Source organism: Numenius arquata, chromosome 14 (genome assembly GCF_964106895.1).
Source record: "Numenius arquata chromosome 14, bNumArq3.hap1.1, whole genome shotgun sequence".
In the NCBI taxonomy this organism is placed as follows: domain Eukaryota; kingdom Metazoa; phylum Chordata; class Aves; order Charadriiformes; family Scolopacidae; genus Numenius; species Numenius arquata.
This window is the reverse complement of record NC_133589.1, coordinates 18,476,171-18,547,245: the sequence shown is the minus strand read 5'-3', so window position 1 is coordinate 18,547,245 and position 71,075 is coordinate 18,476,171. Positions and strand designations below refer to the sequence as shown.

The window sequence follows — 71,075 nt, the reverse complement described above, 5'->3', positions numbered from 1 at the left end:
TTTGCTCTACTTGGGTCTAAATTAACTGATTTCCATTCTGAGCTGTTAACTCCTTCTTGTCTGGTCAGTTCTAGACTTCTTGATGAGGCAAATTAAGGGCCTCTAATATTCTATTCTATTCTATTCTATTCTATTCTATTCTATTCTATTCTAACCTAGTCCCATTCCCTTCTCACTCTTTGTCCATGACTTTCCTGCCCTATACAAAACTTCCGATCTCCCTCTTTTCTATGCTGTGCTCGTGGGGGAATGCAGCTGGGAAATCATCCTTGCTTCTACAGTTTCTTCAGCTCCTGGGGACAGTGCAGGGAAAAACTGTTTTTTCCACTGTCCTTTTCCTGACATGCCCCATCAGGAGGCAAGCAGGAGGAGCTCCAGGTCCTCTCCAGGACCACACACTGTGCATTGGCTGGCCTTCTCCATCCCTCCATCCGCAGGGCATCCATGCCTGGACCCCACCACTCAGCTGGCAGCTGGGATCAGCCAGGGCTTCCCACAAGGAGGTTCTGCCTGTGGTTTGAAAATAGCATTTATTTGCTCTGGGTTACCATAGTTACTTGTGGAAGTCACATAGTGCTGCTTCTGCTGCCTGGTTGGGTGATTCTCTCTGACGTGGCACGACCAGCTAATTTTACCATCAAACAGACCCATCAAAATGGCAGGAATTTCTTGGGTGTTGGGTGAGCTCCATGTGGGATGCCCGGGCTGCCCCTCTCACCTCTCAGCAACCCTCTTAAGGTTCTGGATGCCCCTGCAGTGCGCAGCAGATTTTGGGTCCTCAATCGCTGGCTTTGCATTGCTTGAAGGAGACGACATGGTTTTCCCAGTGCCGAGCCCGTACTTGTGCTGCATCTCGGAGCTCTTGAAGAGAGATACTGAGGGCCAGCATGGCAAACCCCCCGCTGCAACCCCATGCCTGGGTTTTGGGAAGCCGGTCTGCAAATGGGGCACTGGGGCAGTTGATGTGTCCTGGAGAGACACTTTTGGAGAGATGATGCTTGGTGAGATGGGGGTGCAGGCTGGAAGCTGGCGCTGACAGCTCTTACTCAGCGGTGACCGGCAGCTCAGTGTGTAAAGCACCACACGTGTTTATGGTACGTTGCACAAGTGATAGAGCTCGTCCTTGACGCTGGACCTGGCAGAAGGAGCTCCGGCAAAGCCAGTGGGAGGGATGCTTGGTGGCCGGAGCCGTGCGTGGGGCCGTGCTCCCATGTGGAGACACCCAGAGTGGCACAGGTTGGTCTGGCACTGGAGCCTCCAAACCATGGGATTTTCCTGCCAAACGCTGCCGGGAGCAGGTCTGTTATCCTCCCTGCAGCGATGACAGACACCACCCCGCATGGGAGAGACAGGAGCCAGCCCGGGAAGCAGCTGGGACTTGCCTGTCCATAGACATTTCCCTGCCAGCCCCAGGTGACCCAGGGGACAGCCAGTGCTGGGGTGAGGGGTGTGTTGGGGACAAGACATGGCAGGGCAAGGCAAAGCCCAGGATGCTGTGCTCTGGCTGCGCAGCCACCTCTTTTTGGGGATGGAGCTGCTGGCAGGTTCAGAGAATGAGCAGCCACAGGGCACTGAGGAAGAGCAGCCTGATTTTGGGTCATCGCTTGGTGCCACACAGTTCTGGGGAGAAAACATGGGTTGGTTTCTACCAGGAAAGCTGAGGGCAAAGGCTTTCTGCCGCCTCAACAGGAGCTGATGCAGAGCCGTGTGCCAGGCTCCCCCAGTCTGTCCTTTGTCACTGGGCTGGGACACAACCAGGGAGCTGCCCCCGCTTCACAAACCCACTCCTCCTCTGTGCTGCAGCTCTCCCTCAGCCTGCGGAGCTGGCAGGCGTAGAGGGAAATAAAGCCATGGCCGGCTGGCAGGACATGCTGCCTTTCTGCAGAGCTGCCATGCGGCAAGAAAATTGCCACCTTTCTACTCCAAGCTGTGCTAGGCCAGGAGCGTCCCCCCCTCTGCCTCCTGCCCTGGCTCAGCTCTCACCAGAGTATCCTGCTACCAACCAGCAAATTAAATTCAGTTTCTGGCACTTCCCGGGTATTCCTGCACAGCTCCTCCAGCCTCAGCTCCTGCACTCTGATGAAGCATCACCTCCTCTGCACGCTGCCTCCGGCCGTGCCGTACCATGCTGTGCCGTACCATGCTGTGCTGTGCTGTGCCACACCAGCCTCTCCTCCGGGTTTCTCATGCTGCAGACTCCTCAACAACCAGAGATGAGATTGCGCTGGTGTTGCTGGCGGGTGTTTGGGAGTGCCCAAAGCTCCTCTCCTCCAGGGCTCATGGGACAAGGCCAGCCCTGCCTCCCACCCTCCTCCCACACACATCTCTGCCGGGCTTGACTAATACACATAGAAAAGGGTATTTTTGACTGGGTGAAGACATTTGCCAAAAACAGGGTTAGACTTCCCCCCAGGTGCTCTGGGCATGATTTAGGGTGACCAGTTTTCCTGCAGAAGTGTTTCAGGGTGCGGGTCCTGGAAGCGCCCTGATCTCGCTCTGCCTCAGGGGTCCGAGGGCTCCATGCTCTGGCCCCCAGCAATCTCCGTGCTCTCACCATGGGGCACGGCATCTCTGGCATCCCCGTTGTGACACCTCCCTGCCCAGGCAGACAAAGGATGCGGTTGCCGACTCCGTGTTCCCAGCCGTGTCCTTGCTGCCCAGGAGCACCCAAACCAAAATGCTGCGGGGGAGCCAAGTTCAACAGCATCTGGTTATCGCTTTGTTTTAGCAAAGACAAACTGAAAGGGAGAAGGAATGTGTTTTCCCTTGCTTTTGTTATTTCCCTCTTGAGCTATTATTTCCTTGCTCGGTTCATTGGGGAATGGAAGCTGCTTGCAGAGCCGGGCTGGCTCTGGAGCTGCTGCCAGGCAAGGCACGAGGCCCTTTTATTTTAAGAGTCATTTTTCTGTTTCCTGGGTTTCATATCTCTCTTGCAGGCAGTTCCTCTCCTGCAACACCCAGTGCGAAACACCACACCGGCAGCGAGAGGACGGTTGGGTAATCATGGGGACCAAGCCCACATCTGCTTATCGGAGCTGCCCAGAGGCCCACGCTGGAGCGGCCGCCTCCAACCCGCCGGGCTCTGCCGGCAATGCTGGCCACCTGCGCGTTTCCCAAAAGCATGGGTGCCTCATTGGGAATGAGCATCCCATTGGGAATGAGAAAAACCACGACAATGCAGGAGAGGCCCCGTCAGTGTGAGGGAAGAGTTCCTGTTCCTCTTGGGCTGCGGGAAATGATCACAAAACCCCACTGTGAGAAATTCATGTCCCAAGACGGGGGGGGCTGGGCTTTCAGGGTGTCCCCTGTCCCTGGCTTCATGCCTTGCCTTCTCCTCTACACCTCGGGAGAGAAAGTGCTGGTGCTTGCAGCCAGGGCTGTACCCAGCCCTTGGAGACTCTATCGTAGAGCTGCCTTGCAGGAGACAGAAGGAAAAACCCAAGATTTCCCCATCAGCCGCAGCGCTGAGGCTGAGATTTGCCAGATAGGGCAGCTGGCCCAGCTCCGTGCCCTGAGAAGGGCAACCAGCAGCGACCACTGCTGGCTGCTGCAGCCAGGGAAAGTGGAGGCAGGTCCCAGGTGGGACCACGGGCTGCGGTGGCCTGGGACTGCTACAGCCTTTCCCAGGGTGCCGGAGCAGGGCTGGGGATGGCGCTGGGGTTTCCTCCGCCCATGCCCATCCTTCGCCATGCTGGGCATCGCGTCACACACCTCCTCTGGAGGAAGCGCCATCGTGTCTAGTCAAAGATAGTCTTAATCAGACTGCTTTGCCATCCTAGCTAAAAGACCACGAAGAAATCCAGAGACCTCCAACGGGTCCAGCGCAGGTTTTTTAGCAGAGCAGGGAGTGGGTTGGTTACCTGCGGGTTCCTACTGTCCTTTTATATTTGTATTACAGGAGCTCCCCAAGCCTCAGCCAAAGGCAGGGTCCAGCCGTGCCCACCACTGTTGGCAGGAGACCTGCTGCCCTCAAGGGCCAAATGCCCAAGAGAGATGATATTTGGTAGGAGAAATTGCTGTGTACCATGTACCCGCAGCAGAAACCTGCTCACCTCAATGGCACCGAAGCAGCAGATCCGGACCATGACCCCAGGGTTTCCAAACCCCAGTTCTCTGCTTTTTAGTGGGTTTTAGGCTGGCTACCCGCCACGGGCTCAGCAGGCATCGCTTACTGCAGGGAGACCTGGAGTTTGGGCTCTCTGCTGGGGGCAGAGGCATGACTATGTGGAACACTGGGTTTTGAAGAAGACACAGCCGAGGTAGCAAAGTACAGTGGATGAAGATGAAAAGGGCAAGAGCGTTTGTGGATGACAAAAGATCACACAGGGATACTGGCTCAGAAAAGGGGAAGAGGCAGAGGAGACTCAGTGGAAATATGTGGGGGACACATGAAAACAAACAGTTCCTCTTTCTACCGTATCCCATAAGTCCAGTGCAGAAATTAAAAGGCAGCATATGTGGATTAAAAGAAGCTGATTTCATGTATTTTATTTACTGCCAGGTTTTGAAATACACTGCCGTGGTTCAGAAAGCTGGAGGTAAGGACAGCTGCAGCACGAAGCCCAGATGACAACACAGGTAACGAAGCCTCATGCTTTCCAGCACTGCTTTGGGGGTTTATAAAACCAAGGGGGGTTTACAGTGGGAATAAATCCAGCTTTGTGACTCCTCTGTCTTTTGAGAGGGAAGGAAACACTGTCACCTTTAGTCCCTGATGGAAACCAGGGACAGCCAGGGAGGAGCGCAGGTGGGACTTTTTCCCAGAGGGGGAAAGTGGCCAGATACCCCCTGCCGTGTGCCAGGAAAAGGAGGACACTCCCTGCAACACAGGGATTCCAGCCTCTTAATTAAGGTCAGGGCGGCAAATCTCCATCGAGCCAAACATCTCGAGCCAAAGCTGAGTTTGGTCCCTCCTCCATCCCCTCTCCAGGAATCAACATCGCTCTGTCCTCACCCTGTCTCTTGCCTGCAGCTGGCTCTGAGCACAGAGAGCGGGGACGTGCATGGTCCTGGGCTCTACCAGGAACATGCCATTTCTTCCATAAAGAGATTTTTTTTCCCATCAGCTGCCACGGTCAGGAGCACACGGGTCAGCCTGAGCTCAGGAATAGCTCAGAATGCCTGTACAGCTACGTATGTATTAGTAATATTTGCTGATGCACAGGCGCCACGCTCCCCCACGTTCCCAGAAAAGCTGCCGTGAGCTGGAGCAGCCCTGGCAGAGCCTGCGGCACCCGGCTCCTCCCTGATGCTCTGGACCTCGCTGGGGAGCCCCCGGGGACCACAAAGTCACAGCACACCCCCCTGCAGGAAAGGCAGCAGGAAACACTGGTGACTGGGACAGAGAGATTTTTGGTCCCCAGAGGCTTTCAGGACAGATCCCCTCCACAGGTGTTTCAGCGACTGTGAGCGACCGGCAGCGGGGAAGATTAGTCCGAGACAAGGTCCTTCATAAAAGCACTGGGGGTCCCTCAAGGCCAGGGCAGAGCCATCGCTCAGAGGACACCAGCTGGCTCAGGGTTTCAAGTGGGACCTGCTGGACAAGCCCCAGTCACACGTGCCTGGGAGAAGGGAGACCCCGAGCCTGTGCCTGGGGACAGGAGGGACAGAGCTGGTCCCACGGCCCCGGCGTGACGCGGGGAAAGGCGTTGCTGTGGCAGTGCCTGGGCTGCACAGGGGGGGCTTGCTGTCCACCACGTCTGCTGCTGCGCTGCCGAGAGCGGTGTGTTTCTGCAAAAGCACCGTCCAGAAATTCAAATTGTTTTAACTCTCCCTCTTTCCTGTGCTCGCAGCACAACTCCTTCACCCCAGGGGTGGTTGTTCATCACGTGCCTTTCACCAGCCCCAGCAAGAGGCTGGATTTGACATCCCTGCACTTCTGAGAACCTCCCAGGCTGGAGCCACACTGACCCAGGGAAAGGAGAGGACCTTGTGCAGCCACCTCTCAGTCTCCTTTAACCTCTGCAAGTTCCTCTCGTTAGCAGGGTGCAGATTAAACATTAAGCCCTTAAAAATGTCTTGTGCCTCAAAAAGCCAGCGCAAAGGCAGGGCAGGAACTGGCTTGTATGGATGGTCATGAGCGTACCCTTGTCGTGTGTACAAGGAAACACAGATCCAGCCCCTGCAAGTAGGTTCTGGCTGTGCAAGAGAAGGATCACGACAGAGGTCATGAGACACAATTCAGGCCAAAGGCTTCTGCTTGGAGGTTGTTTATGCTGATTTACGGGCCAAGAGCCTGCCCTTCGGTTTTCTTTGGGGCAGCCTTGGACCCTCTTCTTTGCAAACTGACCTTCAGGGCAGCCCAGGATTCGGGGCAGGCACTAGCTGGAGGTCGCTCTGACCCAGGGAACGGGCTCGAGCCAACATCTGCTCCCACCAGCCAAAGGAGCGGCACATCTCCCCTCCCAACTACAGCCTAGAAATTCTCTCCGAGATGCCAGTCCAAGCTAGAGGCAGCTCCAAACCTGTCAGAGGGTTGAGCACAAGGCAGGCAACCATCCTGGAGGGAGAGAGGTGCTTTGACTCTTCCTTGGAAACCTCTCCACTTGCCCCTACTTCTACTCCCAAGGCTGTGTTGAACACGTTAATCAAATTTCCTCTGCTAGTCAGTTATTCCCCCTGTGGTTTCCACTTCTGCAATTTCAAAAATCTGTACATGATTATGTTATTGCTCATTAGGGAAGGAAGCTGTCCCAAGAAGACCCACACCCTCAGAAACACTGAGAATTGTGGCTGAGTAGAGCCCTGCAGACCTTGAAGCTAAACTGCTCCCTCCGGAGTCAACAGCTCATGAGCGGGGAACAAACCCCGTGTACAATACACGGCACAGCTGCCAGCGAAGCTGTGACCTTGAGAAATGCTTTGCCTTTATCTGCCCCAAAAGAGTGGAAGATCACACTGCTATGCAGGAGCTGCGGGAGATGTTCCTGTAGCGTAAGAGAGAGCATATTGAACTTATGCATATAGGGTACGATAATCAATAAAAATTAGGCAGCTCCCTAGAGGAAGAGAATATCAACAAATACTTCTGTGGAACTGCTGGAATCACTTTTCCTCTGACTGTCTGGTGGGTGGGTAAGTGGGGGGACTCTCTGTTACCCAACAACGGTGACACCCATGCTGCAGCCCTTCCCTCTGGGAAGCAGCATTAGAGGATCTCCTCCCGGTCTGTGAAACAGGCACCCAAACCTGGTGGAACTCAGTATCTCTGAGACTTTGCTGCCTCTTCCCCCCATTACATTTGCGTGAGTGTGGCCATGAGGAAGGTCCTGCAGTGCTTTAGCCATGGAGGCAGCGAGGAAGCCTGGAGTCCCCTGTTCCACCGTGGTTCTCTCTACGCACATACTGTTCTCTGAGGGGTAGCGGGTGGATGTTGCGCTGCATCCCTTGCAGAGACACATCTGGCACGTTGCAGAGCTGCTGCAGGTGCTGAGATGATAGAAAGTACTGATGCAGAGGTACTTGTTCTGCCAGCTCAACCAGCTGCTGGCTGCCACCACACTGGCTGCAGGGCACCGCAGCTCGGTGACACCCCAGTAGCCACTGGCCTTGTGCTGCTCCAGCAGGCAAAAGTTGCCCTCTTGCTGCTAAGGGCCATCTCCATTGAGCATAAACGATTCAGCGTGCAAGAGGTGGAAGGACAGAAGACCAGCCTGGATGTACACCTTGACCCACCCTGCAAACAGCGATAACTCTTGAAGTTTCGGTCCTAAACCTCCCTTGAACAAAACTGGACAAGTTGTTGCTCTGCAGATTTCACAGAGAGGAACCAACCCCATTCTAGTTGTGGTCTTTGGTGGGCTTGAATTCAGATTGTCAACAAGAGGAGTCTCCCAAAGCACAGCAGACTGCAGAAGGTAAGCGATGCAGAAGCTAGTGTGTAATGGTTCTTGAGAAGGATGGGCAATCCCTACAGTACAGCAGAGTTGCTCAGTGCGAGGGAACGAAAGTGAGTCTTCCCGTTAACGCAGGGGGCTTTAAGGAAGCAGGATTTCACCACACAAGGAGGAATATTTGAGGAAGAGAAACACACTGCACCCCAGCCGCCACCAGTGGGAGAGCGCTGGTTGCAGCCAGCTGGCCCTGCTGAGCTGGTGGAGCCAAGGCTGATGCTGCCCCGTCAGAAACGTGGACTCCCAGTGGTTTATGGCACGGAGGATCCAGCACAACGTGGGCTGGGAGGACGAGGCACCGATCACTGGCTTGCTGGACTTGTGCTCTTCCCTAGGGATTTCCAAAGCTGCCTCCTGCACCTTGTGGCTGCGAGAGATTGGGAGGAGAACAAGGGCGGTCAGAAATCCTGCCAGTCAATGGCAGATGGAAGGCACAGCCCTGAACTCTGGAGGACAGCTTAGCCACAAGGGAGGTGACTCACCAGTGAACTGAAGCCGTATCAGCAACAGGAAGGTGTGGATCCAGGTTCAGTGTAGACAGTCCTAGTGCCTTATCTACATTTGCATAAAACAAGCCAGCACCAGGTTTGCAAAACAGGAGCTGAATGTGCTCAGATACCGCCCAGCCGAAGTCTGGGTCCAGTTCCACTGAGCAGCTGGTTGTGTGATTTGAAAACAGAATGAGAAGCAGCCGAAGACACCACAGTACGGCCAAGGAGTCAAGCCACAACCTCCCAGATGCTCGTGCAGCAGAACGGTGCTTGGGAGAGTGACAGAAAGGCAGGGCTAGAAACACCCAACAGCAGGCTTTCAAAGCCAAAGCATTTAAATCCTAGAAAAGCCGTGAGCCTGCTGCCAGAAGCAGTCTTGTGCCATCAGCTGGCTACCAGACATCTCCCAAGGAAGCAGGTATCTGTGTCAAACTTACAGAAAAGGATGTGCACAGAAAACCCGGAGAAGGCGGCACCACTAGCAAGCATCACGCTCCTCTCACACCGCAGCGCTGTGGCAAGACAGAGGAGAGCCTTCTTTTTGCAGGAGCTCAGGTCCCCCCCAGCCTCATTAGGAACTACCAGCACCGTGAGACATCACCCATAACTTTCCCACCATCAAGCCCTCCATGCATGATAAAGAGCTCCCACTACCTGATGCAATCAAACACACCATTGTCCTTGGTCAGTTTTAAGTTTAAAGCAGCTGAAAGGTTCAAAACCAGCGACCAGCATCACTCTGCTCCTCAAGATCCCTCACTTAGGTTTTCCTGCTACTGAGCACCTTTGTTATTAAGTTTAAGGTCTTTAAAGGAGCTGTAAAATTGTAATTTATGGTATTTAATGCCAAGCTCATGTTTGGCAATCAAGAGGAGAAAGCCTATTCATACCCCTTTTCCCTACTCCCATCTCTTTTAAAAAGGAAGTACTCAGCCTGATAATGGTTACTGAATTCTGGGACTTCGGGCCCACAAGAATGGATTATTTGTAATGGAGACAGAAGCTGACGCCAGGCAAAGGGGAACATCTAGTGGCCACAGGCTCCCTTTGCAGCAAACCTTCCCCAGGGCAGGGAGCTGGCGTGAAAATAACCCAGGAATTGCTCCTGCAGGCTCAGCAACCCCCCTTCTCCCCACGGCATGGCCCCAGGCCACAGCTCTGCCCTCGGGAACACCCCTCTGCAGCAGCACAGCCGCTGCAGCACACCCCAGGGTGTGCAGGAGGTGTAGAATCTCAGGTTTTGCTCCCCCTGCCCTCCTCCTGCCCGCCAGGGAGTTTCACTCAAACCCCAAGAATTTAGTGGAATTTCACTGGAAACTCAAAACAGCTCTTTTAACTTCATGGGTCATTGCCTGGGGGGAATTTCCAAAGGCATCCTGTGCAGAGGATCCTGATATCCTCCAACTACATCAACAAGTTCCTGTAGTTCTCACAACTCTTACACTCAATGACAGAACGATTTGGGTCGGGAAGCACCTTTAAAGATCATCTAAGTCCAACCCCCTGCCATGAGCAGGGACATCTTCAACTAGACCAGGTTGCCTAAGGCTCCGTCCAACCTGGCCTTGAAAATATACAATGAGGGGGCATCCACAGCTTCTTGGTTAAGTTTCAGGCATTGGCAAAGATTAGGTTTAAGGAACAGGAATATTCGTTTACACCAGCGCTTCTGACCAGAATCAGTCCTTTCAACCGTGGCAGCAAGTGCCTGTGCTGTTATCAGGGACAAGGGCGGGATCAGACCCAGGTTAAAGCCAAGCCATCACGAGGAACAAAACTCCCAGTTTAAGAGAAGCAGTTCCTGATGGCGCTGTTGGTCCCCTCCGTGCTGGTGTGAGGACAGCGCAGCCCCGAGCGAGAGCACGGCTGCAGCTGAGCCGAGCACGCCGATTACACACTGGGGATACAAGGGCATCACTGGTCTGATCCGTAAGTGATGGTGGCCAGAAGACGCCTCTAAGCCCCATTTTAAACCCAGGCGGGGCTGGGGCAACATGCTCTCTGGCCCCACCAAAGGGAAGATGGCTCATTTCAGAATTTGCCAATCTAAGGTTTTTTAAACTCAGTTTGTCACCTGATCTCAGTGGAAGCCTTGTGAGATCTCCTGAAAGCGTCAGGGACTGTGTAACTGCTTCACTGGAGGGAAGGGTTGACGTGAGAGAACACACGCTCCACGGCTCATTTCTCAGTTCCAGCATGTCATCTGCTAGAAGAGTTACAGGAAGGAAAATAACTAGATGAAGGACAGAGTCAGTTGCCTCCACAGTCAAACACCTTTTAATACAACCCAAGATTCTGCACAGTGACAAAAATACCATCAATGTAGGGGAGCGATGCCAACAGTAGGGTGGGAAAACCAATTGAGCAGCACACCACCAGTCATCTGAAGACAAGCATCACCCCAAATAATACAAACGCTCATCTCAACTCTGAGTAGTCTGAAACGCAGGACAGACAGCTGACAGCAGGGTGTCACAGAGCTCACAGTCCGGTGCCCACGCTGCCCAGCCAGCCACCGGGCTGAGCTCCTCCAGTGCTACGGCTGCCGGAGAGCTCTGGGTCCCCACCGGCGGCCGCTCGGTGTCTCTGTGGGCAGAGATCGCTCCCCATTGAAACCAAGGAGGGATTTCCAAGGACAGAGCACACAATTTCAATGCACGCACACAAATAGCAGTTGGATCTGCAGGTGCCACCCCTCCATGGCTCCACACAGATCTCTATTGGCATAGTTTAACCCTTTACAGACCAGTACTGCCCACCCCTCCAATCTGTCTTCAGTTATCTCAGCACAGAGGAAATGGGAGTTTTTCCCTTTCCTTTGTTAATTGGTCTCTATGAATAAGAGGTCAATTAACGTGCTTCGTCAGAAAAGGGAGCACGTCAAAGTGCATGATCTGTAGAACGACAGCGTTTGGGTGCAGTGACAAAGTCTGTTCAGCCCGCCTGACAGCTGGGAACAGCTTAGATGTCATTTACAATAAATTCAAGTTTCTGATGTTCAGAGTTTCCAGTCTTTTCTGCCTTGAAGAGAATATCACAAAGCAAAAACGGCTTCTCAGGAAAGCAAATACGCTCTTGAAGAACCATGGTAGCTGATGCCCAGCCTTCAGCTCCCCAGCTCCAGGCCACAGCTGATCCAGTGACACTGGCACCCTCACTGTCACTGCTGCCAGTGGGACAGCAAACAAGGACCACAAACTACATCAACGGCTGTTACAACGTGACCAAAGCACTTCACAGCCGGGGCACTGTAGATGATTCAAACCTTCTGATAAGGCACCCATTGTAGTCACTGTCTCAAAACCCAGCCTGTGGTCTCCATCTCAAGCGTTTTACATGTAACAAACTGTTGGCTTAATTATCTGAACTTGAATATACACTTGGTCAGCAACAACCATTAACTACACAGACAAAAAAATTCCTCTTTACTACTGGAAAGAAATCCAAGACACAACGCTATTCTGACAAGGTGTCTCACAACCATAACGAGAACTACATGTGAGGATTTGCACATGGAAAGGAGCATTCATATTTACTGGGTTGTGTGAAGATGACACAGCACTGTACAATTCCTCCGCCTAGATTATTGCAGCCTCTTGCTTATTCAGGCTACTCAAATTTAACACACACAGACACCCCACCCCCCCCAGCCCGGCAGGATGTCCGCAGCGGGGTAGTGCTGTATCAGACTAAAACCATCACTGCAACGTGTGCCTCGAGAGGGATATGAACAGTCAGCAGGAGGATCACCTCTTAACCCTGTTGCCCCTGCTGTGATTTGCAAACTCATGCAGGACATGGCTCAAATTGCTCAAGAAAGCTACCAAAAAGGGGTTTTTTTTGTGGATCTTCACTGCTGGGGGGTCAGTTGTACTCACCAGACACAAGGGAAGCTGAGCTGAGGCCTGTGATTAACTTTTGAAAGACGCTAGAGACTCAGATACCTAAACCACACCGATGCTGCTCCTTGGAGTCTCACACTAATTTCCTATGAAGAATTTCTGAGCAACTAGGAGTTATTTCTGATTTTAAACACCCCAATCCCTGTGCGCTAAGAACAGGGCAGGGAAAGGAACAGTGTTTCTCAGATATGGCTTAAGACACAGTGTAGTACTCTGGTTTCACTGACATAGCTGCATCCGGCAGGGATGGGGAAAAAAATCACATCACCGCTGCCAGCTGCAGGAAAGATTTTCCAGATAAAACCTATTCATTTTGAGTGTAATACTAAAGTCCCACAAATCCTGCCCACACACAGCTTGAGGAAATTTCTGACAAGTTAACAAGCTGAAAATGAATGCTATTGTGTTTCGGTTTGCCTTTTTTTTTTTTCTCCTAAGGGCACCTCAAACAAGTTCAAGAGAAGAGACAGGGACAAAAATGAAATCCCACTTAACAGAACCTACTAAATGGGATACATTTTTTGAGTGATTTCTTTTGTGTGAGGAAGCTTGGGGGATACCAGCAAGTGCAAAGTGATAGAGCTAGCTTTGAAAAAATAGTAAAAGGCAGCACCAGCCCGTATTTGTAAAAAGCCGCTACAACTGTTCAAGTTCTTCCCCATCAAATTACATAAGTATAACTGAATTAAATCTGCCCTTCCAGTTCAATCGAGCTTACAGTAAATGCAGGAAAAGAAGCTGGACAGAACTCACTGGAGTGGGACGTGGGAGAGAAAGGCCCAGGGCTGACTCTCAAACAGGGTGAAATAATTGAACTGCAAAAATAAATGGTGCAAAAAACATCTTGAACTGTATATGCAGTCTAATGTTTCAAAGAGTTATTCTGATAAAAATGATAAATGGCACCTTAAGAAGAAAATCACATTTTTTCCAACTTTGTTTATGTATTCTGCAAGAGGCAACACTTTACCAAGACCCACAGTATTTTCACTGATGGCAAGCTAAACAAGCCAACATTGCCAACAAGACTGTGGCCTCTGAATCATTAACATGACCCTCTCCAGCCTAGCTGAGATTTTATCACTATGAATTTTCAATTTTTCCTTTTAATAAATTTCAAGTTTAAGTAATAGTAACACTTCCCCACTCGAAAGCATTTTTTTTAAGATTGCTGAAAAAACCAGCAATTCTTCTTTCCCCTCATTTTACTTGTTCTGGTAGATCTTCTTACTAGCAAATTATCCACTGAAGCTTTGAGAGCAGCCTGTCATATGCTCTGGACTATCCACTGATGTTTACATACTTGTGCTTCACATGGGAGAAGCTCTACAGCAGATATCACAGGTTTTAGATAAAGACACCGGGTAACTGTCTCCAGCCATCGCATGCCACAAGACACGCTTGTGTGTATTTCTCAGGAATGAGCAAAAGCCTCTTTGCATCAGCCAAACCCTACCAGAACACTGCTGGCAAAAAAGCGTTACCTTTTTCAGGATCTCATCACTGGGAAGACTCATGATATGGAGAAACAGCATCACCTAGAGCTCTCCTGGGAAACTCGTCCCCTCCCAGAATAATTACTACATAGCAGATTTCCCTCCCACTTCCCTTCATCTTCTTGTGGGGAAACCATTAATCTTCTGTATCACAATGACTAACTCCCCAAACATGTAGAAGTATCAGCACAGTTATTCTCAGATTTAAAGCTTCATTTCAGCTTCCCGGAAAGATGAAGGAAGGGAGGTTTCTGAGCACTGCATGTATGCTCTGGCTTTCAGCTGTCTGAAACACGAGTCAGTTTGAAGTCATTATACTGATATGGAATAGGAATGTAAACAAAATCAAGCCTTTGAGATCTCATTGTCCAGTCTGGATGCCTTTCTCAGAGGCAGACTCCTCAAACAGATGCGACTGGAATGTGCCAAGGGTTCAGGTACAAGGAGAAGGATAAGCAGCCATCACAGTTCTTGTGGAAATTGAGGGCTTTTATAACTTAAGAAACGGTACTGATTTGTCCGCACAATGTCTGCTTACAGTAGGGCAATGATTTTATGAACTACTCTTCTACGTCAGATCTGAGGTCATCAAAGTTCCCTGTGAGCTGACATTTGATATTTCTGGCTCAAGGCAGACCCTGGTGCCAGTGGCACAGAGCTCAGCTGAACGCCTCAGCCAGCTCTGCCTCCAAGGGACTGCAGAAAACTGCAAACCCGTCCTGCGATATGGACTTGTATCCGTTTAGGATGGTTTGAAATCATTGCATTTTCATTTTTATCTAATAACAGAACCAGAATCCAGATCTCTAAAGGTAAAGGGCTGAGTTAATCAGATACATTACTTCACCTTGATTTGTCTTAAATAAAATAACGGTAAACAATTAAGCCCTGCATTCAAGTGCATCACTTAGTAATGACTAAAAAACACTGAGCCCAGCAGAAATTATGTTCTGACTCAGCTCCTGCGTTAGAATTTGCCTTAGGAATTCTAGGACAACTGAAAAACTTCTCGATTAATGATAGTCACGTCAACCATTCATGGTGTCCCTGAAGCCCCACACCTCCAAGACAGAGATCTGGAAGCTTTCAGAGCACAAGGGCTGGTTATTGAAAGTATTGCAGTGGCTGGTTCTTCCATGGTTCAGGTCTGCATCGAGGTAGAGAGCTTGGCCATCACCCCCTCCTGTGAGGAGACAAAGACAAGTGTAAGGGTGCCTTTGCATTTCTCAACAGGGAAACTGCTGTACAACAAAACCAACCACCCAAAAAACCAAAAAAAGGACTTAGGTGCTTTTCTCATGGGAACAACTGGAGCTTTTCTCATGGGAACAACTGGAAGCCCCAAGTGATGTTTGCTTGCCATCTTCAGATGTAACAGTATGATCAAATGCATAGCTATCAGAACAGGATGATTATTTTTTTTTAATTTAAAAAGAAATAATGCAAGTCAGTAAGAACAAGAAGCCCAACTCAAATGCCTGCATTTAAGATTTGTTTTTCAGTGCTGGAGGCAACTGCATATTTTCTCTCCAGTAAAGAAAAACCAAAGAAATTTGTTAGCAAATCTGTTAATAGTCAAAAATCAAAGTTGGGAGAAGAACAAGTTCCTCTTCAAGAACTATTTCACACCATGAATTAGGTGGTAGAAAGGTATGGCTGTGCTTAAAGCTATGAACTACTATCTAACTCTAAAAATGCTTGACATGCAAGGTTTCCCATAGAAAACGTTTGTTGGGTAATAATATCAGGTTTTGTCCATTTTTATCTGAAAATACAGAAACAGTAACTATAGATGACCCTCTTGTCTAAGGTGGACAGGACAAGCTGGTAGGACATATGGATAGAGTGTTAAGAGATGTCCCTAAAGAATAGCCAAGAGGAAGCGGAAAGCTTATGTGCAGGAATTAGAGACCGAGGCAACAAGGGGAACCTTGTGGTTGGTGTCTGCTACAGGCCGCCTGACCGAGGGGAGCCTACTGATGAAGCCTTCTTACTCCAGCTACAGGAGGCATCACGCTCAAAGGCTCTCATCATGCTGGGGGATTTCAACTACCCTGACATCTGCTGGAAAAGCAACATAGCAAGCTGTAGACAATCCAGGAGGATCCTGGAGTGCCTCGATGATGACTTCCTAAGGCAGGAAATAGACGGCTCTACCTGAGGGGATGTGAAACTGGACCCGATAGTCACCAATGCAAGTGAGCTCATCAGGAGTGTCAAGAGTGGAGGCAGCCTGGGCTGCAGAGATCATGCCCTAGTGGAGTTCACAGTCCTAAGAGCTACGTGTCAGACAAGGAGCGTAGTCAGGATCCTGAATTTTAGGAAAGCAAACCTCCAGCTCTTCAAGGATTTAGTCTAAAGGACCCCGTGGGAAACAGCCCTCAGGGACAAGGGGGCAGGACAGAGCTGGCAGATCTTTAAGGATGCTTTCCACAGAGCACAAGAGCTCTCGATCTCCAGGTGTAAGAAATCAAGCAAGAAAGGGAAGAGACCAGTATGGATGAGTCAGGACCCGCTGGTCAAACTAAAAGGCAAGGAGGAACTGCAAGGGCAGTTCAGGCAGGATCAGGTATCCTGGGAAGAGTACAGGGATGCTGCCCAGTAGGGGTGAGGTCAGGAAGGCCAAGGCGCAGCTGGAGCTGAACCTGGCAAGGGATGCTAAGAACAAGAAGGGCTTCTACAGGTATCTCAGCCAGAAAAGGAAGATTAAAGAAAGCGTACCCCCCATGATGAGCAAGAATGGAAAACTGGTAACAGACAAGAAGGCTGAGGTTCTCAACTTTTTTGCCTCAGTCTTCACTGCCAATCCCCTCCTCACACCTCCTGAGTTGAAGAAGCAGGCAAAAATAGGGGCTATGAGAGTGAAGAACTACCCACTGTAGGAGAAGACCAGGTTCAAGAGCTTCTAAGGAACCTGAAGGTACAGAAGGCCACGGGACCGGAAGAAATGCATCCACAGGTCCTGAGGGAGCTGGTGGATGAAGTGTCAAGCCACTTTCCATTGTATTTGAGAAGTCATAGCAGTCTGGTGAAGTTCTTGCTGACTGCAAAAGGGGAAACTTAACCCGCATTTTCAAAAAGGGAAAAAAGGAAGACCCAGGAAACTACAGGCCAGTCAGTTTCACCTCTGTGCCCGGCAAGATCATGGAGCAGATCCTCCTGGAATCTCTGCTAAGGCACATGGAAAACAAGGAGGGGATTGGTGACAGCCAACATGGCTTCACCAAGGGCAAGTCATGCCTGACAAATTTGGTGGCCTTCTACAATGGCGCTACAGCATTAGTAGATAAGGGGAGAGAAACAGCAAGTTTGCTGATGACACCAAGCTCTGTGGCACAGTCGACACGGTGGAGGGAAGGGATGCCATCCAGAGGGACCTGGACAGGCTTGAGAGGTGGGCCTGTGTGAACCTCATGAAGTTCAACCAAGTCAAGTGCAAGGTCCTGTACCTGGGTCACAGCAATCCCAGGCACAAATACAGGTTGGATGGAGAATGGCTGGAGAGCAGCCCTGAGGAGAAGGACTTGGGGGTGCTGGTGGATGAGAAGCTCAACATTCACCAGCAACGTGTTCTGGCAGCCCAGAAAGCCAACTGCATTCTGGGCTGCATCAAAAGTGTGGCCAGCAGGGTGAGGGAGGGGGATTCTGCCCCTCTGCTCCGCTCTGGAGAGACCCCCTCCCTGGAACACTGCCTCCAGCTCTGGGATCCTCAGCACAGGAAGGACACGGACCTGTTGGAACAGCTCCAGTGGAGGGCCACAGAGATGCTGGGAGGGCTGGAGCACCTCTTCTATGAGGACAGGCTGAGAAAGTTGGGGTTGTTCAGCCTGGAGAAGAGAAGGCTCCGGGGAGACCTTATAGCAGCCTTCCAGTACCTAAAGGTGGCTACAAAGAGTTGAGGCAGAGAGGAACCGTAGAGCAAGTGTAGAGTGCTGCACCTGGGGAGGAACAACCCCATGCACCAGTACAGATTGGGGGTGACCTGCTGGAGAGCAGCTGTGAGGAAAAAGACCTGGGAGTCCTGGTGGACAACAGAATTACCACGAGCCAGCAACACGCCCTAGTGGCCAAGGCCAATGGCATCCTGGGGTGCATCAGGAAGAGTGTGATTAGCAGGTCGAGGGAGGTTATCCTGCCACTTTACTCTGCTCTGGTGAGGCCCCATCTGGAGTACTGTGTCCAGTTCTGGGCTCCCCAGTTCAAGAAGGACAGGGAACTGCTGGAGAGGGTACAGCAGAGGACTACAAAGACGATTAGGGGCTTGGAGCATCTCTCTTATGAGGAAAGGCTGAAGGACTTGGGTCTTTTTAGTTTGGAGAGAAGAAAGCTGAGGAGGGATCTGGTCAACGCTTATAAATACTTAAAGGGAGGGTGTCAAGAGGAAGGGGCCAGTCTTTTTTCAGTGGTGCCCAGTGACACAACAAGAGGAAATGGGCACAAACTTGAACACAAGAAGTTCCATCTCAACATGAGGAGGAACTTCTTTAATTTGAGAGTGGCAGAGCACTGGAAGAGGCTGCCCAAAGAAGTGGTGGAGTCTCCATCTCTGGAGACGTTCAAAACCCACCTGGACATGTTCCTGTGCAACCTGCTCTGGGTGGACCTGCTTTGGCAGGGGGGTTGGACTAGACGATCTCCAGAGGTCCCTTCTAACCCCATATCATCCTGTGACTCTGTGATACAGGAGAGATGGGGAGGGACTCTTTATCAGGGAGGGGAATGGTTTTACACTGGAAGAGGGGAGATTGAGATGACATGTGGGGAAGAAATTCTTTCCTGTGAGGGTGGTGAGACACTGGAACAGGTTGCCCAGAGAAGCTGTGGCTGCCCCATCCCTGGAGGGGTTCAAGGCCAGGTTGGAGGGGGCTTTGAGCAACCTGGTCTGGTGCGAGGTGTCCCTGCCCAGAGCAGGAACGTTGGAACTTGATGATCTTTAAGGTCCCTTCCAACCCAAACCATTCTATGATATGCTCAAATTCTCACCCTGACTTACCTATAATGATGCATTCGCTGCTGCCAGCCATGAACATGGAGGCTGTTTTGGAAGGCAAGTTAAAGTGCCGAGCCGATAAGAAGGGAGAGAGGCGATCTGAAGGGTCTGGTGGGACACTGCCAGAGGAGAGGGTGCTGGAAGCTGATGGGGCATGATTTTCTGGCTCTGAACCAGTTGTGGCCAGCTCTGGGTGTTTTATGATCACCCACTCGTAGCGTTCCACTTCCGGCTGCAACTGCAGAGAAGCAGAGAAGAGCAAAGCTGTAGTTAGTGCATGTGTACCACACAGAGAGCTCTGCGCAGCAAAGGACACTCAGGCCCCTCAGAGAACATTCACATGATCAGTGATGAAGATTGGATCAAACTATCTTTTACGCCAGATGTTATGTTCTTTCTTTATAACTTTGCTTTTTAGGTGATTGAAGAAATGATACAGCATTTTCTGAGTTACCTTACTACATATTTTAAGAAAACATTCTGGGCAAGGGGAGAAAGAGAGTTACCACAGAACTTAAAACTAGAATTTTCTCCTCCACAAGTTCAGTAGACTTTATAAACAAGGAAGGCATATAATTTAGCCTCGTCAAGTGAAAGGGAAGCAAGGGTTACTCACACCAGTACAGCAGTTCTGCCTTGCTATTGGGTACCGACAATAAAATTTTACTCACCCTAAATACAAAGCACTCCCCGGTTCCAAAGAAACTCAGCTTGTTCCCCCCTCGCCTGCGCTCGCTCCAGTCCGTTGACAGATAAGCGCCACAGACCTGGGACAGACAGCACGGTCAGGGGCTTCCCATTGAGGAAGGAAGTGCATTTCAGAGTCCAGAACTGAAGGTTTTATTTCAGTTTGATTTTCAAAATCTCTGTATCAGTGGATTAAGGCAGCACAAGTACTTATATCTAAAGATAGATTTAAACTGCTTTAATCCTTAACCCTTAAATCCTAAGAGTTTCATAAATTATTTCACATCTCTGCGGCCTTATGTTCCAACGTAACCTCAGGTACCAAAACACTAGTTACTCCAAACTTGTAAAGCCTGACTTCCGCTTCCTCATTTTGACATCCAAAGCAACGTTATTGTCAGAAGTTACAGTATGAGCAGCTCTGCCTGAACATTTTCTGGTCAAAACCAGTAGCCTCGGAGCCTTTCTCCATTTCAAACTGTAGGGTAAAATCAGTTCAGCTAAGGCAATGCTGAACTAGCTCAGATATTTAACACAGGCTACTCAAACAGCACAGGGCCCACTAGTTTCCAGTAAAGACAAACACGGCCTTAGAGGGCTGAGCTCTTCTGTGGAGTCTTCTGTTTACACTAGAAGAATTTCTCGCTACCAGCAATAAGCATCGCTGCCAAGTGGACACAGACCAAACAATGAAGCTCTAAGAATCTAAGAATGGGATAAAAGCAACTGCTTTTTTTTTTTTTTTTCCTCCAGAAACTATGGTTAAACAGAACTGTTCTAAGGTACATTTGCTGTTTAGCCTCCACCAGCATTACAAGCAGAGCTCCTAGGACAAAACTGCTGAGGAGTCGGCTTTCTATATAGATAAAACATAATTATATATAGATTTATATAAACAAAAAGATGGCCCAGAAGTCTGATTGATCTGCTATACCTGAAGTGCACGAGAGACAGAAAATCAGAAGGCAAATTTTCTTCTTTCAAAAATGTAACAATAGACATATGAATAAAGGGTGAACTTAATCCTTCGGAAAAAAACCACAAAGGGACCCCAAAACCACCAAACAAAAAACCCCCATACTTTTCTCCTACTTTTTTGTTTGTACTATTTTTTTTTTTTTTTGAGGGGTAGGCAATGAACCGTACTGTAAAAACCAGCATCACTTGCAAAGCTAGACTTTTGACATACTCCAGAACAAGAAGCAAAATAATAAATATTTTCCCTCTTCCCTTTAGATACCATGGGCATTCTATAAGGCAATGGCATGTCAATGCAGGCCTGGGGCGGTCAGAAACCACACACAGAACTATGAAACAGCCTGGGGCATTAGCATTAGGTAGATACAAATAAGAGTAGAAAAGGGCTTGTTTCGTGGACTTTCATCCGGCAGGAACATAAGCAGAAACATAAGCCCACAGGAAGCAATAAGAGCTTAACGCTATACACAGAACATTCAGGAGTCGTGCACAGTGGCACAGAGAACCAGCGCTCATTACAAGAACTACCTGTGTGCCCTCCTGTGGAGATTCTGGGAAGCTTTCTTGCTTTATGCATTATTTTTTTAAACAAGCATGAGATGAAGCTAATGTTTCTGTGTTCAGATTATGTTGTCCAATATTGTCATACACAGTAGAGCAGACGAATCAATACTCATTAGACAAGGCACCTGCGTGCACTCCTCAGGTTCTCAGAGCTTCCCCATTTTTTTTTTTTTTTTTTCAAACAAGAATGAGATGAACCCAAAGCTTTTCTTTCCATATTATACAGTCCAATATTATTCACACCATTTAAATTCTGCTATGTTCTCTCCTCATACCCCACGGAAAACGAAAGTATCTTCTATGAATCATGAGTTTCTTAACACAATTCCCCAGCCTCTCCCTCTGATTCTGCAATTAAGAGAGTCTGTCCAAGAGCTCAACGAGTTCCTCCAGTCCATCACCCCACATTACCTACAAGAGAAAGAATAGCTGAGCAAGACCTAGTTTACAAGATTTACCCAAGAACGCATAGTCCCATAATCGACAAATGGAATCATTTAAAGCATGCATTGTTAAAAAAACAAAAGCCCAAGCAATTTCAGGTCCCTCGTTCTTCATTTTATTATAAACAGTTGTGTGGTGCAATACAGCATTGCATAACTGTCTAAAACCTAACTTCATCAGTTGCTTTTCGCCTCACTCACCTCTTTTGCTGTGGTCTTGATGAGGAGAAGAGTTGGTTCGTGTCCCTCGCTGTGAGAAAAGAACCTGAAGTGCAGAGTACACAAAAATGAGGACCAACTGCAGGTCTTTTCCTTCTTAATGTCAGGCACTATCTCCTCCTCCAGCTGATGGCACGGCAAAAGAGACATCTGAAGACTAAGCATATTGCTGCAAACGCTTTTTACAGTCCCTTGTAAATAACAGAGTTGAGTGCAAACAAGTATTACCCAGCAGTTCTTCTCTACACAGCTCTGGGTACAGCTGCTTATGCCTATCACAACAGTGGCGTTGTAAGGCATTTTGAATTAAGGCAACCTAAAGCAGCAAGCTTTAGGAACTAAGGCAACCTGTGTCCTGAGGACTGATGGCTGTGTCTGAAGAGCTTTCCGTTTTCATAGAAAATAACTATGATGCACTCTCGGTGCTTGCTTTTGCTTTTCCTCATATGCCCATGAGGCTGGGACAGCAGACCCCTCCCCACCTCAGTCCCTCAACCGCAGATGTCAAAGCCAGTATTAGGAGCTACAGGACTGTAGTCTTCTGTGTCAAGTGCACGGAGAACTATCTAGTTTATCCCACTTTAAAAACAATAACAATCAGATTCATAGGTAGAAGAATCTCCAGTTTCCAGTTCCCTCATTATTTGGATTGTTTTGAACGCAGTTATCTATCTATAAGAGCCTGCAGAGCAGCCACTGAGTTAAACCATTCATACCCTGTGGGGAACGAACCAGTCTCAGACCAACATATTCTGTGAACTGGTGCAAGTTTGACTTCTCCAGTTGGTCTTGGACAGTTTAAAATGGCTTGCCATGTTCTGGCAGATGAAGCATCCTGGTCAAACACTGCAGTCAATAGGAATCTGTCACATTTACATCCCATCACTAATAATATTCTTCAGACCAAGTTCTGACTAGACATGTCCTTTCTGTCAATCCAGCCAACAGTTCACCAGTTGCTCTTTTTTGCCCCACAGCAGAGAAGAGGAGGGAAGGTTTTTCTTACCTGCTCAGACTACAGCCGTGTTCCAAGGTGGTGAAAAGCAAGAGGGGCTGGCAAAGTGCAAATCGCTCTGGGATCCATGACCAGATATCTCGCATCTCTTTCACACTGACAATTTCAGACTTGAAGTTCTCAGCATGAACTGCTAAGTGCACATTCTGCCTGAGAAATACAATACAAAACATTGATAAACGATAATTTAGAAACAAATTTCAGATTACTGGACAGAAACATGCAAAGACAGCTGAACAAAAAGGACCCCAGTAGATATGCTACTGTTCAAAGCTCCAGCCCATGGGATGAGAAGGCCATGACTTAGTGAAGGTAATAAACTACTACAGTTTAACATAACCCTCCAGAGGCCGTATCCGGCCTCACTGAAATACCTGGAGCAATTCCCCCGTGTGGCAGCTGTGGCCTGCACCTTTACAGAGGACATAACAGTGATGGCCATGACCTTAAATAGATCAAATTATATTTCTGTTTGAGACAGCCTCACTGGCACTTGTATGGAAGCACAGAGACCCACACACCTAAAGAAACAGTCAGGATCTGAAAGGAACAGGTAGCACTTTTTCCCCTGCTCTGAGGTCCTGTCTGTATAATGAAATTAGAGAATTCCTAAAACCCTCAGAAATCTCAGAGCAATCAGTATTACCAGGCTAAGCAATTTTAATCCAAGGCAAGTATTTGAAGCTTTTGGAAAGTTCCACCTCTTGGAAACATGTCATTACCAATGACTTCCACTTCATTAAGAACCAAAGAAGTTCCTAGGTTCACGGTTACAGACAGAGCCTGAAAACATGAAGGAATACTAGACAGAGTGGAGAGCAAACCCCCACACCTCCCCCAAGGGGTCTGATACCATTATAAGACCTGATTTATGGCTTTTAAACACTTATCACCATCATCTTAACCAGCCACCATTTCTCAAACTAAGTAAGCACACAACCTCAGAGCCTGGGGATTAAACAAGCGTTATTACATCCATGGCCAACATTAAAAGACTTAAAATGCAGGGGTGACAGCCAAGTACATGGGGGAAGTGACATACAAACTTACACAAGATACTAAATTACTGGGTAGCCATAAATTAATTGAAGCTTCAGGTGGTTTGCTCTGCACGCAGGGGTTAAGTTGCAAGTGTATGTTTTGTTTTTTTTTGACAAATACGTATTTCTTTCCTCTCAGTTTCATGGAACATAAAGAGGACTTCAATATTGCATATCTGCATGTATCTGAATAGCTTAGCTCACTGCCTAAAACACACAAACTACACATTTTTTATTATTTTTCTTGCTTCTAGTACCAAGAAATTAGCAGCGTTTGCACTGCGCTCCAGAGCGGTGCTTGCTTGGAGACATTGGGAAATGCTTCCTGAAATTTACTGTAGCTGCCTTAGTGTCAGCATTCCTAATGAAGCAACTCCTTAGGACACCTTAAAAAAAAAAAAAAAAGTAACTACTGCTTCCTCTAGCAAAATGAACCAAATCACTACATGCATTGCTCCCCTGCATTATTTAATTAGCAAGGAACTTATATAGGCACCTCTTTAAGCAAGCTGCAACTACTAATGGGTTTTAAAACTCACAGTGCCACTGACTAGGGCATTATTTGTGCCTTTAAGCACAGCAGGCTGACACACAGAGAACTCAACTGAAACCAAGGATGAGCCAAGACTTGAACCCACATCTCAGGAATCTTTAGGTCTCAGAACTCCCAGCCCTGTCTGGGCTGCAGCTAAAGGCTCCTGACGCTGCAGACCAGAGCCCAGGAACAAAGCCTTGGTTTCAGTTCATCAGAGATTAGATTGTTCTCACATTCAAGGAATTAAAAACAGTCAGGGCACTCAACTAGTCTATTACAGTGAACTCCTGGGGGAAAAGTAATGATGATAAATAAGCTAAGAGTTAGTAGCAAATACTGAAACAGTTTTAAACTTACCAAACCTCAAACAAGCAAGTCTCATAATTATTGGTATGCTTGGTTTGCTCATCTTTCACACTTACGTGATCTGTTTGGGCAACTAAACTTAAGTACTTCTTCCTAAAAGGCTCTTAACCTTCAGGTACCTTTTCTTTTGCCTCTGTTCCTTTTCCTAGCGATTATGCACTGCTGATTTAAGGACTTTCCTAACCAGACCCTGCCCGAAGCCTGTTTCCAGTAGAATTCACAGTAACACAGCACTTCCAGTACCCTGAGTCTCCCTATGACTTTTTCCACAGATAGAATATCACCTTTACAAACAGATCTTTCTGGTTTACTAGAAAGCATTTACCATTGTGTTGGCCATTTAAAACTATTCCAGGCCTGCCGCTCCTGCCCCTGGAATATTATGGTGAATCATTTTCTGTTTAATGTCTCCAGTTAGCAGACTGTAGCTAGACTGTAGCTTGACTGAAGGATCTGAAATAAAATGAGCTGCTATTTCCCGGTTTTAAATCACAGCTGCAGGTGCTTAAGAAGGAAACGTGATCTGTGTTGAAAGCAGCGGCGATACACAGCCTGCACCAACCTCAAACCAAGCTCTGTGCTGCCTGACTAAAATACAAGTTTTTTGGAGGGGTTTCAGAAAATTGCAACTAGAGTTACAAGTTACTAACCTGTATTCATCCTCTCATTTTTCACAGTATTTCTCTAATGATGCTGAAAATCACCTACTTCAGTTGGGTAGTTGCTTTTCAAAGCAGTAACTGAGTGAAAATGAAGAGCGCGCAAGTTGGCTAAGAAAAAAAATATGTTTCGGTCTATACTGGTTGATGAAAATTAAGTTTAAGCCTTTACCACACCAGAGGTCCTTCAGGGTTATCTGGTAAAAACCCAGCAGTTTGAGAGAACACTAAATTTGGACTGGCGCTGTGCTAAAGTACCACTAGAAGTAAACAAATTCATTAAGATTTTACCCTGTATTATTGTTTTCCTCAGTTCTTCATGTTGGCTCATTGGGATTGGCAGAACAACTTTCTATTGATTGCTGATGTCGGAAAGACAAGTTCAATTTTTATTATGCCAAAGGAAATTAGAATTAGGGAAGTAGCACAATTTAAATGTTTAATAAAGAAGCTTATTTGCTATTTTTGTAGGAATGTTGTTTTTACAGCTATATCATTAATACAATGTGCTCCAGAGACCTCAGAGTTCCTGAAGATAAAGCCAATGTTGACGACCTGCAGTAGAGCTGTCAGAGTGGATATGCCCTGTATGTATTCCAAGACAACAAATACCACACTTCAAATACCACCCACTCACTGAATTACATCTTCCTGCTCTATTTTGTTTTGAGTGAAGTCTTACAGGGTCTGCATTATCTTTAAAATCCATTATAATTTCAGTTAGGGCATAAACGTGTGGTAGAAGTGATATGTTGTTTCTCAGTCATAAATGGCAATGTAAGCTGAAAGTGGTCTATAAACCTGAAACCTAATCCGGTGTTGATATCTGTGTCAGCAGACACCCTGCATCTACCCAAGTCGTCCCAATACCAAATTCTGTGCTTCCCAGCAGAAACAAAGTCTTGCTTCTCCATTCAGAGCATTGTAACTACAGTAAAATAATATATGGACATTGAAGATTGCTTGGCCGGAATGAACAGCCTGCTGATCTATTGGAGGTAAAATCCTCAACACACAGGATATGACATGAAACATGCTTTGGTAAGTCTCTTAAGGTGTTCTTTTAGACATAAAAACATGAAGAAACTGATTCCAATTTTGATTTTATAAATTAGTACCAGTGTTAGTGTGCATCACTCACTGAAGTTAACTCAGGGCACCTGCAACAAGACCAGAAGATTCTCAAAAGGCATTAATTTAAACCCACACTCTTGTGGTACTTAACACTCACAGGGCAGTCTCTCTCCTTTCCAAGTTCTCTGCTTATCAGGTATCACAATCCACTGCGTTTTGTTCTTTAAGATTTGCTTTTCAGGCCAAGACTTGATGCATGACTTCATTAACCATTAATGCTACATGGCTGAGTAACTCTGACCTCCTTGACATAAGAAAACAGTCTGTCTTCTTGCCTCTAAAAAAACCCCTATCTGCTTAAAAATAAATATAATCTAGTATGAACAGAGACAAGTCACTTTTCAGAGTGTGCCAAGTGGGGTTCAGTCCAACATTTTTCCAATTAACTGTGGAAAGCTTGCAAAGAAGAAAAAAAGTTGAGTATGTCTCACACCTATTGCAACAGCATCCACCAGGTTAGGATGTAGGACGATACCTCAAAAAAATACCTTTCTTCCAATGCAGAAAGGACTTCTGTCCCACCATTAACACTATGCTTTTCCATTCTGGAAAGCACAGGCTTGTATGGCTGTATGGAAGTGCTACGTGGACGAGGTGGGCCCATGTCCCCTTGTCCTACAAGTTTGCAGGTGCTTTGAACTAACTTTGTGAGAGCGTATTCAGGAGATGTTACACAGCGTCAGGAGATGTTACACAGCGAGGGGATGCTCTAATCGCTGCCCTGCTTCTGCCCCAGCATTAGCAATAACAGCAGCCTCAGAAAAAATCACCAGCCAAAGACAGAAGAAACGAGCAAAGTACAAAGATTCAAGTGTTTTAACCTACCTTTTGGGAGATGCAACACTGCAAACAGGAGGGTGCAGTGGGTATGGAATTGACAGAAGGAGAACGTATAAGGAGAAAGACAAAAAAGATAGAAAAGATCAGTGATTTCCTACATCCATGACAAAGTGAATGAAAGGAGCCTGGAGAGAAACAAAGCAAGGTTTGATTCAAATCACCAAGCACGAGAAAAACAATCAAACACAGAGGTTAAAATATTTCCTATTTCCATTTTTTTTCCTTTTTTGCTACCTGCTTGTAGTTATCTGATTGGAAGGATGATTCATCATCTCCTTGCACAAGCCAAACAGATCTGGAGAAGGGAACTCGCTCACATCCTATCGAGCACTGGAGAAAAGCTCATTTCTCCAGCACCCACATCTGCCCACACCGGGATCCAAACGGAGCCCAGTTCACAGCAGCACCGGGCCAGGGTACACTGAGAAGATTCAGTGTGTTTACAGAAGCAGCTGAGAGAGGAGAGAAGTTGCCTGGTAAGGCAGTAACTACTGGCATTAACGGGGTACAAATTTACTGTATTTTGCTTTGAAGGCACCACTGCTGTTCGGAGCAATACTACCTCAACAGCATTTATCACAGCAGGAGCTTCTGGGGTTTTTATATTTTTTGTTTGTTTGGGTTTGGGTTTTTTTTAGATTATTTTTCATTTAAAGCACTCATTCTATTGCTGAAGAATATATTCAGAAAGGATATTAAAACTCTTCTGAACTCCAGTACAGGAAGAAAAGCGACACACCAGAAGAGTTAATACTTGTAGTTGTGAGTCCCAAACACAATGGCCTGAACTCTACCTGACGTGACATTCTGGTGGCTAAAGGCCTTGACGTGTTTGAGATTGACAAAGCGGTCTCTTCCAAGATATGAGCAAGATAAAGCACAAGCTCACTGGAAACCAAACTGTAAGTCTAAAAATAAACCACTGGAAAAGACTGGAGGGAACTTCATGTGTATTTGGGCATAGGAAAGAGGTTCAGCTAACATTTACATTATTTCATGGGCTGAAATCTAGTAAGTGTATATTTCAGTACTACAGAATATTTGTTTGCAACTGCTGTGACTAACTCAGCAACACAACTGGCTGCAAGATCCTAATACATCGGCGGCTGGTACCTTTTGATTTTTAAAGATTTAGAGAAAATGAGAGACTGTCTCTCTAGAACATCAATTTCTAGAAATCACACTTACTGACCCCTTCAGAGGTCACAACAGTCGATAGAACTGTTTAATGCTTAAACTTAGATTAGAAAAACAGTTGGGAGAAGTTTTCTGCAGTCATAAAGGCCTTAGGAGAAATAGAACATGTCTCCAACACCAGAATTTACCTACCCCTACATTTGCACTTAGCAGGATACTAATTTTGTTTAGATCTATTGCTGCCTTTTCTCCCTACATGGAGAGGTCTTTCAGTGTTTTATTATTGTGGCTTTTACTCCCACGTTGGAGCAGGATTTCATCTACTAGTTTTACAGTTGGCTTTTCCTCCCCTCATTTCTGAAAAGAAATTGTGGTTATGCCATCATGTTTTGGAGCAGCATCCACACTGTTCTCTTCCATGGTTCTTTCAAAATCATTATTTGTAATAGTAGATGGATCTGTCGCTAAATAGAATCACAGAATGAATCACAGAATGACAAAATGAAATGGGGTTGGAAGGGACCTCTGGAGATCGTCTAGTCCAACCCCCCTGCCAAAGCAGGTCCACCCAGAGCAGGTTGCACAGGAACGTGTCCAGGCGGGGTTTGAACATCTCCAGAGATGGAGACTCCACCACTTCTTTGGGCAGCCTCTTCCAGTGCTCTGCCACCCTCAAAGTGAAGAAGTTCCTCCTCATGTTGAGATGGAACTTCTTATGTTCAAGTTTGTGCCCATTTCCTCTTGTCCTGTCACTGGGCACCACTGAAAAAAGACTGACACCCACCCTTTAAGTATTTATAAGCGTTGATCAGATCCCCCCTCAGTCTGCTCTTCTCCAGATTAAACAGACCCAAGTCCCTCAGCCTCTCCTCATAAGAGAGATGCTCCAGGCCCCTCATCATCTTTGTAGCCCTAAATAGGCCAACTCCTACCTATGATTACTGTACTCTGACTTTTAGGAGGCTTGCAGTCACACTAATTTTAAAAGTAACCTTAAGTAAGACTTATTTCTTCCTTGTTCTGTTAAAATAACTCCCCAGTTAAGCAAAACATTCCCTGCTGGGACAGTGTTTGCCTACTTACACTAAAGAAACCCTGGTTTCTTTAGTGTAAGTAGCATGAAATCAAATTGATGTTTTATATGAATAATCTCACATTTAAGAACTAATTTTCACATTTGTTTAGGTACTTTTCCTTCCAAGTAATTTATCAGTGGTTTTTTTTTTTTTTGCTAAAACACCTTTTAATTCAGAAACAGCTTGTGAAAGACACTTTTGAGATACAGTACTTGCAATGAATATGTACCTGTAAAAAGTAATTATAAATTCATCACTGAGTAAGCCATGAGAAACTGCTTTGTTTCTCTTGCATCATAACATTTCAGTTACACTCCTCATTACAATCCCAGCAATGCTTAATTTTGGGGATGTTGCCTTTTTCTACAGAGGAAAAAAAAATAAATCAGCAGAGATACCAGCATGTACCAGTAGAGCTCTTCTCCTTCCCCGGAAGTCACCTGGACTGATTGACTGACCGCTCACCAGGAGATCCCTCAGGCTGCTGGGAGCCAGAGCCCTACCTTTTCTGTTTGACCGTGATGCCCTTCTGCTGCAAAGCCTTCTCGTTGGCCATCTGCAGGAGCTGGATCTCCTTCCGTGAGAAGAGGCGGATCGCAAAGGCTTTTTCCAAAAGCCTCTCTGGTGACACTGACTTGGCGATGTCTCTCACAAAAGCCCGGATGTCCTGCTGTATGCTCTCCGATTCCATGGGCTGCCCAGCTCGGACTTTGTGAAAAAACTTCAGAAGAGCCAGCGCAACGCGATAGAGAACTTTGTAGCCCTCCACCAGAAACACATCAAAGACCCGAGCGATGTACACCATCGGCAGCTCTCCGAAGAGCCAGCGCTGCCAGTCGGAGTACACCTCCAACACGTCCTCCGACACTGCCACCATCAGCTTATGTGCCGCCTGGCAGTACTTGTTCACCAGGTCGCCAAAGGTCATGCAGGAGGACTCAAAAGCTAAGAACGTCTGGTCAATGAGCCGCTTGGATGGGTCATTGCAAGCAAGGATGCGACAAACCTGCTCAAAGCACTCTGCCTCATCCTTGCTGTAGTGCAGGAGCAAAGCTATCACAGAAGGCAGTGCTGGGCAAAACGATATGTCTGGGAACTGGTTTGCAATGCACAGTATGATCTTCCTGACGGCCCCGATGCCTTCCGCGTTCAGGCAGTAGGTGGGGACCAGGCTGTTATCTACAAACTCTGGCAGGGGAAGGGAGCTACTGTTACGTTTTCCAACGATCTTCACAACGATGTCCCGGTACACGTTTGCATCGGGGGTCACTGTGCGGCAAGGGATATTGCTAATTAGTTTGTGGTACACTTTGGCTCTCAGAGCGTGGTTCTTGGCCCAGTAGCCCTGCCGAGCCAGCTGCTTGAGCTCCTGGAACTCTGTGCAGGTCAGCTCCTTCGCATCCTGGCTCTGGGCAGTAACATCCATTTTGTCCCAATCCACAAAGCAGTTGTATTCATCCATGGCTCCAGGAGAAGCATATCAGATAAATAACGAGAATGGAGACCTTATTTGGTCATTAAATGACTTGCAGCTTTTCCTGAAAAAGGAAAGTAAAATAATAGAGGTTTGAGTAACAGGTAATCTCCCATTTTCTTTAGGAACACATACATCCATTCAACCTGTTCCTGCAATGCCAAAACTGTTTTCTAAAGCAAGCAAAGTTAAAGATACATGCCTTTTAATTTTTAAGACAAACTTTACTTCCATTCTGTCAATAACTCATACTGAAGTAATTTATCAACAGCCAGCCAAGAGGCTGATTCTTAGTACATGTCCACAGGAAGTTAATGTCCCTAACTGAAGGACCAAGCTGAGGCACAGACCTTCACGTTAACCTCTCACTTCAAGAACAGAAACCTCCCACTTCAAAAATATCCACTGCAAAGTCTGTTCAATTTGTCATCTCTCTTCCAAATTCTCTGGGGAAACAGCTGTTATTTATACTACAAGGATGCAGTCTCACGAGCAGCTTACGCTATTCTAAGACTGTGTGGTCAGTGACAAAGGATGCTGACATCCTGCTAGCCACAGCCATACGTTCTTAGTCACTTCTTTGTGCTGGTGCTAGCACTTGTGTGGCCACACAGTCACTGAGATTAGTTTGTTAATCTGGTACCTTTTTTCTTTTCCACTGGACTAGCAGTCGTGCAGCTGTATGGTCAGAGCCAGACTAGTGCCAGAACAAAGGTGAGTGCAGGCAGAACTGCCCCTTCTGACTGCGGTACAGGCTCATGTCAGCTTCAAACAGCTTCATGGAACTGCTTCTTCATTCTCTGGAGCACTGCCCTGGACTCGTGGTCCTGACCTCGCACACACTTCTATGATCAAATCACCCTCTAGAGGGCCTGCTGTCACCAGCATTAGGAGATTTTAAAAACTCACACCACTGCAATAGCACCAGGAGCTGGAAGACCAGGTTCTGGCCTCTAGTTCCTCAAATCACATGTTTACATGATCTACCGGTTGATTCCAGCTTTAAAGTAGACCCGTGTCCCAGCAGACAGCGTGACTGCAACCACTAATGCCCATCCCTGAATCAGCTTTACTCACATCAGTGCAAAACTAGAAAGGGAGATACAATAAAATGCACTAATAAGAGCAGGCAACAGGTTTGCCCGGTGCTGGAACATCTCTGCAACCTGTGCTCAGTGCCAGAGTAAAGCTGGGAAGCACACGGCCGTTGGTGCTGCACGCTCTGCAAAGGCAGATAAACCCTATAAAACGCAACAGGCCTATAAAACTGTTTTGTACAATTAAGACATTATGTAGGAAGGTTAAATCAACAAAAACAGTTATTGAAATGCTTCCAAAGAGCCTTTAATCATTCCTGTGTCAACAGACTGGAGAACACATGGAACTTGACATTTATCAGCATAGTCTTTCATACAACAGGTGCATTAAAATGATGTGAAACTCCTAAAGTGAATACACCATCGAGACAGACACCTCATCCTCCCTATTCTACAGGAAAGTAAAACAGACATTTTGCCTTAAGTAGACAGAAGCTGGTAAACATACAATTAGCAGTAGCTTGGACAGCCATACATTTAATTCAGAGAGTTTTAGATTCTGAATAAATATTAATCTGGGTATTTTGGACTCACATGCTTAAACTCCAAAATTTAGCTCCTCTCTTAAGAGGTTGGCAGCAACGCACAGGAGCCTTTCAGAGAAGGCTTTTGGATGGCTTTTCTCTACCAAATAGTTACTTCAGGTTTTTGCTGTTGGTGGTTGTTTTTTTTCCTTTTTTAATAAAAAGAAGATTCTTTTTGAGTCATCTTTGTACAACATAAGAGCAATAGAGAAATGCTCACCACTTATTTTTGTTGTCTTCTTCCACATCTGAAATTGATTCTTAGACTGTAATTAAAAGTAGGCAACACAGTGTCCTGACTTCAGTTCTGAAAGCCGTGTATCTTACGATGTTCAGAAATGATGCCTCTCTGTGAGCTGAGAGCGTGTCTTCAGGATACACAGAGGCAGTAACGGTGGGACACCAATCCATCACAGAGTCAACGTCTGCTTGTGGAAGTCAGCATTATTCTGTCATGCTCCACCTGGGAATCACAGGAAAATTCATTATCTTTAATTCAAATCCTAGAATAAGATCCCTGGGGAGAGCAGAAATTGAATCTTATTTAGCCATGACCAAAGCACAGAGAAATGAACCATTCTGTTCATGGTGACTTCAATATAGAAACTATTACTATCCTGTGCTTGCTGGAGTCTCCACTATGCAACAGCTTCCCCCTTCTGCAATCATCCCTTATATTAGGGAGGTTTAAGTAAAATGTCTATCATACAACACAATTTCTAAGATACTCAGAGTTCCATCTCAGCTGTCCTTTTTCCTGTAAACTTTCTTCTCCCTCCTCCTTACTCTTTCCTGTCTTATTTTCTATCGTTTAGAGACATAAGCGCATTTAGAGGTTGCATCAGTCACCTTTCCCTCTGGAAGTTACTGCTTATTCCAGAAACCAACTAATTTGATGGGTATCTGCTCCTCAGCAGCACACTGAAGTCCGTGGCTGGAGGATGGAAATCAGACTGCCAGAACTTTTGATTTGATCTTACAGTCTTCTACATACTTTGGCTGGGATAAATCTGCTGGGTCTGCCAGTAGGTCTGGCTGCTTATCCCTTTCAAAGCTCTACATGCTCCAAGAAAAAATGACAGCAAAGCAAATGGGCATTGTCAAGGCTGCCAGAGCATGACCAGCTCTTAACTGTGCTTGCAAACCCAACAGAATTACCGTGCTTCAGTGTAATGGTGTGTATCTCCTGACACTGTGCCAACAGCTACTGTAAGCCAACAAGGCTCGAATGGGGAATACTTACTTGCCAAAGGAGAATAGCACAAGAAATCTCAGAAAATTCTAGCCAGCCTTCGTCTTCTCCTCCTACTCCTTCTGCAACTTCCTCCATCCCCCCAGACAAGTTCCCTCTCTCCTGGCTACCACACAAAGAGCAATGTTAAACTTTGAGCTGGTGGAAAGAGGAGCCAAGAGTTGTCTCCTGTTCAGTGGCAAAGGGCTAGTTGGGGCTGTCTCCTACCCACCTCTCCCACTGCAGGGGAGCAAGCAGGCAATGCAGACTGTCCTGTGTGGGGGGACTGAAGGCTGGGGTGACAGTTAAGGAGTAGTGTACGTCTGTGTCAAAGTCCTGTCTTCACCTAACTACCTGGCTTTCACATATAAAGAAGGGGTAAGACACAGGCAGAAGAGAAAAAACATTTCAGAATCTAACCTTTGTATGAAGATATGGCTAAAGGCAGGTGAAGAAACACACTTATACTACCTTATTGCAACAAACCTCTTTCCCTCTTGCTAAATTAACTTCAGAGAAGTTAGTGTCATGTTGTGGTAAGTGTCCCCTGACGGGCACGGGGACAACAGGATGGACCACCACCTGCACTGCACAGAACTGAAATGCTTTCAAGCACCTGTTAGAACCAAACTCTAAACAGGCTGTAAAAATTAGCAAGAAAATTACATTACTCATAACAACACAGCTTGAAAGTTGCGTATATCTTATTTAAGGGGAAGCAGCCGTTTGCTTTTTAATCAGATTGATTTTCACAAAACAACAGGAATTAACATAGAACAGAACCAGGAGAAAAAGCTTTTTTCCTAGTAACTGCCACACAATTTTGAGATTGTTAGATCTATTAGTCTATAATAGAGATCTTCAGTTAAGTGCAATATGAAAAAAAAACCAAACCACACAAGTGAAGAGAAGAACTAGAAAAATGCATATTGAAGGTATGCCAAAAATGCCTGCAGAACAGGCAAAAGATTTTTCATGGTTATGTTTAAACTATGAAGCAAGCAAATAATCATTACCATTCAAAACCAAGCAATGGCCATGGTAACTGGAACTGGCATGATTTCAAGTCAGCGACTAAAATTTAGGAAATACGTAGCTTGCCAGTCCAGCCACATTTCCCATCCCATTTCTTAGTTCTTCCCATTGTCACTGGGGCTATTCGCAGAAGACAGCTGAAAACTGCGGCAAATTTGTATAAACTATACAGCAGCGAAGCCAAGTGTGACTGTCAGAAGTCGGACACTGCCTGTGAAGAAAAATTCTATAGAAGTGCCTAAAAAATACATCATTAAGAAAAGATAAGATTTGAGTGAGGAGTTACCTTCATTAAGGGTAATACAGGGCCACAATTTTACTAAAGATAACACGGTTAGGGCCAGCTTTAATAATTTTTCTTCTTTCTAAAATGCAGGAATTAGCAAACTGAAATATCTGAAGTACAACTAATTTAGAGGACAATTATTTCTTTCAAATTCGGAACACACAAAGCACTCCACAGTAGTGAAATATTTACATTCTAAATTTTTTAAAAAATAAAATCCAACTTTGGTTAAAACCAAATTATGTAACTTGATATGGCTTTTAATAAACACAGGAAGGTTTCCTTAAAAAACCCAAACTATAATTAATCAGGAAACTTTGTCCCCTATTCTATTTAGGTATTCTTGCAACTTTGTTCTGAAAGTTTGAATAGAGATTAGTAGTTTATTAAGACACTACTCAAATCTAATGCAGCTGCTCTGTAGCAAGAAACTCAAACTTTGAAAATAACATTTTTCATATTAACCATGGATGGTTATACCACCTTTGGTTCTGCTATTTGCTGTGTACTGTACAGATACAGCTAGATACCGACAACCAAAATTTTGGCATGCATTTTTGTAATGTGCTAACAGAAAGTAAATATTCTCTTTTGCTGCTCTACAAATCAAGACTAACACTACCCTCCCAGACCTGCAGCACGTCGTTTGCTGTTTGTACTGCTGAGCAGTGATACAGCCAGGGAAAAGGCTCAAAGCCTACTCTCTTTCATAACCTCATTAAACTAATCCGTGCAGGAGGTACATGAACAGATAACGAGAACTGCTTCCTCAAGACTGCTAGCTGTTAGTCCTCAGCCTAGTAAGAGGAAATTAAACCCCAAACTCCGAGTAGATGATTTCCCATCCTTGAGGAACACTCAATCATGTCTGAGATGTTTGCTTCATACACCAAAGGATTTGATAGGACAAAGCAATGCAGCAAGACAGTAATAACTGCAGAACAGAAGACAACTAGCAGTAAGTTACTCTCTCCTCCCCCACCACTTCAGTGCATCCTGGTCTTCTCCAAGTCCAGACTTCCAGCAGCATACCCTGACATCTCTGCTCCATGGGTCTGGAAACAAGACCAGACACCACAGTGCCTGCCCCTTTGCCCCAAACGCCTCCTGATCAGAAACACATATCGTCACGTTTACAGCTTCAGTTACTCCCTCTGCCACACACCAGCGAGAGGATGTAGGCATCAGAGCCAAAATTAAGCACTCCATTTAGCAGTGGAACAAGCTGAACACAACCAGTTCATCTTGTGCAGAAGAGCAATTTGGATCACGCTGATGCATTCTGGAGCGATGATCCTTTCGGTAGAATACACAGAGTTCGATGGGTTGCTTTAACGAGGTTAAATGCAGTTCGATCTCTTTAGGACTTGCCCTGGGCACTGTGTACAGCACAAGCTGGGCTCCAGGAATACAATTCTGGATAATGTTCTAATACTTGTTTACCAATAACAATAGCGGATTAATTAGCTGCTCCCCACTGTTCTTTTTATATTCTTTTGGTACAAAGTCTAGAAACCTCTCACTTTCCTGAGTAACGGATAAAGACCTGACACAAGAGGACAATGCAGGGCAAATCATTTTAGGCATGTGGATGATTTCTCTGGGATGTCATTGTTGCATACGAAGCACAATCACAGGAAGTTTATCCTAGAATCACATGCTTTCATTCTTAGGAAAGTACTATTGCCTTCTTAAACACAGTCTTTAAATTATCTGCGATTAATCTATCGTGTACTTTACTACGGTCAGAAGTTCAGACACACAATGAGCTCTTCACTGCTGGCCAGATAAATGACAGTAGCTTATATTTAGGAGGATGCGTACGCCTCATATCTGCAAGCTTTTCAAACAGAAACAGCACCCCTTCCTTCCCATTCCCTGCCCTGGACAACACAAGCACTTCCAGCGTTCTACCACTGGTGATACTGTGAGCTGTACTGATCATTAATATACCACAGAGGAATAAAATAAACACACAAAAACCAAATGAGATAAAAGTCTGGAAAAAACCCCTGAACGCTCTTGTTGAAAAAAATGGAAAAGAAATGGCTAATGGTTCCACAAAGGGTGAAAAAGGCTAAAGAACAAAGCACTGTAAGAGGACACTGGATGGTAAATATTATCAAAGACATAAATCAGGAGCTTTCTGTCCTGCCTACGTCATAAAAAAAAAAAAAAAAAAAAGGAACAACTAGAAAAATTAAAGAGAGGAGAATTCCTATCCTTTTTTCCCACCTAAACCAAAAGAAAAATGCATTTAAGCAACAGAACTATTTTACATGATGTATTAAAAATGATCCATTAAAAAAAACCAAACTGTCAAAGTAGTGCAGAAAAATCAATACAATTTTCCTGCTATATTGACTGTGCCTTCCTTCTTGTTTCTTCCACGTTGTAAGAATGAAAAAATCCCTCACATTGTGCTAATTATTCTTCTTCGCTTTGTTTCAAAAACTGAAATAACTAGAAATAGGTCTCCCTTCAACAGCAAACTCTGGCTCTGATAAGAACTTTACACTGAACACGTAATCTTCAGCCATCTTTTTTTTTTTTCCCCCTAAACACCTCAAGTTTATACCTTTCTCCATTTGGAAGTACAGTCTACCATGTACAACTAAGGATGCAGTATAAGTGCCAGTGAAAAGTTCTGACACGGTAACAAATCCATACACAATAAACCAATCCATTTTCCTGCTCTTTTGCATTGAATGCTCTCTGCCACTTTGATGTCTATCACCTCTAGATCTCTTTCCACTACAAACGTTTACTGGCAGAAAAATATCTTTAAACATCTGTGCTTCTCCCTTTAGACACAATGTCTGCAATTGTTTATGTTGAACACAGATTTATTTCTTTTCCTCCTATCTAAACCTTCTCTACAGGAGTACACGTAACCATGTTCTTTTTCTTATGCGTTTAGAGTTTCTTTAGGCCCAGAACAGCAGCTGCCAGCATGAATGGAAACACACAGATTTTTACAAAGAGAAGACAATCTTAAGGTGTGACCTTTGCTGGTATCTAAGAGAGAAGTTTGCCAGGAAGCATTTCACAGACAATGGCAATGTTTATGGGTTTATTAGTATGAGAAAACCATTCAGAGGTTAAAGAGCACGTACCTCCTAGACCTGTTCCTCCCACTGTCTGACCAGTTCCAACACTATGGGATTACATGTTTCAACTGCTTTTGTGACCAAGTATCACGACAGCATGTCCTGGAGCTTTCTCTACAAAGCATTTGGTTTCTCCTCTGTCTTTACATGACAGTGCACCGGTGCAATCACTAAGCTGCTTGAACACTTCGCGTGCCAAACTGTGGTGGGTGCAGGTCCCACAACCAACGCAGCCCAACTACAACACAGCGAGCCCCCCAGCTCACAGGAGCCCCAGTGAGTTCTCAGGCTGCCACAGTACCGCCCTGAGAAAGAGAATGCAACACACCTTTTCCAAAGCCCCATACGCTTCCCTACAAAACACCCTCAGCACTGCCCGAGTCATCATCTATACCATACTGTAACTGGCTTTTTTTTTTCTTTTTATCCTTTTGTTCCATAAAATAGTAGCCTTTTCCCTGTAGAATTTAACAACATGTGTCCCGGTTTGAAGTAAAACCGAACCAATTTTCTGTTCTGTAACTTTACATCCTGGCTAGGCCTCCTCTAACTCTCTGAAATTAACGGCATATTGTGGAGAAAACTGCTCGTTCTCAGAATAAGCCCAATGTTTGTGCTCCGTGCCAAGGAATGGTGTGCAGGGAGGCCCTTGCTTATCCTTATTGCTGTAATAACCAAGGGCAGCCAATTTCCTTATTTGCCCCCTTAGAGGGTCGGAAACGGAAAAACGTAGAGGGGTCACATCGGTGGGGAGGAGGGGACAGGAGAGGTGACCCAAACCTGACCAACTGGGGTGTTCCATCCCATCTGCCCCACGCTCAGTATAAAAGCTGAGGGATCAAAGGGTCAGCCCCTTCCTGCGATGGCCGACGTCCAGAGAGGACTCTGTCTGTTCATCCGCCTTTGATCCCGATCCGTGTGTTCCTGACTCCAGAGCTGGAATCCAGTTCCCATCCGTCGCTGAGTCCAGTCTGGGACTTTCCCAGTGCCTGTCGGTGACGTGACTGTCATCCCGGGAGCTTGATACGGTTTTGTGTATATTGTATCTATTTCATTATTTTCTTCTTTATTTTTATTTTAATATTAATTCTTCATTAAAGTAGTTTAGTTCATTCTAAACTTCTGAATCTCCTTATCTCTTTCTCCTCCTCTCTCCTCTTTTGGGGGGAGGGGGGAGAAGGGAGGGGAAGGGCCATCTGTCGGTCCGGTTTTGGTAAATTCAGCCAAAACCATGACAACATGTTTGCTAGGTTGGGCTGGGGAGAGGCAGGAGCCTTGTCTGCAGGCCACAGGCTACTTTTGTTGTTCAAGTGACATACAAGCAGAACTAGCTCATTACAGCATCAGCCTGTATCTTGTCAATACAAATATACTTTCCATTCAGATATACAAACATATACACACAAAACATACATTGCGCATATGCTTGCATGTACACATACATACTGTATATACACAATATAGACAAATATCTAACCCATTTTTAAAACTAGTGATTAAATTCAGATTCTTCACAATATTCACATTTATCAAAAACACGTCCACACAGATGAACACTGAACCTTTTGTAAGAGAATGTACAAAATATAAACTATGCCATTTAAAGTCTGTTAAGGAAACAGGCCAACACCTCTGTTCTGCACATTACCTTTAAAAGGAAACAAAAAGACAACTTAATCAAAGCAGTACAAATATCAGTGTGGATACTTATGCAGATTTAATTCTTCTGTTAAATTAAGTGATAGGACCTGTTTATATTGATTTAAGACCTCCCAGTACAATTTATGAATATGCAAAGCCTTAATCTGGCAGTGCTGGAGAGCTTAAGGGATACCTAAATTAGACAATGGGCAGATGAACCAGTAACCCTGACTAATCGGGCACACAGGTCCTTGCTCTCTCAGTCAGTAAATGGAAATCACTGCGTGCACTCCTTGTCTCTGTGGTGAGCACATAGGGAGGGACACTCTATTCACACCAGCCGTTATCACTAGATCTTGTTTATTCCAGGATAAGTTTCGTGGTCCCATAATTTCAGCCAGCATCTAAAAATGGGGCAGGAAAAGCTTATGATTTCAGACTATTTAATTATTCTCTGCATTAAGCGCTAAGGGTGTAGAAGTTTTCTCTTGGACAACAAAAGGGGGTCTACAGTAAGATAAGCATATAAAAACCACAAAGTTAAAGCTATTGTTTTAAACAGAATTTATTTTCTTCCAGCTCTGCAAAACCCTACAGATTTTCTCCCTTTCCCCCAAGATTGCTCAGAAGAAAAGCTTCAATAATCTGGTATCCCTGATAACCCCTTTCCCGAAACAAAGGGTAGATTATCCTACACTTGAGAGAGTTCAGACACCAACATCAAGCCAGTTCCAAATAGACTTTACAATTTAAAGGCGGACCTAATCTAAGGCAAAATGCCAACAGCTGCATTTCAGGGAACTTGAACATATATTGCTTCATCTTGATACTTATTTCTGCAGCCTTTCCAAAGTTACACTCTATTAAAGTGAAAGAGTAGAAACAAACATCTCCTCTGAAGCAGCAAAGGTACAGAAACAGCATTTCATAATGAAAAACTAATCAATGTAGAATCCCAAACTAGTCCTGCATTATTTTTATTATGATTTTAAAATCAAAGGGTATTTATAACAACAGATTGGCTGCTGAGTTTATAATCTTTCTATTAGTGTATATTGCTAATCTCTAGTCTTACTAGTGGGACAAAACTTTGGGGAGACTAGCCCTGTTAGAAGGCCATTAGGATAGTTAAGGGGCCAGAGGACAGGATATAAAAGAAGCCGTCTTGCTGGGTTTGGCGCTCTTTAGCCACAGGTTTGTTCTGAGTACACCTAAAGGGATTAACATATCTGACACACCTACTCCTCTGCCAAGTGTCACTGGCCAATGGACTCAAAGTCTCTCAGCTGGAGGAGAGGTCTTACCAGCACATTGAAAGGTAAAGCAGGAGCAGGAATCTTGTCTCCACATGGAACGTTACAGGGCAAACATTTTCTGTACAGAATGACAATGTTACCAAAAAATCCCCAAACAAAACGAAGAACCTCAACACTCCTCCATCCCCGAGACTGAAGTGCTTTTATTAATCCCTACCTTAGAACCTGTCCTTGTATAGATCTTCTTACGAATTACACCCTTCTGCCGGGCCTGCTGGTGGGGGCGGGAAATAAAAAAGTTAGACTGTTTTTTAAACAAACCATTGGGCAACATCCGTAAGCATCAGGTGCACCGTTGACCTCCACACCTTAAAAATAATAAAAAAAAGAAAGGTATCTGCCTGCACTCCTGTATGGCTTCCAGCCTTCATACTTGCGATTGCAGTATAGAAAACATGGGGCAAATATTCTCATAATAGAGAAGAGTAGCTTATTAACCCCATTATTCAAGTGCTTACAGCATAAACAACTCATTTCAGTCTCTAAAACCACAAGCAGGATTACTACTTGTGGAATCTTTGTCATAAACACTTTTAGCTAATATTCCCACGGTAGCTGACTACTGTGTTGTGTCCTCCCCCCTGCTGCCCCTTCCCTACAGGAAGTACAAAATTCTGCACTGAACAGGCGATTTCCAAAGAACATCTCCCTCCCTAGGACTAATAGAGGTATTTGCTGCACAGGTAGGGGATTTTAGAATACCGGCTCTGCAGCTCACGGTATTTAGATCCCCAGTTCCAAAATAAAAATATCTATATTCTGAAGATATGTGATGGAGTATGGGTTTAGATCAGCTGACCTGCTGAGCGTTGATATACCAGGCCCTTGTCCTATCAGGGAGAAGAGTTTGAACTAATATGATGAACTACTTTTCTTTTCAAATGGATGAAATTCAGCCTAGCAGATTTTGTGACAACCCAGTTCTAGTTTCCTGCAAATTAGTCATTACAACAAATTTGTGTATGAGTTATTTTGCCCTTAAGTTGTTTTCCCCTGAGAAACGTAACAAAATAATCCAATGTCAGTATAGCTATATCAAAGTTACATATATTTGCTAATATACTGCAGCTGCATAAACTTCAAGCACAATTAAGCATGTTCATTAATACAGACACAGGCATTAACTCAAACATGAGATTTCTGAGTCTCTTTCCTGAGACAGTGGGAATCAACAAGACATCTTTTGCAACATGTCTGAAAGCTCAGGTAATTGTCCTCCAACTTCAAAGTTTAAGCAAGAGGAGAACAAGTGAGATACAGTAAAGCCTAAGAGCGTTAACACCACATATACGAGCACTTTCATATATTGATATTAGAGAACTTTTGAAGAGAACAGTTTTTTAGAGAACTGTTTTTTGTTTCTTTTTAGAGAACAGTTGATTCCACAGCTGGACATCTCCAGCATGTAGTCCCACCAATACACATGGACTCCAAGCAAGTCAATCATTAATATAGTGCAATTAGGTCTGTCTATTTTTATATCAGAAAGGTCACGTGACTGCCTGGTCAAGTACAAAAGGAGTAAATGGCTAAAGACTAGCATTACTTAGACAAACTGCATTGCAACACCCCCCCAAACACACCCCATGCAAATGCGTCAGAACATTGTAATTAAACCTGACAATAAAAGCATCTTCTATTGGGCAGACATTTAAAAGAAATTTTAGCTCTTTAGTTCTCAGTCACAATTCAAGGTTACGTGTAGATGGAATATAAATAGCTATTTTTCTTTCAGACAGTTAACACACAGTTTATCTATCTTGAGTGTTAACATACATTTGTCTGCTTCTAAAAGCATACAACCATGCAGCCTAACACAAGCAGGTTTAACGGCCTCTCCAAGCTAACAGGCAGGGCAGGTCGTATTCTGAAGAGCTAGAAAAACAGCAAGGACTAGATCCACGGTCTGTTGCCAATAATTTGCTTGTCACTAACTCTATCCGGCTTCGACACTGAAGCAAAGGCACTTATGATCTAACCAAATGCCAGGGTAGTATTATCAGATTGCGATAACCTTGGTGTTGGAGACGGTGAGAGATATGTGCAGTGTGGACTGGTTTGCTTTGCTTGCTTGCCTGCCTAAAATTTATGGACAGGCTAATTTTAGTACAGGAATAGCCTTTTTTCAGTACTCTTTATAGTCCAAATGGCAAGGCTGACCAGGAGAAGGAGGCTCTTTCAACATTTCAAATTCACAGAATGAAGAAGCAAAGACAACCAAGGAGAGAAAACAAAGGTCGCAATAAAAGGAGACAGCTGGGAAGAGCAGAGGTACTTAAATACGTGACGTGTCCACAGATAGCCTGTTAGAAACATTTACTTGGCAGCATTTAATTATTAACAGCAAAAAAAGAGAAGCAGAAAGCTGCTTTCCCTTGTGTTCAAATTCTAGCTGCAGGAACACCTGCAAACTTTCAAATATTAATGACAGAAAAGACATTCAGTACAAAGATCCCCAATAGCTAATGATCGTGCAACACTATCCATGGCCATTTTGCAAACTACAAAGGACGCAAGTATCACATATTGCTTGGAAGCAACAAGGAGCTAACATAAAGTGTTGCTAGAGACCTTGGATTCGGCTTATCAGTGCTGGTACTGCAAACTAACTATCTTAGAGAGTAGCCTTTTGCAACACAGACTAACTGCTAGCGATTGCACAAAGAAGGAAATTCTAAAAACTGGGAATTTCCTTTTCTGGCAACGCAGAGTCCTAAATGTGATCCATATCATTTCTGTGCTCTGGGTATTCCTGGATGGTCTGACAATCCTATGGGGGTTTCTTGTAAGCCAGAAAAGCTTTCAGAAGCTCCAGCTTCCTGTAGGAATTGGACATAAAATACAAGGTTTTAAGATAACATAGTTTGATATAGAACCAACTACTTCCCTCTCACCACAGCTACGCAGCACCTGCATCACCCCTCCTGCTGCCCTCAGACACCACCTGGAGCTGAAGGCCACTGGGTTATTTGCTCTCTTGTCCATCGGCCCTGAAAGGCCGAGGAACATATTGGCAAAGTCTAGCAGGCACCCTAAATGCGGCACTCAGTTGGGCAACATTCTGGGAGCCTCAATATCCCGACGGCAATCGCCCACTTAAGGATGTGCTGCGTATACATATATAGGTTTCAGAGAGCAGATAAAGGCCAACATGAAAATAAACCGATAACAAAAATTTACTTTTGTGAAATTTTAAAATATTCAAGGAAGAAGCTGCAGAACATCAGCTTTGAGTTTAAAGAGCTCTTCATGGGAATATAAACTGCCCCTTTAACTGGGACCAGCCGGCAGAATAAGCATAAACTGGGAGTACTTGGGTGAGCTTTACCAGCCATCAGAGGGTCTGTCCTCGCCTCACCCCCAGGTCTTGCCACACTCTGCAGATAAATCAAGGGTAACAGCAGAAAGCACCGACCCGCGCCTTCACGCCCAGAGGCGCCCACAGGCCATTTCACTGCCTTCCAGACTCTCCAGGCACCGACACAAGCTCAAAGGCTAAACCCGAGCCCTCCCGGGCCCGATCGCAGCAGAGGGGAGGGCGCGGCTCCTTCGGGCACCCACAGCTCCCGCCAGGGCCACCGGGGCCACCGCGGGCTCCAGAGCCCAAGAACACAGCGGATCGGGGACGCGCCATCCCCCTCCCTTTCAGATACTCCCCGCCCCCCCCCAGCCGCCGACCCGCGGCCCGGCACTGGGGGCGAGTCCCAGCGCGGCGCCAGCGGAGGGGGCCCGGCGAAGGCCGGACTCGGGGCAGGCCCCCTCCCGGTCCCGCCCGGCCGCGAAGGCGCTGCCGAGGTTTCGCCGCCCGGTACCGAGTCCCATCCCCCCAGCCGGCTCCCGGTGCCGGCGGAGGCGCGCCCACCGCATCCCAGCCGCGCCGGGGCCGCCCTTACCGCCGCCGCGCCCGTCGGGCCGCCTCAGCGGGACCGGGGCAGACAGCGCCCGCCGCGCGCATGCGCAAAGAGCGCGGCGGCGGCGGCGGGATGAGAGCGCGCATGCGCTGGGCCGGGCGGCGCGGGCACGTGCGGGGCGGCTGCGGCGTTGAGGGCGATCGTCGAGCGGGGGCGGAAAGGGCCGATGGGCGGCGGTGAGGGGTGGTGGGGGGCAGTGAGGGATCAGGGGGGCAGTGAGGGGTGACGGGGCGCGGTGAGGGGTTGGAGGGGGGCGGGTGCGGGGCTGTGAGGGGTGACGGGGGGTTTTCAAGGATCGAGGGTGGTGAGGGGTGATGGGTGCTGTGAGGGGTTGAAGGGGGGTTGTGAGGGGCTATGAGGAGCGATGAGGGGGCTTTGAAGGGTTCGGGGGCTGTGAGGGGTCAGGGAATGAGTGGCAACAATGAGGGGCTGTGAAGGATGATGGGGGGCTTTGAAGGGTGAGGGGACATTGAGGGGCTGTGAAGGGTGATGGGGGGGTTGTGAGGGGTCAGGGGGACGGTGAGGGGACATTGAGGGGCTGTGAAGGGTGATGGGGGCGTTGTGAGGGGTCAGGGGGACGGTGAGGGGCTGTGAGGGTTGGCAGGAGGCTGTGAGGGGTGACGGGGGGATTTGAAGGATTACAGAGGTGATAAGGGGCTGTGAAAGGTGACGGGGAGCTGTGAGGGGTGATGGGGGGCTGTGAGGGTCAAGGGAATGAGGGACAACGGTGAGGGGTGACAGGGGGCTGTGAGGGGTGATGGGGGCCATGGGGGGTGGCGGTGTGGTGGTAAGGGGTGGTAGCGCTGTGGAGGGTGATGCGAGGTGGTGAGGGGTGATGGGGGCTGTGCAGGGTGACAAGTGGTGGTAAGGGGTGCCTGTGCAGGCAGGCAGGACTGTTGGGCCTGGCAGTGTGGGGTGAGGAGGCCTCAGGCTTGTGGTTCTGCCCTGGGGACTGCACTGTTCACGAGCCCTGCAAGAGGCTTCAGGTAGAAAGCTCAGTGCAAGCATTAGATGCAGTTGTTGCTTTAAGAACAGTCTAAGACCTGAATAGTTTTGTGCTCAGTACAATGTGACTGTTTCTTGCAAAGCCCCAGACAGAAATGGGTTCATTTTGAAGATGAAGGACTTCCATAGTGTTTATTTGACTTGACTTGGCAACAGTGTTCTGTTTACGACTGGATAAATAACTGCCACATTAAAGATTATTAACTAGGAATGCTTAAGTGACCAATAAAGTACTAATCTTTTATATGGTGTTGTAAATGTACACAGCTTGGTAATGCAGGCTCTTGCCAAACAGATAACAAATCCCTTACCCGGAAGGTTTACAATCTAAAAGAAGCCACAAAGGACCACAAGGCAAACACAAGACCTGATAATGAAACATAGAATACAAAAAGGAGTTGTAGCCATTGCAACTGGATTTTAAATGGGGTCTTAAGAGAGTTTTTCATGTTTATCTTAAAGCTACTGGGCAGTGATCAGAAGCAAGAGACACAGCATCCATCATGCCAGGGACAAATGTTTAGTTGGGTCTCAGCACTGTGGAGACAGGCAGTGCTGGGTACCCTGCCTGTGGTGGTGGCTAGTGCTCCAGAAGGCAAGGCAGTCCCACTGTTTCAAAGAATGGCTTAGCTCATAACTGGTTGAAGGCACTAAGCAGACCTGTTCATATGTGCTTCCTTCAGGGCTTCCTTGTGACTGGCTGATACTGCTGTGGAGACCCATGAACTCGTGTTGTGGAAGCACATGACAGCCATTTGCAGAAGCTGTGCTGAGAAATCATTTGCTTATCCAAATGTAAGTTGGAAATATAGTGCATTATTTTACATTCACTTGTGTTTGGTTCTGTACGGTCCTAGAGGGCACTTACACACATAGAAAGGATTCTGTTCCCTTTGCTAAATGAAGTTAAGCTAGGAAGGAAAGCAGGTTTAGAAGAGGATGAAAGTAGATGGAGAGGTGTGGGAACAGGGATAAGTGTGGGCAGTACGACACCAAGCTAGGTGGGAGTGTTGATCTGCTTGAGGGTCGGAAGGCTCTACAGAGGGACCTGGACAGGTTGGATTGATGGGCCAAGGCCAATGCAATGAGGTTCAATAAGGCCAAGTGCTGGGTACTGCATTTTGGTCACAACAACCCCAGGCAATGCTACAGGCTTGGGGCAGAGTGGCTGGAAAGCTGCCCAGCAGAAAAGGAGCTGGGGGTGTTGGTGGACAGCCGGCTGAACATGAGCCAGCTGTGTGCCCAGGTAGCCAAGAAGGCCAACGGCATCCTGGCCTGTATCAGGAACAGCGTGGCCAGCAGGAGTAGGGCAGTGATGGTGCCTCTGTACTGGGCACTGGTGAGGCCTCACCTCGAGGGCTGTGTTCAGTTCTGGGCCCCTCACTACAAGAAGGACATTGAGCTGCTGGACCGTGTCCAGAGGAGAGCCACCAAGCTGGTGAGGGGTCTGGAGAACAAGTCATATGAGGAGAGGCTGAGGGAACTGGGCATGTTTAGTTTGGAGAAGAGGAGGCTGAGGGGGCACCTCATTGCCCTCTACAACTCCCTGAAAGGAGGTCGTAGAGAGGTGGGTGTTGGCCTCTTCTCCCAAGGGAATAATGACAGGACCAGAGGAAATGGTCTAAAGTTGCGGCAGGGGAGGTTTAGATTAGATATTAGGAAGAATTACTTTACTGAGAGGGTGGTCAGGCACTGGCACAGCCTGCCCAGGGAGGTGGTGGGGTCGCCATCCCTGGAGGGATTTAAGAAATGTGTAGATGTGGCACTTCAGGGCATGCTCTAGTGCCTGAGATTGTAGGGTTTTTTTGTGTGTGTATGGCTGGATTCAGTGATCTCAGAGGTCCTTTCCAACCATGATGATTCTGTAATTCTGTGACTCTATTTGATAAGCTTTTGTAGGAGGATGAAAAGCTTCCATCTGTCTTCAGTATTTATAGCACCTTTCAATGTAGTACATGGGTCCTATGTAGTCTGTATATTTGGGCTCATGGTGCCCCTCTGAGGTAAAGCAGCGCTGGTATTCCTGTGTTTCTCCAGGGAAACTGCAGCAGAGAGGTGTTCACATGGTGTGAACAAAGCTGGGGATTGACAGGCTTTAGAAGAGCAAGACCAGGCACAGGGAATTACGGAATCATGGAATTGTCAGAGTTGGAAGGGACCTCTAGAGATCATCTAGTCCAAGGAGATGGATTGGACTTCAGGAATTTCTCTGCTGAAATGCGAACTGATTTGAACTGCACATACCCTTTAGCCAAAGAGCTCTTCTCAGCGTTCAGAAAGTAGAAGTAATGGAATGCTCTCTCCAAAATTCTGTACTGATGCTCAGCGGTACAATATCAAGAGATGTTTTAGGAGTATAACGGTGACACTTTTGTCACCAAAGTCTCTGCCTTGCCTGATGGTTTTACCATTCCAGTAACCTGGGTGCCATAGGGGATAGTGTTCAAGGAGGCAGAGCCCTGCACAGAGATAAGATCCATGTGGGGAGATCTTTCAGAAGTGGGGCCTCTGTGATGACAGGATAAAAGGAGACAGCAGCCTGTGGACTAGTAAAGGTTGAAAAAATGTCAGATGATGTGGACAGAGTGGATGCTGTGTGCTGTCTTATAACTTTGGAGACTGCGTGGCCATATGAATAACCCTCATTAATGGCATACTCAGGCTGTTGGACTGTCTGTGACTATGTGAGAGTGAAAGCCATGCTTGACTAGCTGGTTGATGGCTGATGAAAAACATGTTTGAATGCATCTACTTTTTTTCCCGGAGAAAGGTGTTCATTGCTGGCAGCTTTACAGAAGCCAAGGAATGCAAAGGCTCTAAGTACTAAACCCTGCAGCAGCTCAAATAAAGAGCAAGACCTGGTGACCCCCTGAGCACTGAGGGCAACGAGCCTGCAAGGGCTTTCTAGGGATAAATGAAGGATATTAGTTTATCGGGCTGCCAATCAACAACTTCCCTGAGTTTTGGAGAACCTTCACGTGACATGAAATAGATCGTTCCACAAGTGCAGTGTTCAGTGAAGCCTGTTTTCCTATGGGCTTGTGTCTTGAGATGGTTTCTCTCTATATTCTCTGAAGACTAATAACAGGTGAACTCATACTGAGCCATTTCTTTGTCTGGGGATGCTATTCCAACTGAGCATTCATTTTCCTGAAGTGTTTTGGAACAGGAATTTCTTCAGTGCATCCAGTTGTATATCTGTCATTTTTTTATGAAACCAGGCTAGGGTTATGGCCTAGGCACTGGATGTAATGGAGTCTTTTTGGCAGGGGCAATGGAGGGACTGAGAGGACGTGAAAACAAGAAAAGAAAAGGAAAGGAAGTGAGGAACGGCTGAGTGGGTGGAACGGGCCATCACACAGGAAGGCTGACCATATGGGTGTCCAACAGCCCTGGAGAGGAGGCTGGCACTCATCGGGCAGGCAGGAAAGCAGCTGGGGGATTGGCAGAGAATACGAGGATGCACAGGAGGGACTTAGGCGGAAACTTGAGGTGGGCTAGTAAAACTGTGGCTTTGCTGGTCCCACAGCAGTACTGTTTGCACAGGACTGCTTGCATGAAAAGCGGATAAGCCTGGCAAAGTGTGACCTCCTGTGGGTAAAACTGGGAATTACCATGAGATAATTAAGCAAATCCTTTTCATATCACGTGCCAGCATCTTAATGGGAGGTTTGCCCAGTGGTGTGGATGACCTTCTCTTCTGCCTGCAGCAGCCAGACCTGGTTCTGCCCCTCTGGATGAGCTGCTGATGTTCCTCATGGAATAAGGGTGAAGCTAAAGCCAAAGGTGCCAGAACTGGGAGAGTGCTGGTGGATATTTTAATGACACTAAAAGGGACACTCATGAAGGCAGGTGCATGTTTCTCTGTGATTCCAAGAAGTGCTCTACAGATGCTACGTTTTCTGTTCGGTTGGATGGGTTGCAGCCAGCTTTTCCTGTTTCTTTGTCCCTTCCCTCTCCCCAGTTATGGTACCTCCTGCCTTCTAGGGGTGGGCGGTCATCTTGTCCTACCAAGAACGCCATCAGAAGGGTTAGCTTTTGGTACTGGGTGATCCTTTTGGCGTGGACAGGGAATTTGTTAGGAGGGAATTAGCAGTCTCCCTTCTGGATGACTTTAATCCACCTCCTCCATGAGGGGACCAGGATGTAGCTGTGTGGTGACATGTGTAGTACGCTCTCAGCATATTGCATCAGGTATTCCAGTGTGTGATGATTACTGGTTTGCTTTGGCTGCAACTTCTGCTGTTGCATTAGGTATCTGGGAGGGTCAGGTCCACTGAGGTCCCTGGCTGTTGGGCACCTTTGGGACACTCGTGTGAGCTTGTGACTGTCTGGAGGAAGAGAGTTCATTGCAGAGGGGTCTTGCATGTGGCAGTTTGCTTCCACCCATGGAGTGCCTGCCTGATGACCTGCGTGGTCTTAGGGAATGGCTTATTACCTGGGGCTTTTCTGAGAGGGTGATTTTGGAGGAATTTGGTTTATTCCCTATTGGTGCAGTTGTATTGTATAAGCTTCAGGGACTTGGCGAGTCACATGCTACAGACATGGCTGGATAACTAAATGTTGCTTGATTCTCTGCCCTGTCTTTGATGTTGTCGTGGTCCTTTCTTTCCCCCTGTACTCCTCTGCACCAATGGAAATGCAGCACTGCCTCTTCTCAGGGAACTTACTGGTTTTCACCAGACAAAGCAGGATGTGCTTTTTCAGGCACTGATGTCCCTCACAGCATTGTGTCTCTGCCTGGGCAGCTGGCTCTGGGTCTTGGGTGTGTTTACCACAGAGTGATGGAGTGGGAGCAGTGAGGGGCCTGCAGAGTTCATGGCAGAGGTGGCTGGACAAGCTAGTGCAAAACCAGGCTGCAATCCCCTGGCTTTGCTTTCTGGAGACCTGAGAATAGGCTGAACCCACCTGGGTGAAGGATGAGAAGAGAGTGTGGTGCCCAGAGGGCTTCTGGCTGGAGTGGGTTCCTCTCTGTCCCAGCCAAATGGCCAGGGCAGGTCCCTAGCTCAGCTTGTCAAGTGGGCTTTGCACCAAAATCCATGGCACTGGGTGCTCTCAGACCTGTCTGTGTTCTCCCCTACAGCAAAGCAGAACCTGCAATTAGTGTTTCCAAAAGGTGTGAAATGGAGCCAGAGCAAAAGCAGGCTCCGTAGGTGCTTTGACCCAGGCCTGGTCCTTGCAGCCCTCGCACCTGTGCCCGAGTGTGAATTGCTACTCTGTGCCGGTGCCCCTCACCCCCTCTCTACAGTCTGTTTTCATTAGTGCGTGCTCTTGGGTTAAGGACCGTTCTCACTTCCAGCTGAACAAACACTTTCCATCGCGTGTAAAATCCAGCCTGGTGCTAATAGGCGTCTCCCCCGCCTTCCTCCCTCCCCTCTGCCACCTTTTGTGCAGTTGGCAGGACAAAAAAGTGGCGCTATTACCTGACTTATTATCGGCACGGGACTGTAATTTATGGCATATGCTTGGTAAAGTGCCATGCTGAAAACATTTATGGCCCACTTAGAGTCCTGTGGGGTGGTGGGGAGGGTGATGGCTGCAGAGGGGAAGCCAGTTGTTCCACCCTTGCAAAATACTGCACAGCCCAAAAGCTTCCTCTGCCTTCTGACAGCAACACTGTGGGGGGGCAGGCTCAGCACCCTATGGATGTTAGACCTGGTTGAGACACCAGTGTCCAGGATAGACGTAAGGCCTTGCTGTCCTTAGGAAGCACCCAGTTTTGTCTCTCTTTGGGCATTTATTGAATTCCCCATCTTTACTGCTTCTGGTTCTGTACAGTCTCACCCCTCAGGCCAGGACCTCAGACCCTGCCTTCCTCATGTTCCTCATACATGTGGCACCTCTTTCTCCCTCCCCAGGTTCCAATGCCCTGGTCTTTTGTGGAAGAACAAATGGCAGCCTGCCCCATGTGCAGCAGATCAAGCACAAGAGCCATGAATAACTCCTCCTAAAGGAAGGCATTACAGCAGGTCAGATGCTCTCTAGCAACCAGATTCATGCTCTGAAGCAAACAACCTGACTACTGACAACAGTTCATGTCTGTAATTGACCTGGAAATGTGCTGTGGAGAGGAGGGGACAAATGAATCGTCATTGCTGTAGGTGGGCTGGATTTGAATAGCAATCTAGGGGTCAAGGGAAAGTCATTCCTGGCAGCAGTGACTTTTCCAGTGATTGAAGAGAGATTTGTGAGAAATGGGACTTTATACCCCAGTCTTGTGATGTGTGGTATGGAGATTTGGCATGGAAAAGCATTTTTGACACTGGGCTATTTGCTAATTACTGTGAAGTTAATTTTGGCTGTTGAGCTTCTCTCAAAAAAGAAAACATAGTCATTCATCTTTTAAAGGTATTTGGAGTTTGGCTGACTGCCCTGTCCAGTTGTCCTGATTCAAAGGATGGAGGAGCAGCCCATTGTCCAAACCATTTCACCGGCTTCAGGAGCACACACTTTCCCTGAAGCTGCTTGCTTAGAAAAAGCGTTTGCTTGGCCTGTCATGAGCCAGGCTCTCTGTACACCATAGGGAAGAATCACATGGCAGTTTGTCCTCTTTCTTTGGGTTCAGTCTTTGCCAGTGGCTGGGTGAAAAGCAGGTCTTAAGGGCCTTCTGCTTCAGTGTGCCGTTCGTGCATCCGTGTGCTGGTGCTAAAGGAGATGTTCTGTCTGTGATTGCGTTGATGTGTAAGTCCCAGGTGCTCTCTGCTAGTTGCTGTCTAAAGGTTTGCAAGATAAAACCTTGGGAGCTGGATGACACAAGGAGTCGTGTGATGCCCACAACACCAAGCTAATGCCACTTACAAACAGAGTCTCACCCCTAGCTGCTGTTATTTCTGGACATCCTGTCTGAAGGGTCCCAAGGCTGAGGTTTTAATCTGGGAGAATGCCTTCAGCTGGAGTTGCTTCACTCATGCTCTGGTTAGGCAGAGCACATGTTTTGGATGGCATTCATTTCCCCAAACAGTAGCTGTCTAGAAGTTTGCCATCTGGTGTAATTTTGTCCTTTAAGTTCCATCTGTGCTGTGCAGTGAGGAGAGACTGAAGCCTATGGGTGAATCAGATCATTTGTCTTAAGCACTATTGGATGGAGCAGGTCACTCTGGAGCTGCTTCTCTTTTCTTCTCACTGGAGCTTAGATGTTCAGGTGCCAAACTGGGTGCTAAAATCAGAGGAGGTGAAAGCCACCCCTTGTGGCTTTTGTGTGAGCGAGGGATGGTGGGATGCTCACGTTATCTGTGGGGTCTGAGCCACCTATTGGCCTTGTTTTGTTGATCAAGTTCCAGACACCCTGTGCCCAGATCGAATCTTCAGCCAGATCCTAGAAAGAGTCCCCCTTTCTCAGACAGTGTGAAGCGGATGGGTGGCAATGCTAGGGCTGGATCCTGCTGATAACAGACAAGAACCACAATCTTGAAATGCTTCAGTGCTTCCCACAGGGTGAAAGCAGTTTGGCTGATAATAAAACCTCTGCTGAGTGTGAGACTATTCAGTGGGAAAAGGGGGGTGAAATGGCAAAAAATACCTGTCTTAAGAGGGTTCACTGTATGTGCACCTGATAAAAATTGTAACATGGGATCAGCTTTCTTCTCTGCTTGCTTGGCTTTTGGCATGCATAACCAAGCTCTGGCAGGCAGGGCAAATTTCCTTCTCCCTGGGGTCATTAAAAAAAGACCATTTCCCCATTTAAAGAGCGGGAGGGAGGTGGGGATGGAAAGGGGAGCTGAGCCAGGCAGCGGGCTAGCCCTGCCCACGCTGCTAGCAGAGCCTTAGCTCTCCCACCCCCACTGCTCTCCGTGGCGTTAGGCACGTGGGATTGAGGGGGGCTGGATGGGTATGAAAGCAAACACACATCTGGAAGTTCCTCCAGTTAATTGGGCAATTATTCATACCACTCTTGCTGGAAGCAGCCTGCTACTGCTGAGCCAAAACCAACAACAACAGACTGTGGAGCGTACTCCATCCCCACTCGGAGCGGGGAGGCATGTGTGGCGAGGTGGGGCTGCAGAGGGCAGGTTAGGCGGTGAGGGCATGGACCCACTCCCGCACTGCTCCGCTTGGCTGTGGAGGTGGGTGGGAAAGCCCTGGAGGCCCTGGATGCAGTGAGATGCTGGGGATGTGCTTGCTTCACAGCCCATGTGGGCCCCAGGTGGGGAGGGGGAAGCTGCTGCTCTGGAGCACCATGAGAACCCAAACCTGTGTTGGGTTTTATTAGGATCTTGGCAGGCCGTGGTGTTGGTGAAGGTAGTCCAGGCCCAGCTGTGCTCTGTAGCACTTTACTCCTCGTAAATAGTGGATTCGCTGCCATTTCTGCCCAGCTCTCACCTGAGCAAATCTCTGGTAGCCCACGTTCACCTTTTCCGTCCCTCCTCCTTCCTCTTCCTCATGTCCCTGGTTCCTCCTTAGTCTGACAGTAGTGTCACTGCATGTCCCCACCCTCGGCCCATCTCTGGTACCAGTGCTGTGCAGGTGAAGCACTGAGGGAGTGTGATGCTGGCTGGCCTTGGCTTTGGCAGTTCATTCCCATGATTTGCGTGCAAGGTGGGAGCCGGGTGCTAGCGCTTTGGTCAGAGTGGCTTTCCCTGTGGCAGAGTTAAGGGGCCTCAGCAGATCCTCAGGGAGATGATGTGCAGGGGTACCCTGGACACCATCAGCTTTGAAACATTGTCTCTTCTCCTTCTCATTTCTAAATCCTGTGGGATATAGGGTTGCTCCTGAGGCTGAATCCTCTGTGATTGCATATCAGTGGGACAGACCATATCTTGAAAGCGTTCTCCTGGAACCGAGGCTGACTGCTGTTTGAGTGCTTTGCCATTCCCTCCTCACTGCTGAAGCTTGTAGGAAGCCTGTCCCCTTCGAGCAGAATATGTTATTGATAAAAACGATCCCCTTCTCTCAAATTGTGCCTGCCGCAAGGAGGTGGGGGTGTCGTGTTTAGCCCATCTGCTTCCTGCCTTGCCTGAGAGTGCGTCTCTGGCACTGGGAGATATTGTGGCAGCCTCAGAAGTGCACGCAGCGATGAGCTCCACCAGCATAATTGGAGCCAGCTCCGGCCAAGCCCAGCTGGGATGTGGAAGGAGAAGAGTTCCCGTTGGTCCCTCTTTCCTTGTCTTTTTTCCTCTTCCATGAGATGGGTGTTCTCTGAAGAACTTTAGTGCCATTAAATCAAGATCTTCCTTAGGATAACATAAATCAGACAGACAGTTAGGCTCCAGGAGGAATGTGCAAGGCTGTACTGGGTCACACCATGGAACTGTCTAGTGTAGGATCCTCTCCCCGGTGTCACTGGAGTGAGTGCTCTAGGAAAGGGCTTTAAAACAATTCATGCATGGCGTGTGTTGTCCTGCCTCTTCTCTGGCAGCCCATGGATGTGATGAAAGGTTTATCTAGTGGGTGATCAGCTAATATTTTGCATCTTTCTTTGTCCATTTTTGAAGTGTTTTAGAAGCAGCGATGGTGCTAACTCAGAAGGGCTTGGGGATGTAAAGTTCTCTGCATGAGATTTAGTAGTGGTCTCAGAAGTGCTATGAGGACATCTCACCATTTAAAAATGGAGAGAGAGGAGCACAATTCCTGGTTTTACAGGAGGGAGCAAAGAATTTAAAGGGCTTATCCAAAATCTTAGTGGGAATCCTTAACAGAGTGTGGTGTTAAAACCAGATTCTCAGACTCCTGTGACTGTCCAGCCTTCCTCTTTGATAATAACCCCTACAGAGATCTAAGTTAGGATGGGAACAAATTGTTGAGGAGCTAATGCAGAAATAAAACTAACTGAAGTGAACGCCTTCCTTCACAGTTCAAGGTGGATGACTGTGCTGTAGGAGGAGGATATCACCCAGGTGGAGAGGCCAACCAACAAAACTTCCTTTATCTGTGTTTAAGAAATGGAAATGTTGCTGAGGGTCCAGCTGAGGAAATAGGATGCTGAAGGTGCTCAGAAAATTGAGCTCTGTGGTGAACAACGAATGAGAGCGGTACAGTGTGAGGGAACAATGAGTTGAGTTCAGGACGGAATCTGCTAGTCAGCCAGAAGGGACGGGCTCGAGCCACCAGCCATGTTGAAGGGATGGGAAAGGTAGGAGGGTGTTCGGAGCTGGGCATTGGTATTAAACAGCCGAGATACAAGCACCAAGGGACAGCTCTTGCTCTCACTGAAGGGAATGGACTGACTCCCATTGACGTCAATGAGGGCTGAACTGGGACCCTTGCGAGAAATATATTGAACACAGACAAATCCAGCAAAGTCAAACCAGATGATGCAGGCTGCTTAATACAGTCACAGGAAGCTTGTTGCGAAACCTCCTAACGAGGCAGTTCTGTCAAGCAGCCATCTCCAAGCCCAGTAGGCTCCAGTCTTGGAGAGGAACATGGGAGGCTGTGGTCCTGGAGAAGGCACACCCAAGATGGAAGGCAGGAATGGCATGGGGTGGGTCCTCATTGCGCTTGAACATAACCGCACTGGCGACCTGGTTTGTGTGACCTCCTGAGCTACCTTATCATACCTCAGGTGCTTTTTCTTGAGGCTTCCCTGTCCCACTGATGAAGCTTTTATGAAGTTGGAGGTGTGGACAGACTGGACAAGTTATCACAGAGGAATATGCTGCTGTACATCAGCTAACGGTGGGGGGCATCTGTGCGCACACCCTTAATCCGTGGCACATGCAAGTCAATTCGAGTTAGCCAACATGACAGAACTGCACTAAGCTGGCTGAAATGACCTTATTTGCACGGACTAAGCGAATGCACATGGACTGTAATGCTGACACGCAGTAACTGGTTACTGCGTGATAGCCTGTTCCTGTGTTTGCGCTCAGTCTGTGACTCATCGCCCCAAACTCTTCCCTTGCTGTGCTTCTCAGTCCCTTGTTCCAGGTTCCCAGTACCCGGTTTCCTCTGTGCCAGGGATGTCTGTGATCCAACCCCAGCCCCTTGTCTCTTCAGAGAGTAGTTTTGGCAGTTCTTCTGTCCCGCTCTGTGGAGCCACAATGACCTCCGGGGACAGGCTGACCTAGCCCTCTTCACAGCCAAGGGTACTCAGGCATCCAGTTCCCCGTGAGGACAGAGGTCATGGCTCAGAGTGTGTCATCTCCTCTACAAACACCTGTCCCTTTCCAGCCCAGCAGGCCTCCTTTGGCACCACGACGTGCCTCTCCTCCATCTTTGCTTGTTCTCTCCACTTGGAGAAAGACGTGAGTCAGGATAAGGTGCTACTCTTAGAGAGCAAGAAGATGCTCCTGAGGATGTGGGCCTCTGCAAGTGACCTGAGTTGTCCACGAGCAAGCCCTGGTTCAGGGTGAACAGCAGAGACTTCAGTGAAGCCACCCTTACTCTACACCATGTTGAAGCAAAATTCAGTCCTGAAAGTTCCATCTCCCCTAAAACTGGAGTTGCATGTTCTAGCTGTGGTATGAGAGAGGGGACAGATCTAAATCAACTGTTTTGTAGCAGGGAAATTGAAAGGCATGGGAAGAGAGTGCTGGGACGGAGACAGGCAGGGGGCACTGTTGCTCTTAAAATGGTTCTGTACTGTATGTGCAGCTTAGATGTTTTGGGAAGGGTGGAATTTCCCCCTTGATTCCCCCTGGATAGACTGGGCTGCAACTTTACCTTCCTTTTCATCCTGGATCCACTGAAATAGCAGCCTATTGGACTGGGACCAAGGGACAGTGCTTTGGGGAGGAGCCCAAGAGGGGACTCCTGACCAGGCGGCGGAAGCAGGGATGGGGTACCTGCAGTGGATGTCAAGGCACTGCCCTGAGCTTTCAGGAGTGGAGGGAGGAAAGCCAAAGCTCAGCAGTGCTGGAGCCAGTAGATGTGACAGACACCAAGAAGGGCCTCTTTTAAGTATGCCAGCAGCAAAATGAAGGCTAAGGAGAGTGTGGGCTCACTGCTTACTGGGGCAGAGGACCTAGAAACAAAGGACATGGAAAAGGCAGAGTTAGTCCATGCTTTTTTGACACTGGGACCAATAATATTTACTGTCTTTATTAGTGGTTTAGAGTGCACTCTCAGTGAGCTTTTGGACCATGCCAGATTGGGGGCAAACAGTTGATACACTGGAGGGCACAGCTGCTATTCCGAGGGACCTTCACAAACTGTTGACTGTTTTATGCTGTGATGTGCATTTCAGGGCTTATGGCCTGGCTTTTGTCTGCTGCCTGAGCTGCTCGTTTGCTCCTTGGTTCCATTTCAGGCAGCCCTCTTTCTCTGAAGATGTTGGAAACGAGCTTCCCTTCCTCAAAGTAAGCAGCTGAAAGGGTTGTGTTAGACTAGTCACTTATCAGTGCATGAAATTTGCAGTGAGCCATAGTTTCGTGCTTGTGGGTTTCCCGCAGTAGCAGCATCGCCAGGAGCCATGTGTAAACTACTGTATCAGCCTAATGTCGTTTCGCTGCTAAATGGGCTGTGAGGTGGGAAAGGGGCTGGATCTGAGAGAAGGTGCGGGCTCGGAGGACCCCTGCCCCAGGTGAGCTCTCCAGCCACAGCCCGGCACAGAGCTGTGTCCCTCTCCATGCAAACTGGCACACAGGGACCATGTTCTGGGAGAAGAGTAGCCAGAGGAGCCCACGCTGTGGAGAGGTGAAGGTGTTTGTGGAAGCACGCAGGAAAGCAGCAGCGAGGATGGTGGGAGCACATCATCAGCACCATCACCTCCTCAGCTGCACAGCAGTGTAAGCAATACCGTGTCTTCCCAGCAGTATCTGTGACAACCCTCCCCCATCAGTGCTCCTACTTTTCCTCATTCATGGCCATATCATAGAGTGAAGTGTTATTATTTATAAGACTGATTTTTCTCTCTCTCTTGTCTTTTTATAGCAAACGCTGTTCCTCTGCACGTCCCACGACCATTCACCTCCTTCAGATATCTGTATGGGGATGTTTATTGACATGACAGCGTGCAGCAGTCAGTGCTGCCAAAGTCAATGCATTCCGTGTCCGTTCAGGGCAGGCTGGGGCTGTCAGCTTTGTGTCTCCTGAGAGATCTCAAGGCTGTTTGTTGACTCTGCCCTTGGCCAGTGTTAGATAAACAGTGAACTTGTATTATTTTTGTGCTTCTTCCTATGAACAGCTCAAACGCTGTAGTGGGCATATCAGTCACTGACATCAATTGTTTCCCCTGGATTTTGTTCTGAGTGTTTAGTGAAGCCTGGAGAAAAGACACCCTTATCTTTAAAACCTGCCTGGAAGGGTGAGAAAATCATGGCCCTTCCTGCTGTTCTGGGGCTTGACCATGGTTGATGCTGCCTGGCATTTTTGGGTGCTTTTTTCCCTCGGGTACCAGCGTTCTTGGTGATTCTGTTTCTCAGCGTTAATCTCTATGTTTTACGGTGGTGGCAGCCTCAGTGCAAAACCAGAGGCAGCAAGTCTGAGCAGCCAGCTTGAGGAAACCTCCTCTCCCAGGGCTCTGTCTTCTCTGTTGGATCTCTGGTGGCCTGGAAAGTGTGACTCCCGCCTAAAGCTTCTGCATGAGGAGGGCATTTGAGGAAGTGCTGTGTACTGTTTTCTGGTTTCTGGTAGAAGTTGAGCTCTCACAGCAGCTTTCTGTGTGTGTTCCTGCCATGCAACTGGTAGGAGAGAGGGACCTCGTGTCACAAACCCAGTTGGACCATTAGCTTCTTGACCCCTCTCTCAGATTTGGGTGAAACTTGCCAATGGGTTCCCGAGCTGTTGGGGATGGATGAACAAACACAAATGGTGTGATTGCTTAAGTTTTGTTTCTATTGGAAACCAGGCTGAAACAGCCAGCTTCACCATTCCCTCTGGGATAGCTTGCGACCAAAAGCATTGCGGAGGTAATGAGAACAATGCTTCCCAGTTCCTGGACAGGATCTTTTGTTGGTGTAAACTAGTTCTGTGCCATTGGAACCAGCTGACAGATGCTGATCTGCAGCAGCTGGCCTGAAACTGCAGATCCTGCTGCGCCGGGGTTTTAGGGAGCTTTTCTAAGGCATGCACAGGTAGCCAGGGGAGAAAACTGGGTTAAAAATCCTCTTGATTTTGGTTTTGGGCTTCTGCCAACAGAGCAAGCCCCAGTGAACCCAGTGGGGACACAGAAGTGGGACAGAAGTCATTTTCCCAGGTGCTGGAGTCTTTCAAAGCAAGTCACAGCAGAACAGAGCAGCCTGAGGTATGCTGGCCCTGCTGGGGTGGGCTTGATCGAGACAGGTCCTCCCCGCTGGACTCCAGCCAGCGGGATGAAGATGCTGGGAGAAATGACCCAAGCAGATTTTGGTCTGCTTGGCTTTCCTGGTTACCTGGGATTTTTGTTTGTGGCAGTAAAGTAGAAGTCGGAGGGCAGCCTCGCCCTGCAGCGCAGAGCTATGCTTTGGTTCTTCACCCTACGTCAATACGTTATGCCTAAGATGCAGGATTAGAGCATGTCACGGTTCCCTTCCAGGTTGTGTGTCCAGCTTTCCTTCCCACAAAACTCAGCAAGGCAGAGGGCAGGTCAAACAGTCTGTAGCTGGTGTGAGTGATGGTTGGCACAAACGATATATTATGAACCACAAAAATGGTGAGCAGAGTAGCTGCTCTGGTGTGATTCAAGGCTCTTTAAGAAGAACAGAGGAGATAAGGAAAACCAGGCAAAGTGTACTTGGAAAGATAAACAGAACAAAACAAAGCAAGTCACAGTTGAATTAGGAAGAACAACAACTGCTGAAAGCAGCAAAGGTGTTTCTAGACAAAGAACTGCAAAAATTTTAAAAGGGAGCCAGAATAAAGAAACCTTGAGGAACTGGGCAGGCTGTGACCTCCACTGAGCCTGAAGGAGGTGACTTGGCACTGCTCCCCAGCACATCATCTCCACCTTCCTGGTGCTCTGCAGATGTCTTCCCAGCACCTTGAGGTCTTGCTAAAGGCAGCGTGTATCGCTGTTTAAGGCTGTATGCAAGCCCAGGGCAGCATGCTGACTGCTCAGCTCCTGCTGCCTTGACTTACTTTGGCATCAAGAGTGGAAGGGAGGAAGTGTTATCCTTCTGCTGTCGAGCTGTGATGTGACTCGATTCCCGCTGGTGCTGAAAGGTGTTCCCGGGTCCTGCGGTTTAGGCACAGTTACTGTCTCTCTGGACTATCTCATACTTCTCAGTCCTCAGCACTGAAACCCTTGGAGGTGGCAAAGATGAAGAACTGAAAGACCTTATTTTTAGATTTTTAAAAATAAGCTCTATTCTTTAGAAAGTGTATTTTTAGAATTCTCTTCCAGGCTCCTTGTTTTCTGTTGTGGCTGGTCACACTGCCTGTCTCCTTTGCCCAGTTCCTCTCCCACCCTCTGTACCCATCCATTGCCCTTCTGCCCTATCCTTCACATCCCTCCTGTAGCCTCGCTGGTGCTGTGATGCTAAGAGAGCAGATATGCTGCCAGGGATGGAGGTGGTTCCTGCTACGCTGATGCTGTCTGTGAGCTGGCTGGTTCCTTGTGCAGTTCCTGGTACAAGTCCTTGCACGGCAGCTCCATGCGGCTGTTTCTGGAGCCGACTCATGGCCGCAGCTCTCCATGTGGCTGCCACTGCTTGCAGCACCCACACAGTCACGGCTGGCGGCTGGCAGTAATGTGCTAAGCAGCAGTAATGCAGTCGCTTGTGAGCGTGCCAGCATAGTCTTATGGTAGTTGCTTGTGGACATGTCAGAATAGCCCTAGAGCCAAGTGCTTTTCTGTGTGTGTATCCCTCCTCCCAAGTGCCCACTCCGATGGGGTTGGACAAGGTGACCTCCAAAGGTCCCTTCCAGCCTCAACCATTCTGTGATTCTGTAAAGTAAGAATTGCCCCTCTGCAGGGGCACATGGGATCTGTATCTGTGAGGGGTGTTCCCTCAGTGTGGCTGGCAGTCTTAAGAGTCAAAGAGAAGCAGTGAAGCAAGTCTTGTACCAGGAACTGAGCTCAGGTAACTGGGTACTCAAGTGATAAACTGTTCGATTGTGTAGTGGTGTGTCTTGTGCCCCTGTGCAGGAGCTGGCTTGGAGATGAGGAGCGCTTCAGAAACAAACAAGACAGCAAAGATGTGCCTAGGGGCTGTGGAGCACAATCATATCAAGCATCCAAATGTTTGTCTTTGTAATGTGGCTCCTGGGAGCCTTGGCCTGCTTGAGAAGATATAGTCTGTGCCTGTTATCTCAGCTGGGCAGGCTGAAACACCCAGACACTAAGATTTTTCTGTAGTACCAACCTGAAAGTCTTCCTTGGAGGCTGTGTGTACACGAGCCTCCCACAGCTGAGAACTATCTGTTTATAAAACCATTTTGCAGGATAGTGGGAAACGGAGATGCTGAGGAAACTCACAGGTGTTGCTGGAGGAAACACATTCTCCCTCGGAAGGCACTGCCCTGGCAGTGGGTCGCAGGCTGTGCTGGACCACAGAGGTTCACGGTACTCATCAGGATCCTTGCTCTTCAGTGGCTCTACCCAAGGCCATCATATTGACTTGTCCTCAGCCTCAGCATGCCTTTTGCTCCCTCCCATCTGAGAACATTCCCTGCTCATTGCAGGGGTTTGGACCAGGTGACCTTTAAAGGTCCCTCCCAACCCAAAGTATTCTATGATTCTATCACATGCACTAGCTGACTTCCTACAGCACCTGCAGTTGTTCTGTAAGAGGTAGAGGAAGGAGACTGTAACTAATGGGACTGAAGGTCACTGAGATGCTCCTTCCCACCCTCCAGATAAAGCCACCGAGGCTGGTTGGGATGTTTTGGTGTCTGCACAAACTTCTGCAGCGAGCGGTGAGGTGAGGTGAGTGATGCCTGAGGCCTCCTGTGCAATTTCAGGGCAGAGCACAGCGAGATGCGTGCAAGGGCAACAGAGACACCCTCTCTGCATGTGCACACCTGCAGGGGCATCCTACTGAAGGGAAGGGTGGTATCCTTCTGCCCTGCAAACCCTTTCTGCTTGGGACAACCGGGGCTGAAACAGAGGGACAGCACAGTTCTGCCATGTGGCACCCTGAGTTCATGCTACATCAGGATCTGACCCTGCCTTCCTGGATGAGCTCTCTGCCTGCGTATGGCAGCTCCCCTAGTCGCAGCGACCCTGCTCTGTCTGTGAGCAGGCCCCCACACAGGCCTGCAGCTCCATCAACGCCTCCTGCATGGGGAGTGCGTCTGCCTGGAGCTGGGCTTGCCCAGGGGAGATGCCATGGGACAAGCACACACAGCCACTGGTTGTCTGCAGCCCCTGTTCACTGCTGTCCCTGACATGGTGCCCTCGCTTTGCTACTGGCAGTGCTGGCCTCCACCCTGACGTCTCCATGTCCTGAAGCATTAACTGACTTACACCGATGAGACCAGCTCAGCAACGAGAGTCATCAAAGGTTTTTTTTGTCGTTCACGCAGGGCTTGGGTTCCTACTGCGCTCACACATGGCATTATGAGCAGGGCAGGGGCACAGTGTCAAGAAGACAAGGATCGCTGGTGATGGGGCAAATGCTGGAAAGACATAGGAGAGTCCCAGAGCAGAGAGAAGTGTATAAAAGTTGTGGAGAAGACAGTGAGGAGCTGCTTCAGAGGACCCTCCTGCTGAGCAGCAAAGGCCTGTCTGATGCTTTTTAGGCCAAGTTCTCAGCCAGTGCACAGATGCAGGCACCAAACTGCTCAGGGACAGTGGTGTGGGTGGCTGTCACAGACCTGCGCTCACAGTGGGCATCCGTGACCTCTGAAAAAGGCTGCTGCCGAGCTGCGTGTGACCCCCTCAGCACACCTGGCCGGGGCTGGTTGGAGCAGCCGCAGAGATCCACTCTGGTGTAGGAGTGGGGCCCCAGGAGGGAGCAGCATCCCAGCTACAGTGCTGCTGGCAGCGCAGCCTGCCAGGGAATTACGGATTAATGTGGAACTGATCTGAGATGAAACACTTTGGATCAGGACCACAACCAAAAATATTTTGAGTCAGATCAAACTGAACCAAACAAATCTGTTTGTTTCCTGCTTTCCCAGCAGACAGTCAGTCTTAAAGGTCACAGAGCAGAGAAGCGTGGCTGGGCACAAGTGGATTTTCCTTTAGGAAAATGACAATGACAGAAAATTCCTGACCAGCTTTGCTCTAGGGGCGAGGAAGGGGGTGATTCACGTCTCCTAATTTTAGGCCCCTTTGTGAGGAGCTGAGATTGGGACCCATAGGATGGAGAGAGTTGGGCACCTCCAGAGGGGAGCTGGCACAGAGGTCCTGTCTTCCCAGGGGACATGGCCAGCCGGAGTGATGGCTGGTCCCCCTGCATCGTCCTGTGTGCTAAGTGGAGTCTGGGACTCCTTGAAGCGACTCACTGAACTGCTGACTTTTGGGAAGTGAGAGCCTTTCCAAGCCTTGGGGACTGTGTCAACATGGCGTGAAGGTATGCAGACAGGTTTAGGCAGACAGGGACAAGAACAATCAGACTTATCCCTTTTTGCAACTGCTTTTTTGATGACTCCCTGTATTGTTAGCCAGCATCAGCCAGTGACTCAGAGACAGAAATCTACAGGGACAGGATTTGTAACCATCCCAGCTGCTGGTCTCCCATTCTCCCCCAAAAGCAGGGCTGCCATACTCTGACCAACAACCCTGTGGGCAGGCTGAACCCTGGCCTAGGCGGCTGGTGAAGGCCAGAGCAGCGTAGGGGCTGCTTTTGTTTGCTTGTGTCTTGCTGCAGGCAGCCACGCTGGGAGAGGTCCTACAGCACAGGAGAGCTGCTGGCTCTCACCCCAGTGCAGGTCCCCTCGGATTCAGACCTGGGAGCTCTCAGTGCTGTGCCGTGAACTCACCTCAGCGGCCAGCTGATCCCCGAGGTGATCTCACCCTCCAGGTTTTCCTGCAGGTGGGAGCAGCCCGGAAGGCCATGATAGAGCGGCGGTGAGGCGCTGGTTCCTGGTGAGGCTCTGGCTGCTGGCGAGGCGTGCTGCTCCGCGCAGGGCCAGCTGCAACCCGTCCTGGCTGCTGGGAGCCTGCCGTGCTGCCCTGGCTTCCTGTGGTGCTGCTTTCCCTGCTCCGGTGGGAGCCTGGCTCTCCCAGGCAGGTGTGTGCCAAGGAGTGGGCCCAGCACGTCCCCTCTGCCCCCGGGGATGCTACTGCTGAAGAAGCAAGGCAGAGGCCAGACATGTATATATGCAAGCAGCTGTGTGCACATACAGATGTGTGTAGGAACATACGGGGTGTACTCAGTCTGCGCCCTTCGTCTCTGCTGGTATACTTGTGTCTAATTGATGCAGTCTAGTTTCTAAACTAAGAACATGCACTTTAAATCTGGCAATGTCTCTTTAATTCAAAGAGCACTTTTAAGATGCTCAGATGTATTTGGCAACTGTGGTCTGTTTTTATTAGTAAACTGATAGCATATGATATCAAAGTCTGTTTTCATTGCCCTTGTTGAAAGAGATGCCAAATGCAAATCCATTTAGAGAAGCGAACCGGATTTATAAACTTCCTTTTGCTGTGCCTATTAAACCGGTGACAATCCGGGGCCTTGGAGTTTCTCTCATTTTCCAGGCTGGGAGCTGGGCGCTGGTTTTGCAGCAGCGCCTGCTGGAGCAGCGGCAGAGGGTGCTCTTTGCCTGCCTGGAGCCAGCTGCAGGCAGACGGGCAACACTGCCTCCCCAGAACACACGCAGAACCCCCTCCCCTGCCTCGCCTGAGCCAGCTGGGAAGTGAAGGGGAACAAACTGTTCCGGCTTCAGGAGCTGATCTGCTGGAGGTGGCAAGGGAGGCCCCTGGAGCCCAGGGAAGTGCCTTCACCTGGCTCTGCTGGGACCTGACCGTGCCAGGAGCTGCCTGCAGACAGCAGGGAGCTCCTGGCATGGACTGCGGGAGCATCCCTGGGGGCTCCCTGGGGAGTGCCCTTGTGGGGACTGGGGCTGACGTGCCCAGGGCCGCACCGCGGTCAGTGGCAGAGGAGAGCTGATCTCTCCCTGGTGAGAACTGCTGCATGTTCCCTTTGGCAGGTCCCTCCCCGTCCTCTCTCTGTTTCTCCGCTGTGACCCCAGTAGCCGCATTATCTGTGGAAGATACCTGTGTTCTGATGCATGTATTTTCTCGCTCTCTGTCTCTGTGGCTGTTCGTCCTGTCCCATGGAGGGGCCGGTGCCTGACTGCATCCCTGGGGCTCCCATGTGCCCTGCAGAGGGGACCAGTGATCTCATGGGAAGGCTATAGGTGGTGGAGGTGCTCTGAGCTTGCTCTCCAAGTTCACACCATTGCTGACCTCTGTAGCTGACTTGCTTCTTGCTCCCACAATTTTCTCTTCGGCAAAATGCAGAGAACCTCATGTCCCAGGGTAATGCCATGTGGAAGGAAACTGTGAGCCAGTATCATCAGGGGGATTCACGTTCATGGACTGACCCTTGTTCTCTTCCAAACAATCACAGCACTGCCTACTGCATCTCCTGACCTTCCCCTGACATCTGGCCTGGGACGCCCATCCACAGTGCCTACCAGTTTCTGCTTTTCTTACCTTCACTTCATCCCCTTGTAATGGCCCAGAGGCCACTCTTCTGGAAGTTCTTCCAGGAACCTGGTGATCCCTACACCAAATGCCTGATGGCTGCAATTGCCCAGCCCAGTGCCACAATGGGCACAGGAGCAACACCCCACAGGTCTGCGGGTGCAGCCCCTTGACTGGTGTTTGCAGCTGTACTAGTGCAAGCCCAGAAGATGCAGAGCTTGCACAGCGTTAACAGCACTGAGTCATCATGGTGGTCCAGAATATTTAAAGTTTTATTTCAAGCAACAAGTCTCTTTTTCCCAAAGCATCTGAAATCCTGGAGTCACCACTGCTGGGTCTGACCTGGATCTTTCCAACCAGGCACATGGCACTGGGGAGGGCTGCGGGAGCCCTATCTGCCCTGGACTGATAGAGAACCTGAGGCTCTCTGAAGCAAAGGTGGGCTCCGAGGATGTCAGGATGGCAGAGGGTGGCACAGGGGAGAGAGGAAGGCAACCGCTTTGGTGGCAGAGGCAGTGTTGTCTCCGCTCTGCCTGCAGCGGGCTGGATACAGCTTGGGGTGTCAGCCTGCTTTACCTTCTGCCTGGTAACAGGGATGAGCTGGCCCTCAGGGCAGAGGCTGCTCCTGGTGGGGCCAAGAGATGCCCTTCTCCACCACGTTGTGCCTTTGCTGCCCATCCTGCAGCCGGCCAGGTATGTCTGCCTGGCGCCTGGGGAGCAGCAGCTGCCCCAGCCGGCGCTTCCCAGCTGAAAACACACACAGAGGGAAGTGATTCACTCAAAGCCACCCAGTGAGTCGGTGGCAGAGCTGGGAATAAAGCACAAGTCTTCTCCTGCTCAAACCACTAACTCAGCCAGCTCCTCCGGGGAGGTCGGGTGCGTTCGAGGGGACCATGAACTATTCTCTCGCCTGCTTCAGCAGTTTCCAAAGAATCAGGGCTGCAGAAATAACTCAGTCCCAGGTTCACTGTGCTCCAAACTGCACTTGCAAGATTGGTTGTTTAGAAAAATATAATGAGCCCGAGGAGCGAGGCAGCTGCTCCTGCCAGGGCAGAGCACAAGAGTCTTTGCACAGTGGAGAGGGTGGGGAGCTGGGTGCGAGGACCCTGACTCCAGCCCTTGTGCGGCCACGGGCAAGTCGAGGTGCCCGGGGGCTTCCAGCATGGGGTCACAGCAGCTTAATGATTTACTGCCCTTCATTTCGCCACTGTCACCACGTGCGCTCAGCCATGTGGCCCCTGGCAGGACTGGTCACAGTGCAAGGGGACAGGACTGTGCTCTCCAGCCCGGTCCCCCCTCCCTCCATCCCGCAGCCAGAGCTGGGCACTGTATGGCAGAGACAGCAGCTCCTGCTCGCACCTCGGGGTGCTTCCCCTCCTTGGCACCCAGAGGTGGGAGCTGGCATCCACTCCCCGGCCAGCACATGGCAGCTCCAATGCCCTCTCCGTCCTGCTCCGCCGCCTTGCTGGGATTCGGCTTTCCGAGCAGCTTATCTCTGTTTCCAATGTGCAGGCCTGGCCAAGCCGTGCATGTTTCTTGTTTGTTTGTTGTTTCAGTCCTGCTCTCCGCCAGCCCTGGTGGCAGGCAGCGCCGGCAGCCCAGCCCGCAGCGACCACAGGGCTGGACCTTGCTGAACCTCTCCGCCGCGCTGCCGGCACAGCCAGGCCAGCAGAAGGCGGCTGCGGTGGCAAGAGGCAACAGCCCCGGAGGAAAGGCTGTTTGTTTACCCTGGGCCACAGGCGTGCTCACGCCGAATCCATGGGGCACAGGCCAAGCCGCAGTGTCTGGCGAGCAACCGCAAGAGGATGGAGCGTGCAAGGCGTGGGAGCTGTGGTTTCTGCAGGCAGAGGAGCTGGTGCAGGGCTTTGGCGGTGGCTCGCAGAAGTGGCCCCTGGGTTTGGAAAGGAGGGATGGGGAGAGCCCCAGTGCTCTGTGGTGCAGCTGGATTGCTCTGTTTGGGTTTCCAGCGGCTGCTCTGGAGGTTGATCTCATGTCTGCTCTCCCTCCTGCTCCACATTGGTGGAGCAGTGGTGGGAACCCAGCGGCTCCTGCTGCTCTGGGGAGGGGCTGGGAGGGTCCCCAGAGGTGCTGCCCTCCCGACTTGTTCCCAACCCAGTAGACCCAAGCAGCTGCAGCCGTGTGGATGCTCTGCCTGCTCTGTGATCCTGCTCTGCCATCCCAGGGCCCACGTGGGATGGAATGGCTGGCTGGAGATGCCGCTCTGGCACAGGGACAACCATCACCCCCCTATGACCATATGCAAAAAGCTGGCACATGGCTTGTTTCTACCTTTTCCAGGGGAAGCCAAAGGGCAGCCCATTGCCTGAGGCTGTAGAGGGTGTGGTGGTGCTGGGATGGAGACCTTGGGGAGATGCTTACACCAGAGCCGTTCATCTCCCAGCTTCCTGGTTTGTCCTTCCTCCTGGCCAGGAGGTCGGGCTGTTGCCTGGACCATGCTGAGGAGGGCAGGTGGAGGACCAGTGAGAGGAGCCATGGGGTTTCTGGCAGGGGACAGGAGTCAGATCTGATGCTGTCACTGTGCTGTAGGGGTGGGGATGGACTCCTCCATCCTGCAGCAACCAGACCCCGGTGCTAGCAGGGTCAGACTTGTTGCCTGTGGCCCAGCACCCCGACCTGCACCCCGTGTCCCCTCCGGCAGGCACGGACACACTCAGTGCTCGGATGGGGAGATGTGGGGAGCGCTGGGGTCGGCCTCCTGCTGCTCCAGTACCCAGAGAAAGCTGCCAGGGGAGCTATGGAGCCAGCACCCTTGGGGAGGCGAGGGGGCGGATGTCTGCATCCTCTTCTGCACCTCATTAACAACAAGGCGTCCCCTGTCACCAGCTCGCCACAGAGCCCCGTGTGGGATCCTGCTCCCCCCAGCCTGCACCGCTTCATTCTCCCTGGCTGCTGAAAGCACCAGGGGGTTTGCTTACAACTTTGCCAGGCGGGCAGTGAGCTGGGAGGGCTCCAGCTGGCTTGCTGCGGTTAGCCCTGGGCTCGACAGCCCTCTGACACAGGAACCCTAGTGGGAAGATTATTCCCACTCGGGCAAGTGGTCAGAAATCAGGGCCAGGCTCTGTTCGCTCGCCCTGTGTGCTCTTGGTGTCGGGATATTGTTACTGTCACTGCTTGAATCGCACCGCCTTTGAGAGCCGGGGAAGAGGGAAGGCTGGAGACATCCCTGTCCTGTAGTGTGCACTGTGGGGTGAGATAAGGGGACCCCAACCTGCCAGCACAGCCCCCAGCCCCATGTCCAAGCCCTGTCCATGCTGAGGAGCCACAGTGCAGAACCGGAGTGGAGCAACCACAGAGCTCAGCTGGGTTGGCACATCCCAGGACACCTCCTGGTGTTGGGTATGGCACCTCCTGCCAGAGGTGCTGCTGCAGCGGGGTGGGATGTAGCAGCTTGCTGGGATGAATTATCACCCAGCAGCTGCTGATGGCGGCAAGGCCGGCACTGTTACGCTTCCCTGACAATCTCTTTATACCAATTTCATGCCTTGGATCTGCCCAAGATCTGCCCTTTTTCTATAGGGAGAATAGCACGCGAGGGGCTCCTCTTCCACCCGCAGACCCTGGCCCGTCGCCACCGCCTTCGGAGGCCGTGGCAAAGTCATGCCACACTTTAATTACATCAATTAATTCCTGAATACCAACCTTACTATGGCATGGGGCAGGGCCAGGGGGGCCGGGAGTTGGGAACACAAACGGGCCGTTGTATTGTCCTCCCGTCTCATCGCCTGCCAGGTCCCGCTGGCCTGCCCCCATGCTCCGAAATGCTCCGGCGTCCTCGTGGCCTGCCCCAGGCGCTTGGCTGTAGCTCCCCTCCAAATGGGGAGGATGCCCTGGACCTTTTCTGAGGAGTCCTTGTGCTGGGAGAAAAAGAGCTGGGAGCTGTCAAAGTTGGGGAGGGTGGGGGCCCAAGGGGAGCGGGCAGTGTTGTGCCCATCCCTGGGGCCACACCACGGATGCCATGGTCCACGGGAGGGGGACACTTCCCAGGGTGTGAGGGTGACTGTGGCCGCTCTCAGTGGTGTCCCCATGAGGCTGCCCAGGACAGTTGGAGGTTTTGTTGATCCCGCAGCTCCGTGGGGTGTTGCTTTGTTCCACTTGGTGTCAAGTCCTCTCCTGGCAGCTGGAGAGCTGTCGGCGTGCCACAGGAGAGCATGGCCAGCCCTGGCGCTCCCACGGGACCCTCCCCCTGCACGGTGGCTTGGGGGTCCGGGGAGTGCATTTGTGAGCTGGCTCCCGTGACCCTGCTCTCCACTCCCATGGGACTCCCAGGTCCTGTCCCATGCTGGGTCTTGGTTTCCCCAGGAGAAGCAAAGCCCCTTGGTGCCTCCAGGCTTTGTGAGGCCTCCAGGCACATGGAGAATAGCCAAGGAGTTCATGCTCATGCCTGTCTTCAGCCTGCTGTGAGTAGCCCAGGGGGCTCAGGGTCTTTTGGCTCACTGAGTCCTGTTTCTAGCTGTGGGATGATGGCATTGTCCCACCCCAGAGCCCCTGCTAAGGAGGGGTGTGCTAAGAGGGGCAGGGTTGGGGCCAGGCAAGGACCAGGGACTCAATGAAGAACAGGAGACAGG

The 71,075-nt window shown here is 48.7% G+C and overlaps 1 protein-coding gene across 2 annotated transcripts; it reads right to left on the bottom strand.

The window, feature by feature from the left end:
- Window positions 1–10,645: 10,645 nt before the first annotated feature.
- TBC1D24 (TBC1 domain family member 24) lies at window positions 10,646–30,926 on the bottom strand. Of its 2 annotated transcripts, XM_074158548.1 has the most exons (7): window positions 29,968–30,926; window positions 27,237–27,254; window positions 22,669–22,827; window positions 21,645–21,708; window positions 19,443–19,538; window positions 18,775–19,009; window positions 10,646–14,964 (listed from the first exon to the last, which is right to left on the bottom strand). In XM_074158548.1, the coding sequence occupies exons 1-7, from the start codon at window positions 30,924–30,926 to the stop codon at window positions 14,810–14,812; spliced, it is 1,686 nt and encodes a 561-aa protein (XP_074014649.1). In that variant the 3' UTR covers window positions 10,646–14,809. The 2 variants fall into 2 exon arrangements, with proteins under 2 accessions (XP_074014649.1, XP_074014650.1); XM_074158549.1 differs by lacking the exon at window positions 27,237–27,254.
- Window positions 30,927–71,075: the final 40,149 nt, after the last annotated feature.

Coding starts and splice junctions, on each gene's coding strand:
- TBC1D24 (XM_074158548.1), bottom strand. CDS start 30,926: ATGGATGAATACAACTGCTTTGTGGATTGGGACAAAATGGATGTTACT. Junction 19,539..21,644: donor TCAAGACCACAGCAAAAGAG/GTGAGTGAGGCG, acceptor TGTCTGTCCCAG/GTCTGTGGCGCTTATCTGTC. Junction 19,010..19,442: donor GGGAGTGCTTTGTATTTAGG/GTGAGTAAAATT, acceptor GCTTCTCTGCAG/TTGCAGCCGGAAGTGGAACG.